Here is a 72,089-nt window from a genome sequence, read left to right on the forward strand (position 1 = left end):
CGTCGCAATCTAATACTGGCCTCTCAGGAAAGGCACGTATACAGACTGTTGAAGCATTACTCCCCCTGGACGTAAGTCGGCATTGTGCCCACTATATTCACCCCGATGCAATTTCTGTGTTTCATTCTCAATATGAAGCTCCAAGGTTTACAGTAAACACCTAGTAGTGCGTCGCAATCTAATACTGACCTCGCAGTACGGCACGTATACAGACTGTTTGAAGCATTGCTCCCCCTGGACGTAAGTCGGCATTGTGCCTACTATATTCAATCCCGATGCAATTTCTGTGTTTCATCGTCAATATGAAGCTGCAAGGGTTACAGTAAACACCCAGTGGTGCGTCGCAATCTAATACTGGCCTCTCTGTAATGGCACGTATACAGACTGTTTGAAGCATTGCTCCTCCTGGACGTAAGTCGGCATTGTGCCTACTATATTCAATCCCGATGCAATTTCTGTGTTTCATCGTCAATATGAAGCTGCAAGGGTTACAGTAAACACCCAGTGGTGCGTCGCAATCAAATACTTTCCTCTCAGTAACGGCACATATACAGACTGTTTGAAGCATTACTCCCCCTGGACGTAAGTCGGCATTGTGCCTACTATATTCAATCACGATGCAATTTCTGTGTTTCATCGTCAATATGAAGCTGCAAGGGTTGAAGTAAACACCCAGTGATGCGTCGCAATCTAATACTGGCCTCTCTGTAATGGCACGTATACAGACTGTTTGAAGCATTGCTCCTCCTGGACGTAAGTCGGCATTGTGCCTACTATATTCAATCCCGATGCAATTTCTGTGTTTCATCGTCAATATGAAGCTGCAAGGGTTACAGTAAACACCCAGTGGTGCGTCGCAATCAAATACTTTCCTCTCAGTAACGGCACATATACAGACTGTTTGAAGCATTACTCCCCCTGGACGTAAGTCGGCATTGTGCCTACTATATTCAATCACGATGCAATTTCTGTGTTTCATCGTCAATATGAAGCTGCAAGGGTTACAGTAAACACCCAGTGGTGCGTCGCAATCAAATACTTTCCTCTCAGTAACGGCACATATACAGACTGTTTGAAGCATTACTCCCCCTGGACGTAAGTCGGCATTGTGCCTACTATATTCAATCACGATGCAATTTCTGTGTTTCATCGTCAATATGAAGCTGCAAGGGTTGAAGTAAACACCCAGTGATGCGTCGCAATCTAATACTGGCCTCTCTGTAATGGCACGTATACAGACTGTTTGAAGCATTGCTCCTCCTGGACGTAAGTCGGCATTGTGCCTACTATATTCAATCCCGATGCAATTTCTGTGTTTCATCGTCAATATGAAGCTCCAACGGTTACAGTAAACACCCAGTGGTGCGTCGCAATCTAATACTGGCCTCTCTGTAACGTCACGTATACAGACTGTTTGAAGCATTGCTGCCCCTGGACGTAAGTCGGCATTGTTCCTACTATATTCAATCCCGATGCAATTTCTGTGTTTCATCGTCAATATGAAGCTTTAAGGGTGGCAGTAAACACCCAGTGATGCGTCGCAATCTATTACTGGCCTCTCAGGAAAGGCACGTATACAGACTGTTTGAATCATTACTCCCCCTGCACGTAAGTCGGCATTGTGCCTACTATATCCAATCCCGATGCAATTTCTGTGTTTCATCGTCAATATGAAGCTCCAGGAGTTACAGTAAACACCCAGTGGTGCGTCGCAATCTCATACTGGAATCTCAGGAAAGGCACGTATACAACTGTATGAAGCATTGCTCTCCCTGGACGTAAGTCGGCATTGTGCCTACTATATTCAATCCCGATGCAATTTCTGTGTTTCATCGTCAATATGAAGCTCCAAGGGTTACAGTAAACATCCAGTGGTGCGTCGCAATCTAACACTGACCTCACAGTAACGGCACGTATACAGACTGTTTGAAGCATTGCTCCCCCTGGACGTAAGTCGGCATTGTGCTTACTATATTCAATCCCGATGCAATTTCTGTGTTTCATCGTCAATATGAAGCTCCAAGGGTTACAGTAAACACCCAGTGGTGCGTCGCAATCTAATGCTGGCCTCTCAGTAACGGCACATATACAGACTGTTTGAAGCATTACTCCCCCTGGACGTAAGTCGGCATTGTGCCTACTATATTCAATCCCGATGCAATTTCTGTGTTTCATCGTCAATATGAGTTTCCAAGGGTAACAGTAAACACCCAGTGGTGCGTCGAAATCTAATACTGGCCTCTCAGGAAAGGCACGTAATCAGACTGTTTGAAGCACTGCTCCCCCTGGACGTAAGTCGGCATTGTGCCTACTATATTCAATCCCGATGCAATTTCTGTGTTTCATCGTCAATATGAAGCTCCAACGGTTACAGTAAACACCCAGTGGTGCGTCGCAATCTAATACTGGCCTCTCTGTAACGGCACGTATACAGACTGTTTGAAGCATTGCTGCCCCTGGACGTAAGTCGGCATTGTGCTTACTATATTCAATCCCGACGCAATTTCTGTGTTTCATCGTCAATATGAAGCTCCAAGGGTGGCAGTAAACACCCAGTGATGCGTCGCAATCTAATACTGGCCTCTCAGGAAAGGCACGTATACAGACTGTTTGAATCATTACTCCCCCTGGACGTAAGTCGGCATTGTGCCTACTATATTCAATCCCTATGCAATTTCTGTGTTTCATCGTCAATATGAAGCTCCAGGGGTTACAGTAAACACCCAGTGGTGCGTCGCAATCTAATACTGGAATCTCAGGAAAGGCATGTATACAACTGTATGAAGCGTTGCTCTCCCTGGACGTAAGTCGGCATTGTGCCTACTATATTCAATCCCGATGCAATTTCTGTGTTTCATCGTCAGTATGATGCTCCAAGGGTTACAGTAAACATCCAGTGGTGTGTCGCAATCTAACACTGACCTCACAGTAACGGCACGTATACAGACTGTTTGAAGCATTGCTCCGCCTGGACGGAAGTCGGCATTGTGCCTACTATATTCAATCCCGTTGCAATTTCTGTGTTTCATCGTCAATATGAAGCTCCAAGGGTTACAGTAAACACCCTGTGGTGCGTCGCAGTCTAATACTGGCCTCTCAGTAACGGCACATATACAGACTGTTCGAAGCATTACTCCCCCTGGACGTAAGTCGGCATTGTGCTATTATATTCAATCCCGATGCAATTTCTTTGTTTCTTCGTCAATATGAAGCTCCAAGGGTTACATTAAACTCCCAGTGGTGCGTCGCAGTCTAATACTGGCCTCTCCTTAATGACACGTATACAGACTGTTTGAAGCATTGCTCCCCCTGGACGTAAGTCGGCATTGTGCTTACTATATTCAATCCCGATGCAATTTCTGTGTTTCATCGTCAATATGAAGCTCCAAGGGTAGCAGTAAACACCCAGTGCTGCGTCGCAATCTAATACTGGCCTCTCAGGAAAGGCACGTATACAGACTGTTTGAAGCATTACTCTACATGAACGAAAGTCGGCATTGTGCCTACTATATTCAATCCCGATGCAATTTCTGTGTTTCATCGTCAATATGAAGCTCCATGGGTTACAGTAAACACCCAGTGGTGCGTCGCAATCTAATACTGGAATCTCTGGAGAGGCACGTATACAACTGTATGAAGCATTGCTCTCCCTGGACGTAAGTCAGCATTGTGCCTACTATATTCAATCCCGATGCAATTTCTGTGTTTCATCGTCAGTATGAAGCTCCAAGGGTTACAGTAAACATCCAGTGGTGCGTCGCAATCTAACACTGACCTCACAGTAACGGCACGTATACAGACTGTTTGAAGCATTGCTCCCCCTGAACGAAAGTCGGCATTGTGCCTACTATATTCAATCCCGATGCAATTTCTGTGTTTCATAGTCAATATGAAGTTCCAATGGTTATAGTAAACACTCAGTGGTGCGTCGCAATCTAATACTGGCCTCTCAGGAAAGGCACGTATACAACTGTATGAAGCATTGCTCCCCCTATACGAAAGTCGGCATTGTGCCTACTATATTCAATCACGATGCAATTTCTGTGTTTCATCGTCAATATGAAGCTCCGAGTGTTACAGTAAACACCCAGTGGTGCGTCGCAATCTAATACTGACCTCTCTGTAACGGCACGTATACAGACTCTTTGAAGCATTGCTGCCCCTGGACGTAAGTCGGCATTGTTCCTACTATATTCAATCCCGATGCAATTTCTGTGTTTCATCGTCAACATGAAGCTCCAAGGGTGGCAGTAACCACCCAGTGATGCGTCGCAATCTAATACTGGCCTCTCAGGAAAGGCACGTATACAGACTGTTTGAATCATTACTCCCCCTGGACGTAAGTCGGCATTGTGCCTACTATATTCAATCCCGATGCAATTTCTGTGTTTCATCGTCAATATGAAGCTCCAGGGGTTACAGTAAACACCCAGTGGTGCGTCGCAATCTAATACTGGAACTTCAGGTTAGGCACGTATACAACTGTGTGAAGCATTGCTCTCCCTGGACGTAAGTCGCCATTGTGCCTACTATATTCAATCCCGATGCAATTTCTGTGTTTCATCGTCAGTATGAAGCTCCAAGGGTTACAGTAAACATCCAGTGGTGCGTCGCAATCTAACACTGACCTCACAGTAACGGCACGTATACAGACTGTTTGAAGCATTGCTCCCCCTGAACGAAAGTCGGCATTGTGCCTACTATATTCAATCCCGATGCAATTTCTGTGGTCCATAGTCAATATGAAGCTCCAATGGTTATAGTAAACACCCAGTGGTGCGTCGCAATCTAATACTGGCCTCTCAGGAAAGGCACGTATACAGACAGTTTGAAGCATTGCTCCCCCTGAACGAAAGTCGGCATTGTGCCTACTATATTCAATCCCGATGCAATTTCTGTGTTTCATAGTCAATTTGAAGCTCCAATGGTTACAGTAAACACCCAGTGGTGCGACGCAATCTAATACTGGCCTCTCAGTAACGGCACATATACAGACTGTTTGAAGCATTACTCCCCCTGGACGTAAGTCGGCGTTGTGCCTACTATATTCAATCCCGATGCAATTTCTGTGTTTCATCGTCAATATGAAGCTCCAAGTGTTACAGTAAACACCCAGTGGTGCGTCGCAATCTAATACTGGCCTCTCTGTAACGGCACGTATGCAGACTGTTTGAAGCATTGCTGCCCCTGGACGTAAGTCGGCATTGTGCCTACTATATTCAATCCCGATGCAATTTCTGTGTTTCATCGTCAATATGAAGCTCCAAGGGTGGCAGTAAACACCCAGTGATGCGTCGCAATCTAATACTGGCCTCTCAGGAAAGGCACGTATACAGACTGTTTGAATCATTACTCCCCCTGGACGTAAGTCGGCATTGTGCCTACTATATTCAATCCCGATGCAATTTCTGTGTTTCATCGTCAATACGAAACTCCAGGGGTTACAGTAAACACCCAGTGGTGCGTCGCAATCTAATACTGGAATCTCAGGAAAGGCACGTATAAAACTGTATGAAGCATTGCTCTCCCTGGACGTAAGTCGGCATTGTGCCTACTATATTCAATCCCGATGCAATTTCTGTGTTTCATCGTCAGTATGAAGCTCCAAGGGTTACAGTAAACATCCAGTGGTGCGTCGCAATCTAACACTGACCTCACAGTAACGGTACGTATACAGACTGTTTGAAGAATTGCTCCCCCTGGACGTAAGTCGGCATTGTGCCTACTATATTCAATCCCGATTCAATTTCTGTGTTTCATCGTCAATATGAAGCTCCAAGGGTTACAGTAAACACCCAGTGGTGCTCCGCAATCTAATACTGGCCTCTCAGTAACGGCACATATACAGACTGTTTGAAGCATTACTCCCCCTGGACGTAAGTCGGCATTGTGCCTACTATATTCTATCCCGATGCAATTTCTGTGTTTCATCGTCAGTATGAAGATCCAAGGGTTACAGTAAACACCCAGTGGTGCGTCGCAATCTAATATTGGCCTCTCAGTAACGGCACATATACAGACTGTTTGTAGCATTAATCGCCCTGGACGTAAGTCGGCATTGTGCCAACTATATTCAATCCCGATGCAATTGCTGTGTTTCATCGTCAATATGAAGCTCCAAGGGTTACAGTAAACACCCAGTGGTGCGTCGCAATCTAATACTGGCCTCTCTGTAACGGCACGAATACAGACTGTTTGAAGCATTTTGCCCCTGGACGTAAGTCGGCATTGTGCCTACTATATTCAATCCCGATGCAATTTCTGTGTTTCATCGTCAATATGAAGCTCCAAGGGTGGCATTAAACACCCAGTGATGCGTCGCAATCTAATACTGGCCTCTCAGGAAAGGCACGTATACAGACTGTTTGAATCATTACTCCCCCTGGACGTAAGTCGGCATTGTGCCTACTATATTCAATCCCGATGCAATTTCTGTGTTTCATCGTCAATATGAAGCTCCAGGGGTTACAGTAAACACCCAGTGGTGCGTCGCAATCTAATACTGGAATCTCAGGAAAGGCACGTATACAACTGTATGAAGCATTGCTCTCCCTGGACGTAAGTCGGCATTGTGCCTATTATATTCAATCCCGATGCAATTTCTGTGTTTCATCGTCAGTATGAAGCTCCAAGGGTTACAGTAAGCATCCAGTGGTTCGTCGCAATCTAATACTGACCTCACAGAAACGGCACGTATACAGACTGTTTGAAGCATTGCTCCCCCTGGACGTAAGTCGGCATTGTGCCTACTATATTCAATCCCGATGCAATTTCTGTGTTTCATCGTCAATATGAAGCTCCAAGGGTTACAGTAAACACCCAGTGGTGCGTCGCAATCTAATACTGGCCTTTCAGTAACGGCACATATACAGACTGTTCGAAGCATTACTCCCCCTGGACGTAAGTCGGCATTGTGCTACTATATTCAATGCCGATGCAATTTCTTTGTTTCTTCGTCAATATGAAGCTCCAAGGGTTACAGTAAACTCCCAGTGGTGCGTCGCAGTCTAATACTGGCCTCTCAGGAATGGCACGTATACAGACTGTTTGAAGCATTGCTCCCCCTGGACGTAAGTCGGCATTGTGCTTACTATATTCAATCCCGATGCAATTTCTGTATTCCATCGTCAATATGAAGCTCCAAGGGTAACAGTAAACACCCAGTGCTGCGTCGCAATCTAATACTGGCCTCTCAGGAAAGGCACGTATACAGACTGTTTGAAGCTTTACTCCCCATGAACGAAAGTCGGCATTGTGCCTACTATATTCAATCCCGATGCAATTTCTGTGTTTCATCGTCAATATGAAGCTCCATTTGTTACAGTAAACACCCAGTGGTGCGTCGCAATCTAATGCTGGCCTCTCAGGAAAGGCACGTATACGGACTGTTTGAAGCATTGCTCCCCCTGAACGAAAGTCGGCATTGTGCCTACTATATTCAATCCCGATGCAATTTCTGTGTTTCATCGTCAATATGAAGCTCCATGGGTTACAGTAAACACCCAGTGGTGCGTCGCAATCTAATACTGGAATCTCTGGAGAGGCACGTATACAACTGTATGAAGCATTGCTCTCCCTGGACGTAAGTCAGCATTGTGCCTACTATATTCAATCCCGATGCAATTTCTGTGTTTCATCGTCAGTATGAAGCTCCAAGGGTTACAGTAAACTTCCAGTGGTGCGTCGCAATCTAACACTGACCTCACAGTAACGGCACGTATACAGACTGTTTGAAGCATTGCTATCCCTGAACGAAAGTCGGCATTGTGCCTACTATATTCAATCCCGATGCAATTTCTGTGTTTCATAGTCAATATGAAGTTCCAATGGTTATAGTAAACACTCAGTGGTGCGTCGCAATCTAATACTGGCCTCTCAGGAAAGGCACGTATACAGACTGTTTGAAGCATTGCTCTCCCTGGACGTAAGTCGGCATTGTGCCTACTATATTCAATCCCGATGCAATATCTGTGTTTCATCGTCAGTATGAAGCTCCAAGGGTTACAGTAAACATCCAGTGGTGCGTCGCAATCTAATACTGACCTCACAGTAACGGCACGTATACAGACTGTTTGAAGCATTGCTCCCCCTGGACGTAAGTCGGCATTGTGCCCACTATATTCAATCCCGATGCAATTTCTGTGTTTCATCGTCAATATGAAGCTCCAAGGGTTACAGTAAACACCCAGTGGTGCGTCGCAATCTAATGCTGGCCTCTCAGTAACGGCACATATACAGACTGTTTGAAGCATTACTCCCCCTGGACGTAAGTCGGCATTGTGCCTACTATATTCAATCCCGATGCAATTTCTGTGTTTCATCGTCAATATGAGTTTCCAAGGGTTACAGTAAACACCCAGTGGTGCGTCGAAATCTAAACCTGGCCTCTCAGGAAAGGCACGTAATCAGACTGTTTGAAGCACTGCTCCCCCTGGACGTAAGTCGGCATTGTGCCTACTATATTCAATCCCGATGCAATTTCTGTGTTTCATCGTCAATATGAAGCTCCAAGGGTTACAGTAAACCGCCAGTGCTGCGTCGCAATCTATTACTGGCCTCTCATGAGAAGCACGTATACAGACTTTTTGAAGCATTGCTCCCCCTGGACGTAAGTCGGCATTGTAAATACTATATTCAATCCCGATGCAATTTCTGTGTTTCATCGTCAATATGAAGCTCCAAGGGTTACAGTAAACTCCCAGTGGTGCGTCGCAATCTAATACTGGAATCTCAGGAAAGGCACGTATACAACTGTATGAAGCATTGCTCCCCCTATACGTAAGTCGGCATTGTGCCTACTATATTCAATCCCGATGCAATTTCTGTGTTTCATCGTCAGTATGAAGATCCAAGGGTTACAGTAAACACCCAGTGGTGCGTTGCAATCTAATACTGGCCTCTCTGTAACGGCACGTATACAGACTGTTTGAAGCATTGCTGCCCCTGGACGTAAGTCGGCATTGTGCCTACTATATTCAATCCCGATGCAATTTCTGTGTTTCATCGTCAATATGAAGCTCCAAGGGCGGCAGTAAACACCCAGTGATGCGTCGCAATCTAATACTGGCCTCTCAGGAAAGGCACGTATACAGACTGTTTGAATCATTACTCCCCCTGGACGTAATTCGGCATTGTGCCTACTATATTCAATCCCAATGCAATTTCTGTGTTTCATCGTCAATATGAAGCTCCAGGGGTTACAGTAAACACCCAGTGGTGCGGCGCAATCTAATACTGGAATCTCAGGAAAGGCACGTATACAACTGTATGAAGCATTACTCCACCTGGACGTAAGTCGGCATTGTGCCTACTATATTCAATCCCGATGCAATTTCTGTGTTTCATCGTCAGAATGAAGCTCCAAGCGTTACAGTAAACATCCAGTGGTGCGTCGCTATCTAACACTGACCTCACAGTAACGGTACGTATACAGACTGTTTGAAGCATTGCTCCCCCTGGACGTAAGTCGGCATTGTGCCTACTATATTCAATCCCAATGCAATTTCTGTGTTTCATCGTCAATATGAAGCTCCAAGGATTACAGTAAACACCCAGTGGTGCGTCGCAATCTAATACTGGCCTCTCAGTAACGGCACAAATACAGACTGTTTGAAGCATTACTCCCCCTGGGCGTAAGTCGGCATTGTGCCTACTATATTCAATCCCGATGCAATTTCTGTGTTTCATCGTCAATATGAAGCTCCAAGGGTTACAGTAAACACCCAGTGGTGCGTCGCAATCTAATACTGGCCTCTCTGTAACGGCACGTATACAGACTGTTTGAAGGATTGCTCCCCCTGGACGTAAGTTAGCATTGTGCCTACTATATTCAATCCCGATGCAATTTCTGTGTTTCATCGTCAATATGAAGCTCCAAGGGTTACAGTAAACTCCCAGTGGTGCGTCGCAGTCTAATACTGGTCTCTCCGGAAAGGCACGTATACATGTTGTTTGAAGCATTACTCCCCCTGGACGTAAGTCGGCATTGTGTCTACTATATTCAATCCCGATGCAATTTCTGTGTTTCATCGTCATTATGAAGCTCCAGGGGTTACAGTAAACACCCAGTGGTGCGTCGCAATCTAATACTGGAATCTCAGGAAAGGCACGTATACAACTGTATGAAGCATTGCTCCCCCTATACGTAAGTCGGCATTGTGCCTACTATATTCAATCCCGATGCAATTTCTGTGTTTCATCGTCAATATGAAGCTCCAAGGGTTACGGTAAACTCCCAGTGGTGCGTCGCAGTCTAATACTGGAATCTCAGGAAAGGCACGTATACAACTGTATGAAGCATTGCTCCCCCTATACGTAAGTCGGCATTGTGCCTACTATATTCAATCCCGATGCAATTTCTGTGTTTCATCGTCAATATGAAGCTCCAAGGGTTACAGTAAACACCCAGTGGTGCGTCGCAATCTAATACTGGCCTCTCTGTAACGGCACGTATACAGACTGTTTGAAGCATTGCTCCCCCTGGACGTAATTCGGCATTGTGCCTACTATATTCAATCCCGATGCAATTTCTGTGTTTCATCGTCAATATGAAGCTCCAAGGGTTACAGTAAACACCCAGTGGTGCGTCGCAATCTAATGCTGGCCTCTCAGTAACGGCACATATACAGACTGTTTGAAGCATTACTCCCCCTGGACGTAAGTCGGCATTGTGCCTACTATATTCAATCCCGATGCAATTTCTGTGTTTCATCGTCAATATGAGTTTCCAAGGGTTACAGTAAACACCCAGTGGTGCGTCGAAATCTAAACCTGGCCTCTCAGGAAAGGCACGTAATCAGACTGTTTGAAGCACTGCTCCCCCTGGACGTAAGTCGGCATTGTGCCTACTATATTCAATCCCGATGCAATTTCTGTGTTTCATCGTCAATATGAGTTTCCAAGGGTTACAGTAAACACCCAGTGGTGCGTCGAAATCTAAACCTGGCCTCTCAGGAAAGGCACGTAATCAGACTGTTTGAAGCACTGCTCCCCCTGGACGTAAGTCGGCATTGTGCCTACTATATTCAATCCCGATGCAATTTCTGTGTTTCATCGTCAATATGAAGCTCCAAGGGTTACAGTAAACAGCCAGTGGTGCGTCGCAATCTATTACTGGCCTCTCAGGAAAGGCACGTATACAGACTTTTTGAAGCATTGCTCCCCCTGGACGTAAGTCGGCATTGTAAATACTATATTCAATCCCGATGCAATTTCTGTGTTTCATCGTCAATATGAAGCTCCAAGGGTTACAGTAAACTCCCAGTGGTGCGTCGCAATCTAATACTGGCCTCTCAGGAAAGGCACGTATACAGACTGTTGAAGCATTACTCCCCCTGGACGTAAGTCGGCATTGTGCCTACTATATTCACCCCGATGCAATTTCTGTGTTTCATTCTCAATATGAAGCTCCAAGGTTTACAGTAAACACCTAGTAGTGCGTCGCAATCTAATACTGACCTCGCAGTAACGGCACGTATACAGACTGTTTGAAGCATTGCTCCCCCTGGACGTAAGTCGGCATTGTGCCTACTATATTCAATCCCGATGCAATTTCTGTCTTTCATCGTCAATATGAAGCTGCAAGGGTTACAGTAAACACCCAGTGGTGCGTCGCAATCTAATACTGGCCTCTCTGTAATGGCACGTATACAGACTGTTTGAAGCATTGCTCCTCCTGGACGTAAGTCGGCATTGTGCCTACTATATTCAATCCCGATGCAATTTCTGTGTTTCATCGTCAATATGAAGCTGCAAGGGTTACAGTAAACACCCAGTGGTGCGTCGCAATCTAATACTTTCCTCTCAGTAACGGCACATATACAGACTGTTTGAAGCATTACTCCCCCTGGGCGTAAGTCGGCATTGTGCCTACTATATTCAATCCCGATGCAATTTCTGTGTTTCATCGTCAATATGAAGCTGCAAGGGTTGAAGTAAACACCCAGTGATGCGTCGCAATCTAATACTGGCCTCTCTGTAATGGCACGTATACAGACTGTTTGAAGCATTGCTCCTCCTGGACGTAAGTCGGCATTGTGCCTACTATATTCAATCCCGATGCAATTTCTGTGTTTCATCGTCAATATGAAGCTCCAAGGGTTACAGTAAACACCCAGTGGTGCGTCGCAATCTAATACTGGAATCTCAGGAAAGGCACGTATACAACTGTATGAAGCATTGCTCCCCCTATACGTAAGTCGGCATTGTGCCTACTATATTCAATCCCGATGCAATTTCAGTGTTTCTACGTCAGTATGAAGATCCAAGGGTTACAATAAACACCCAGTGGTGCGTCGCAATCTAATACTGGCCTCTCAGTAACGGCACATATACAGACTGTTTGAAGCATTACTCCCCCTGGACGTAAGTCGGCATTGTGCCTACTGTATTCATTCCCGATCCAATTTCTGTGTTTCATCGTCAATATGAAGCTGCAAGGGTTACAGTAAACACCCAGTGGTGCGTCGCAATCTAATACTGGCCCCTCAGTAACGGCACATATACAGACTGTTTGAAGCATTGCTCCCCCTGGACGTAAGTCGGCTTTGTGCCTACTATATTCAATCCCGATGCAATTTCTGTGTTTCATCGTCAATATGAATTTCCAAGGTTTACAGTAAACACCCAGTGGTGCGTCGAAATCTAATACTGGTCTCTCAGGAAAGGCACGTATACAGACTGTTTGAAGCATTGCTCCCCCTGGACGTAAGTCGGCATTGTGCCTACCATATTCAATCCCGATGCAATTTCTGTGTTTCATCGTCAATATGAAGCTCCAAGGGTTACAGTAAACACCCAGTGGGGCGTCGCAATCTAATACTGGCCTCTCAGGAAAGGCACGTAGACAGACTGTTTGAAGCATTGCTCCCCCTGGACGTAAGTCGGCATTGTACCTACTATATTCAATCATGATGCAATTTCTGTGTTTCATCGTCAATATGAAGCTCCATGGGTTACAGTATACTCCCAGTGCTGCGTCGCAATCTAATACTGGCCTCTCAGTAACGGCACATATACAGACTGTTTGAAGCATTGCTCCCCCTGGACGTAAGTCGGCATTGTGCCTCCTATATTCAATCCCGATGCAATCTCTGTGTTTCATCGTCAATATGAAGCTCCAAGGGTTACAGTAAACACCCAGTGGTGAGTCGCAGTCTAATACTGGTCTCTCAGGAAAGGCACGTATACAGATAGTTTGAAGCATTGCTCCCCCTGGACGTAAGTCGGCATTGTGCCTACTATATTCAATCCCGATGCAATTTCTGTGTTTCATCGTCAATATGAAGCTCCAAGGGTTACAGTAAACACCCAGTGGTGCGTCGCAATCTAATACTGGCCTCTCTGTAACGGCACGTATACAGACTGTTTGAAGCATTGCTGCCCCTGGACGTAAGTCGGCATTGTTCCTACTATATTCAATCCCGATGCAATTTCTGTGTTTCATCGTCAATATGAAGCTTTAAGGGTGGCAGTAAACACCCAGTGATGCGTCGCAATCTATTACTGGCCTCTCAGGAAAGGCACGTATACAGACTGTTTGAATCATTACTCCCCCTGCACGTAAGTCGGCATTGTGCCTACTATATCCAATCCCGATGCAATTTCTGTGTTTCATCGTCAATATGAAGCTCCAGGGGTTACAGTAAACACCCAGTGGTGCGTCGCAATCTCATACTGGAATCTCAGGAAAGGCACGTATACAACTGTATGAAGCATTGCTCTCCCTGGACGTAAGTCGGCATTGTGCCTACTATATTCAATCCCGATGCAATTTCTGTGTTTCATCGTCAATATGAAGCTCCAACGGTTACAGTAAACACCCAGTGGTGCGTCGCAATCTAATACTGGCCTCTCTGTAACGGCACGTATACAGACTGTTTGAAGCATTGCTGCCCCTGGACGTAAGTCGGCATTGTGCTTACTATATTCAATCCCGACGCAATTTCTGTGTTTCATCGTCAATATGAAGCTCCAAGGGTGGCAGTAAACACCCAGTGATGCGTCGCAATCTAATACTGGCCTCTCAGGAAAGGCACGTGTACAGACTGTTTGAATCATTACTCCCCCTGGACGTAAGTCGGCATTGTGCCTACTATATTCAATCCCGATGCAATTTCTGTGTTTCATCGTCAATATGAAGCTCCAGGGGTTACAGTAAACACAAAGTGGTGCGTCGCAATCTAATACTGGAATCTCAGGAAAGGCATGTATGCAACTGTATGAAGCGTTGCTCTCCCTGGACGTAAGTCGGCATTGTGCCTACTATATACAATCCCGATGCAATTTCTGTGTTTCATCGTCAGTATGAAGCTCCAAGGGTTACAGTAAACATCCAGTGGTGTTTCGCAATCTAACACTGACCTCACAGTAACGGCACGTATACAGACTGTTTGAAGCATTGCTCCCCCTGGACGGAAGTCGGCATTGTGCCTACTATATTCAATCCCGTTGCAATTTCTGTGTTTCATCGTCAATATGAAGCTCCAAGGGTTACAGTAAACACCCTGTGGTGCGTCGCAGTCTAATACTGGCCTCTCAGTAACGGCACGTATACAGACTGTTCGAAGCATTATTCCCCCTGGACGTAAGTCGGCATTGTGCTATTATATTCAATCCCGATGCAATTTCTTTGTTTCTTCGTCAATATGAAGCTCCAAGGGTTACAGTAAACTCCCAGTGGTGCGTCGCAGTCTAATACTGGCCTCTCCTTAATGACACGTATACAGACTGTTTGAAGCATTGCTCCCCCTGGACGTAAGTCGGCATTGTGCTTACTATATTCAATCCCGATGCAATTTCTGTGTTTCATCGTCAATATGAAGCTCCAAGGGTAGCAGTAAACACCCAGTGCTGCGTCGCAATCTAATACTGGCCTCTCAGGAAAGGCACGTATACAGACTGTTTGAAGCATTACTCTACATGAACGAAAGTCGGCATTGTGCCTACTATATTCAATCCCGATGCAATTTCTGTGTTTCATCGTCAATATGAAGCTCCATGGGTTACAGTAAACACCCAGTGGTGCGTCGCAATCTAATACTGGAATCTCTGGAGAGGCACGTATACAACTGTATGAAGCATTGCTCTCCCTGGACGTAAGTCAGCATTGTGCCTACTATATTCAATCCCGATGCAATTTCTGTGTTTCATCGTCAGTATGAAGCTCCAAGGGTTACAGTAAACATCCAGTGGTGCGTCGCAATCTAACACTGACCTCACAGTAACGGCACGTATACAGACTGTTTGAAGCATTGCTCCCCCTGAACGAAAGTCGGCATTGTGCCTACTATATTCAATCCCGATGCAATTTCTGTGTTTCATAGTCAATATGAAGTTCCAATGGTTATAGTAAACACTCAGTGGTGCGTCGCAATCTAATACTGGCCTCTCAGGAAAGGAACGTATACAGACTGTTTGAAGCATTGCTCCCCCTGAACGAAAGTCGGCATTGTGCCTACTATATTCAATCCCGATGCAATTTCTGTGTTTCATAGTCAATTTGAAGCTCCAATGGTTACAGTAAACACCCAGTGGTGCGTCGCAGTCTAATACTGGTCTCTCAGGAAAGGCACGTATACAGATTGTTTGAAGCATTACTCCCCCTGGACGTAAGTCGGCATTGTGTCTACTATATTCAATCCCGATGCAATTTTTGTGTTTCATCGTCATTATGAAGCTCCAGGGGTTACAGTAAACACCCAGTGGTGCGTCGCAATCTAATACTGGAATCTCAGGAAAGGCACGTATACAACTGTATGAAGCATTGCTCCCCCTATACGAAAGTCGGCATTGTGCCTACTATATTCAATCACGATGCAATTTCTGTGTTTCATCGTCAATATGAAGCTCCGAGTGTTACAGTAAACACCCAGTGGTGCGTCGCAATCTAATACTGACCTCTCTGTAACGGCACGTATACAGACTCTTTGAAGCATTGCTGCCCCTGGACGTAAGTCGGCATTGTGCCTACTATATTCAATCCCGATGCAATTTCTGTGTTTCATCGTCAACATGAAGCTCCAAGGGTGGCAGTAACCACCCAGTGATGCGTCGCAATCTAATACTGGCCTCTCAGGAAAGGCAAGTATACAGACTGTTTGAATCATTACTCCCCCTGGACGTAAGTCGGCATTGTGCCTACTATATTCAATCCCGATGCAATTTCTGTGTTTCATCGTCAATATGAAGCTCCAGGGGTTACAGTAAACACCCAGTGGTGCGTCGCAATCTAATACTGGAATTTCAGGAAAGGCACGTATACAACTGTGTGAAGCATTGCTCTCCCTGGACGTAAGTCGGCATTGTGCCTACTATATTCAATCCCGATGCAATTTCTGTGTTTCATCGTCAGTATGAAGCTCCAAGGGTTACAGTAAACATCCAGTGGTGCGTCGCAATCTAACACTGACCTCACAGTAACGGCACGTATACAGACTGTTTGAAGCATTGCTCCCCCTGAACGAAAGTCGGCATTGTGCCTACTATATTCAATCCCGATGCAATTTCTGTGTTTCATAGTCAATATGAAGCTCCAATGGTTATAGTAAACACCCAGTGGTGCGTCGCAATCTAATACTGGCCTCTCAGGAAAGGCACGTATACAGACAGTTTGAAGCATTGCTCCCCCTGAACGAAAGTCGGCATTGTGCCTACTATATTCAATCCCGATGCAATTTCTGTGTTTCATAGTCAATTTGAAGCTCCAATGGTTACAGTAAACACCCAGTGGTGCGACGCAATCTAATACTGGCCTCTCAGTAACGGCACATATACAGACTGTTTGAAGCATTACTCCCCCTGGACGTAAGTCGGCGTTGTGCCTACTATATTCAATCCCGATGCAATTTCTGTGTTTCATCGTCAATATGAAGCTCCAAGTGTTACAGTAAACACCCAGTGGTGCGTCGCAATCTAATACTGGCCTCTCTGTAACGGCACGTATACAGACTGTTTGAAGCATTGCTGCCCCTGGACGTAAGTCGGCATTGTGCCTACTATATTCAATCCCGATGCAATTTCTGTGTTTCATCGTCAATATGAAGCTCCAAGGGTGGCAGTAAACACCCAGTGATGCGTCGCAATCTAATACTGGCCTCTCAGGAAAGGCACGTATACAGACTGTTTGAATCATTACTCCCCCTGGACGTAAGTCGGCATTGTGCCTACTATATTCAATCCCGATGCAATTTCTGTGTTTCATCGTCAGTATGAAGCTCCAAGGGTTACAGTAAACATCCAGTGGTGCGTCGCAATCTAACACTGACCTCACAGTAACGGTACGTATACAGACTGTTTGAAGCATTGCTCCCCCTGGACGTAAGTCGGCATTGTGCCTACTATATTCAATCCCGATTCAATTTCTGTGTTTCATCGTCAATATGAAGCTCCAAGGGTTACAGTAAACACCCAGTGGTGCTCCGCAATCTAATACTGGCCTCTCAGTAATGGCACATATACAGACTGTTTGAAGCATTACTCCCCCTGGACGTAAGTCGGCATTGTGCCTACTATATTCAATCCCGATGCAATTGCTGTGTTTCATCGTCAATATGAAGCTCCAAGGGTTACAGTAAACACCCAGTGGTGCGTCGCAATCTAATACTGGCCTCTCTGTAACGGCACGAATACAGACTGTTTGAAGCATTGCTGCCCCTGGACGTAAGTCGGCATTGTGCCTACTATATTCAATCCCGATGCAACTTCTGTGTTTCATCGTCAATATGAAGCTCCAAGGGTGGCATTAAACACCCAGTGATGCGTCGCAATCTAATACTGGCCTCTCAGGAAAGGCACGTATTCAGACTGTTTGAATCATTACTCCCCCTGGACGTAAGTCGGCATTGTGCCTACTATATTCAATCCCGATGCAATTTCTGTGTTTCATCGTCAATATGAAGCTCCAGGGGTTACAGTAAACACCCAGTGGTGCGTCGCAATATAATATTGGAATCTCAGGAAAGGCACGTATACAACTGTATGAAGCATTGCTCTCCCTGGACGTAAGTCGGCATTGTGCCTATTATATTCAATCCCGATGCAATTTCTGTGTTTCATCGTCAGTATGAAGCTCCAAGGGTTACAGTAAGCATCCAGTGGTGCGTCGCAATCTAATACTGACCTCACAGAAACGGCACGTATACAGACTGTTTGAAGCATTGCTCCCCCTGGACGTAAGTCGGCATTGTGCCTACTATATTCAATCCCGATGCAATTTCTGTGTTTCATCGTCAATATGAAGCTCCAAGGGTTACAGTAAACACCCAGTGGTGCGTCGCAATCTAATACTGGCCTTTCAGTAACGGCACATATACAGACTGTTCGAAGCATTACTCCCCCTGGACGTAAGTCGGCATTGTGCTACTATATTCAATGCCGATGCAATTTCTTTGTTTCTTCGTCAATATGAAGCTCCAAGGGTTACAGTAAACTCCCAGTGGTGCGTCGCAGTCTAATACTGGCCTCTCAGGAATGGCACGTATACAGACTGTTTGAAGCATTGCTCCCCCTGGACGTAAGTCGGCATTGTGCTTACTATATTCAATCCCGATGCAATTTCTGTGTTCCGTCGTCAATATGAAGCTCCAAGGGTAACAGTAAACACCCAGTGCTGCGTCGCAATCTAATACTGGCCTCTCAGGAAAGGCACGTATACAGACTGTTTGAAGCTTTACTCCCCATGAACGAAAGTCGGCATTGTGCCTACTATATTCAATCCCGATGCAATTTCTGTGTTTCATCGTCAATATGAAGCTCCATTTGTTACAGTAAACACCCAGTGGTGCGTCGCAATCTAATACTGGAATCTCTGGAGAGGCACGTATACAACTGTATGAAGCATTGCTCCCCCTGGACGTAAGTCGGCATTGTGCCTACTATATTCAATCCCGATGCAATTTCTGTATTTCATCGTCAATATGAAGCTCCATGGGTTACAGTAAACACCCAGTGGTGCGTCGCAATCTAATACTGGCCTCTCTGGATAGGCACGTATACAACTGTATGAAGCATTGCTCACCTGGACGTAAGTCGGCATTGTGCCTACTATATTCAATCCCGATGCAATTTCTGTGTTTCATCGTCAATATGAAGCTCCAAGGGTGGCAGTAAACACCCAGTGGTGCGTCGCAATCTAATGCTGGCCTCTCAGGAAAGGCACGTATACAGACTGTTTGAAGCATTGCTCCCCCTGAACGAAAGTCGGCATTGTGCCTACTATATTCAATCCCGATGCAATTTCTGTGTTTCATCGTCAATATGAAGCTCCATGGGTTACAGTAAACACCCAGTGGTGCGTCGCAATCTAATACTGGAATCTCTGGAGAGGCACGTATACAACTGTATGAAGCATTGCTCTCCCTGGACGTAAGTCAGCATTGTGCCTACTATATTCAATCCCGATGCAATTTCTGTGTTTCATCGTCAGTATGAAGCTCCAAGGGTTACAGTAAACTTCCAGTGGTGCGTCGCAATCTAACACTGACCTCACAGTAACGGCACGTATACAGACTGTTTGAAGCATTGCTATCCCTGAACGAAAGTCGGCATTGTGCCTACTATATTCAATCCCGATGCAATTTCTGTGTTTCATAGTCAATATGAAGTTCCAATGGTTATAGTAAACACTCAGTGGTGCGTCGCAATCTAATACTGGCCTCTCAGGAAAGGCACGTATACAGACTGTTTGAAGCATTGCTCTCCCTGGACGTAAGTCGGCATTGTGCCTACTATATTCAATCCCGATGCAATATCTGTGTTTCATCGTCAGTATGAAGCTCCAAGGGTTACAGTAAGCATCCAGTGGTGCGTCGCAATCTAATACTGACCTCACAGAAACGGCACGTATACAGACTGTTTGAAGCATTGCTCCCCCTAGACGTAAGTCGGCATTGTGCCTACTATATTCAATCCCGATGCAATTTCTGTGTTTCATCGTCAATATGAAGCTCCAAGGGTTACAGTAAACACCCAGTGGTGCGTCGCAATCTAATACTGGCCTTTCAGTAACGGCACATATACAGACTGTTCGAAGCATTACTCCCCCTGGACGTAAGTCGGCATTGTGCTACTATATTCAATGCCGATGCAATTTCTTTGTTTCTTCGTCAATATGAAGCTCCAAGGGTTACAGTAAACTCCCAGTGGTGCGTCGCAGTCTAATACTGGCCTCTCAGGAATGGCACGTATACAGACTGTTTGAAGCATTGCTCCCCCTGGACGTAAGTCGGCATTGTGCTTACTATATTCAATCCCGATGCAATTTCTGTGTTCCATCGTCAACATGAAGCTCCAAGGGTAACAGTAAACACCCAGTGCTGCGTCGCAATCTAATACTGGCCTCTCAGGAAAGGCACGTATACAGACTGTTTGAAGCTTTACTCCCCATGAACGAAAGTCGGCATTGTGCCTACTATATTCAATCCCGATGCAATTTCTGTGTTTCATCGTCAATATGAAGCTCCAAGGGTGGCAGTAAACACCCAGTGATGCGTCGCAATCTAATACTGGCCTCTCAGGAAAGGCACGTATACAGACTGTTTGAATCATTACTCCCCCTGGACGTAAGTCGGCATTGTGCCTACTATATTCAATCCCGATGCAATTTCTGTGTTTCATCGTCAGTGTGAAGCTCCAAGGGTTACAGTAAACATCCAGTGGTGCGTCGCAATCTAACACTGACCTCACAGTAACGGTACGTATACAGACTGTTTGAAGCATTGCTCCCCCTGGACGTAAGTCGGCATTGTGCCTACTATATTCAATCCCGATTCAATTTCTGTGTTTCATCGTCAATATGAAGCTCCAAGGGTTACAGTAAACACCCAGTGGTGCTCCGCAATCTAATACTGGCCTCTCAGTAATGGCACATATACAGACTGTTTGAAGCATTACTCCCCCTGGACGTAAGTCGGCATTGTGCCTACTATATACTATCCCGATGCAATTTCTGTGTTTCATCGTCAGTATGAAGATCCAAGGGTTACAGTAAACACCCAGTGGTGCGTCGCAATCTAATTTTGGCCTCTCAGTAACGGCACATATACAGACTGTTTGTAGCATTAATCGCCCTGGACGTAAGTCGGCATTGTGCCTACTATATTCAATCCCGATGCAATTGCTGTGTTTCATCGTCAATATGAAGCTCCAAGGGTTACAGTAAACACCCAGTGGTGCGTCGCAATCTAATACTGGCCTCTCTGTAACGGCACGAATACAGACTGTTTGAAGCATTGCTGCCCCTGGACGTAAGTCGGCATTGTGCCTACTATATTCAATCCCGATGCAATTTCTGTGTTTCATCGTCAATATGAAGCTCCAAGGGTGGCATTAAACACCCAGTGATGCGTCGCAATCTAATACTGGCCTCTCAGGAAAGGCACGTATACAGACTGTTTGAAGCATTGCTCTCCCTGGACGTAAGTCGGCATTGTGCCTATTATATTCAATCCCGATGCAATTTCTGTGTTTCATCGTCAGTATGAAGCTCCAAGGGTTACAGTAAGCATCCAGTGGTGCGTCGCAATCTAATACTGACCTCACAGAAACGGCACGTATACAGACTGTTTGAAGCATTGCTCCCCCTGGACGTAAGTCGGCATTGTGCCTACTATATTCAATCCCGATGCAATTTCTGTGTTTCATCCTCAATATGAAGCTCCAAGGGTTACAGTAAACACCCAGTGGTGCGTCGCAATCTAATACTGGCCTTTCAGTAACGGCACATATACAGACTGTTCGAAGCATTACTCCCCCTGGACGTAAGTCGGCATTGTGCTACTATATTCAATGCCGATGCAATTTCTTTGTTTCTTCGTCAATATGAAGCTCCAAGGGTTACAGTTAACTCCCAGTGGTGCGTCGCAGTCTAATTCTGGCCTCTCAGGAATGGCACGTATACAGACTGTTTGAAGCATTGCTCCCCCTGGACGTAAGTCGGCATTGTGCCTACTATATTCAATCCCGATGCAATTTCTGTGTTTCATCGTCAATATGAAGCTCCATTTGTTACAGTAAACACCCAGTGGTGCGTCGCAATCTAATACTGGAATCTCTGGAGAGGCACGTATACAACTGTATGAAGCATTGCTCCCCCTGGACGTAAGTCGGCATTGTGCCTACTATATTCAATCCCGATGCAATTTCTGTATTTCATCGTCAATATGAAGCTCCATTGGTTACAGTAAACACCCAGTGGTGCGTCGCAATCTAATACTGGCCTCTCTGGATAGGCACGTATACAACTGTATGAAGCATTGCTCACCTGGACGTAAGTCGGCATTGTGCCTACTATATTCAATCCCGATGCAATTTCTGTGTTTCATCGTCAATATGAAGCTCCAAGGGTGGCAGTAAACACCCAGTGGTGCGTCGCAATCTAATGCTGGCCTCTCAGGAAAGGCACGTATACAGACTGTTTGAAGCATTGCTCCCCCTGGACGTAAGTCGGCATTGTGCCTACTATATTCAATCCCGATTCAATTTCTGTGTTTCATCGTCAGTATGAAGCTCCAAGGGTTACAGTAAACTTCCAGTGGTGCGTCGCAATCTAACACTGACCTCACAGTAACGGCACGTATACAGACTGTTTGAAGCATTGCTATCCCTGAACGAAATTCGGCATTGTGCCTACTATATTCAATCCCGATGCAATTTCTGTGTTTCATAGTCAATATGAAGTTCCAATGGTTATAGTAAACACTCAGTGGTGCGTCGCAATCTAATACTGGCCTCTCAGGAAAGGCACGTATACAGACTGTTTGAAGCATTGCTCTCCCTGGACGTAAGTCGGCATTGTGCCTACTATATTCAATCCCGATGCAATATCTGTGTTTCATCGTCAGTATGAAGCTCCAAGGGTTACAGTAAGCATCCAGTGGTGCGTCGCAATCTAATACTGACCTCACAGAAACGGCACGTATACAGACTGTTTGAAGCATTGCTCCCCCTGGACGTAAGTCGGCATTGTGCCTACTATATTCAATCCCGATGCAATTTCTGTGTTTCATCGTCAATATGAAGCTCCAAGGGTTACAGTAAACACCCAGTGGTGCGTCGCAATCTAATACTGGCCTTTCAGTAACGGCACATATACAGACTGTTCGAAGCATTACTCCCCCTGGACGTAAGTCGGCATTGTGCTACTATATTCAATGCCGATGCAATTTCTTTGTTTCTTCGTCAATATGAAGCTCCAAGGGTTACAGTAAACTCCCAGTGGTGCGTCGCAGTCTAATACTGGCCTCTCAGGAATGGCACGTATACAGACTGTTTGAAGCATTGCTCCCCCTGGACGTAAGTCGGCATTGTGCTTACTATATTCAATCCCGATGCAATTTCTGTGTTCCATCGTCAATATGAAGCTCCAAGGGTAACAGTAAACACCCAGTGCTGCGTCGCAATCTAATACTGGCCTCTCAGGAAAGGCACGTATACAGACTGTTTGAAGCTTTACTCCCCATGAACGAAAGTCGGCATTGTGCCTACTATATTCAGTCCCGATGCAATTTCTGTGTTTCATCGTCAATATGAAGCTCCATTTGTTACAGTAAACACCCAGTGGTGCGTCGCAATCTAATACTGGAATCTCTGGAGAGGCACGTATACAACTGTATGAAGCATTGCTCCCCCTGGACGTAAGTCGGCATTGTGCCTACTATATTCAATCCCGATGCAATTTCTGTATTTCATCGTCAATATGAAGCTCCATGGGTTACAGTAAACACCCAGTGGTGCGTCGCAATCTAATACTGGCCTCTCTGGATAGGCACGTATACAACTGTATGAAGCATTGCTCACCTGGACGTAAGTCGGCATTGTGCCTACTATATTCAATCCCGATGCAATTTCTGTGTTTCATCGTCAATATGAAGCTCCAAGGGTGGCAGTAAACACCCAGTGGTGCGTCGCAATCTAATGCTGGCCTCTCAGGAAAGGCACGTATACAGACTGTTTGAAGCATTGCTCCCCCTGAACGAAAGTCGGCATTGTGCCTACTATATTCAATCCCGATGCAATTTCTGTGTTTCATCGTCAATATGAAGCTCCATGGGTTACAGTAAACACCCAGTGGTGCGTCGCAATCTAATACTGGAATCTCTGGAGAAGCACGTATACAACTGTATGAAGCATTGCTCTCCCTGGACGTAAGTCAGCATTGTGCCTACTATATTCAATCCCGATGCAATTTCTGTGTTTCATCGTCAGTATGAAGCTCCAAGGGTTACAGTAAACTTCCAGTGGTGCGTCGCAATCTAACACTGACCTCACAGTAACGGCACGTATACAGACTGTTTGAAGCATTGCTATCCCTGAACGAAAGTCGGCATTGTGCCTACTATATTCAATCCCGATGCAATTGCTGTGTTTCATAGTCAATATGAAGTTCCAATGGTTATAGTAAACACTCAGTGGTGCGTCGCAATCTAGTACTGGCCTCTCAGGAAAGGCACGTATACAGACTGTTTGAAGCATTGCTCTCCCTGGACGTAAGTCGGCATTGTGCCTACTATATTCAATCCCGATGCAATTTCTGTGTTTCATCGTCAATATGAAGCTCCAAGGGTTACAGTAAACACCCAGTGGTGCGTCGCAATCTAATGCTGGCCTCTCAGTAACGGCACATATACAGACTGTTTGAAGCATTACTCCCCCTGGACGTAAGTCGGCATTGTGCCTACTATATTCAATCCCGATGCAATTTCTGTGTTTCATCGTCAATATGAGTTTCCAAGGGTTACAGTAAACACCCAGTGGTGCGTCGAAATCTAAACCTGGCCTCTCAGGAAAGGCACGTAATCAGACTGTTTGAAGCGCTGCTCCCCCTGGACGTAAGTCGGCATTGTGCCTACTATATTCAATCCCGATGCAATTTCTGTGTTTCATCGTCAATATGAAGCTGCAAGGGTTACAGTAAACACCCAGTGGTGCGTCGCAATCTAATACTGGAATCTCAGGAAAGGCACGTATACAACTGTATGAAGCATTGCTCCCCCTATACGTAAGTCGGCATTGTGCCTACTATATTCAATCCCGATGCAATTTCAGTGTTTCTACGTCAGTATGAAGATCCAAGGGTTACAATAAACACCCAGTGGTGCGTCGCAATCTAATACTGGCCTCTCAGTAACGGCACATATACAGACTGTTTGAAGCATTGCTCCCCCTGGACGTAAGTCGGCATTGTGCCTACTATATTCAATCCCGACGCAATTTCTGTGTTTCATCGTCAATATGAAGCTCCAAGGGTTACAGTAAACACCCAGTGGTGCGGTGCAATCTAATGCTGGCCTCTCAGTAACGGCACATATACAGACTGTTTGAAGCATTACTCCCCCTGGACGTAAGTCGGCATTGTGCCTACTATATTCAATCCCGATGCAATTTCTGTGTTTCATCGTCAATATGAGTTTCCAAGGGTTACAGTAAACACCCAGTGGTGCGTCGAAATCTAAACCTGGCCTCTCAGGAAAGGCACGTAATCAGACTGTTTGAAGCACTGCTCCCCCTGGACGTAAGTCGGCATTGTGCCTACTATATTCAATCCCGATGCAATTTCTGTGTTTCATCGTCAATATGAAGCACCAAGGGTTACAGTAAACAGCCAGTGCTGCGTCGCAATCTATTACTGGCCTCTCAGGAAAGGCACGTATACAGACTTTTTGAAGCATTGCTCCCCCTGGACGTAAGTCGGCATTGTAAATACTATATTCAATCCCGATGCAATTTCTGTGTTTCATCGTCAATATGAAGCTCCAAGGGTTACAGTAAACTCCCAGTGGTGCGTCGCAATCTAATACTGGCCTCTCAGGAAAGGCACGTATACAGACTGTTGAAGCATTACTCCCCCTGGACGTAAGTCGGCATTGTGCCTACTATATTCACCCCGATGCAATTTCTGTGTTTCATTCTCAATATGAAGCTCCAAGGTTTACAGTAAACACCTAGTAGTGCGTCGCAATCTAATACTGACCTCGCAGTAACGGCACGTATACAGACTGTTTGAAGCATTGCTCCCCCTGGACGTAAGTCGGCATTGTGCCTACTATATTCAATCCCGATGCAATTTCTGTGTTTCATCGTCAATATGAAGCTGCAAGGGTTACAGTAAACACCCAGTGGTGCGTCGCAATCTAATACTGGAATCTCAGGAAAGGCACGTATACAACTGTATGAAGCATTGCTCCCCCTATACGTAAGTCGGCATTGTGCCTACTATATTCAATCCCGATGCAATTTCAGTGTTTCTACGTCAGTATGAAGATCCAAGGGTTACAATAAACACCCAGTGGTGCGTCGCAATCTAATACTGGCCTCTCAGTAACGGCACATATACAGACTGTTTGAAGCATTGCTCCCCCTGGACGTAAGTCGGCATTGTGCCTCCTATATTCAATCCCGATGCAATCTCTGTGTTTCATCGTCAATATGAAGCTCCAAGGGTTACAGTAAACACCCAGTGGTGAGTCGCAGTCTAATACTGGTATCTCAGGAAAGGCACGTATACAGATTGTTTGAAGCATTGCTCCCCCTGGACGTAAGTCGGCATTGTGCCTACTACACTCCTGGAAATTGAAATAAGAACACAGTGAATTCATTGTCCCAGGAAGGGGAAACTTTATTGACACATTCCTGGGGTCAGATACATCACATGATCACACTGACAGAACCACAGGCATATAGACAGGCAACAGAGCATGCACAATGTCGGCACTAGTACAGTGTATATCCACCTTTCGCAGCAATGCAGGCTGCTATTCTCCCATGGAGACGATCGTAGAGATGCTGGATGTAGTCCTGTGGAACGGCTTGCCATGCCATTTCCACCTGGCGCCTCAGTTGGACCAGCGTTCGTGCTGGACGTGCAGACCGCGTGAGACGACGCTTCATCCAGTCCCAAACATGCTCAATGGGGGACAGATCCGGAGATCTTGCTGGCCAGGGTAGTTGACTTACACCTTCTAGAGCACGTTGGGTGGCACGGGATACATGCGGACGTGCATTGTCCTGTTGGAACAGCAAGTTCCCTTGCCGGTCTAGGAATGGTAGAACGATGGGTTCGATGACGGTTTGGATGTACCGTGCACTATTCAGTGTCCCCTCGACGATCACCAGTGGTGTACGGCCAGTGTAGGAGATCGCTCCCCACACCATGATGCCGGGTGTTGGCCCTGTGTGCCTCGGTCGTATGCAGTCCTGATTGTGGCGCTCACCTGCACGGCGCCAAACACGCATACGATCATCATTGGCACAGAGGCAGAAGCGACTCTCATCGCTGAAGACGACACGTCTCCATTCGTCCCTCCATTCACGCCTGTCGCGACACCACTGGAGGCGGGCTGCACGATGTTGGGGCGTGAGCGGAAGACGGCCTAACGGTGTGCGGGACCGTAGCCCAGCTTCATGGAGACGGTTGCGAATGGTCCTCGCCGATACCCCAGGAGCAACAGTGTCCCTAATTTGCTGGGAAGTGGTGGTGCGGTCCCCTACGGCACTGCGTAGGATCCTACGGTCTTGGCGTGCATCCGTGCGTCGCTGCGGTCCGGTCCCAGGTCGACGGGCACGTGCACCTTCCGCCGACCACTGGCGACAACATCGATGTACTGTGGAGACCTCACGCCCCACGTGTTGAGCAATTCGGCGGTACGTCCACCCGGCCTCCCGCATGCCCACTATACGCCCTCTCTCAACGTCCGTCAACTGCACATACGGTTCACGTCCACGCTGTCGCGGCATGCTACCAGTGTTAAAGACCGCGATGGAGCTCCGTATGCCACGGCAAACTGGCTGACACTGACGGCGGCGGTGCACAAATGCTACGCAGCTAGCGCCATTCGACGGCCAACACCGCGGTTCCTGGTGTGTCCGCTGTGCCGTGCGTGTGATCATTGCTTATACAGCCCTCTCGCAGTGTCCGGAGCAAGTATGGTGGGTCTGACACACCGGTGTCAATGTGTTCTTTTTTCCATTTCCAGGAGTGTATATTCAATCCCGATGCAATTTCTGTGTTTCATCGTCAATATGAAGCTCCAAGGGTTACAGTAAACACCCAGTGGTGCGTCGCAATCTAATACTGGCCTCTCTGTAACGGCACGTATACAGACTGTTTGAAGCATTGCTGCCCCTGGACGTAAGTCGGCATTGTTCCTACTATATTCAATCCCGATGCAATTTCTGTGTTTCATCGTCAATATGAAGCTTTAAGGGTGGCAGTAAACACCCAGTGATGCGTCGCAATCTATTACTGGCCTCTCAGGAAAGGCACGTATACAGACTGTTTGAATCATTACTCCCCCTGCACGTAAGTCGGCATTGTGCCTACTATATCCAATCCCGATGCAATTTCTGTGTTTCATCGTCAATATGAAGCTCCAGGGGTTACAGTAAACACCCAGTGGTGCGTCGCAATCTCATACTGGAATCTCAGGAAAGGCACGTATACAACTGTATGAAGCATTGCTCTCCCTGGACGTAAGTCGGCATTGTGCCTACTATATTCAATCCCGATGCAATTTCTGTGTTTCATCGTCAATATGAAGCTCCAAGGGTTACAGTAAACATCCAGTGGTGCGTCGCAATCTAACACTGACCTCACAGTAACGGCACGTATACAGACTGTTTGAAGCATTGCTCCCCCTGGACGTAAGTCGGCATTGTGCCTACTATAATCAATCCCGATGCAATTTCTGTGTTTCATCGTCAATATGAAGCTCTAAGGGTTACAGTAAACACCCAGTGGTGCGTCGCAATCTAATGCTGGCCTCTCAGTAACGGCACATATACAGACTGTTTGAAGCATTACTCCCCCTGGACGTAAGTCGGCATTGTGCCTACTATATTCAATCCCGATGCAATTTCTGTGTTTCATCGTCAATATGAGTTTCCAAGGGTAACAGTAAACACCCAGTGGTGCGTCGAAATCTAATACTGGCCTCTCAGGAAAGGCACGTAATCAGACTGTTAGAAGCACTGCTCCCCCTGGACGTAAGTCGGCATTGTGCCTACTATATTCAATCCCGATGCAATTTCTGTGTTTCATCGTCAATATGAAGCTCCAAGGGTTACAGTAAACACCCAGTGGTGCGTCGCAATCTAATACTGGCCTCTCAGGAAAGGCACGTATGCAGACTGTTTGAAGCATTGCTCCCCCTGGACGTAAGTCGGCTTTGTGCCTACAATATTCAATCCCGATGCAATTTCTGTGTATCATCGTCAATATGAAGCTCCAAGGGTTACAGTAAACAGCCAGTGCTGCGTCGCAATCTAATACTGGCCTCTCAGGAAAGGCACGAATACAGACTCTTTGAAGCATTGCTCCCCCTGGACGTAAGTCGGCATTGTACCTACTATATTCAATCCCGATGCAATTTCTGTGTTTCATCGTCAATATGAAGCTTCAAGGGTTACAGTAAACTCCCAGTGGTGCGTCGCAATCTAATACTGGCCTCTCAGGAAAGGCACGTATACAGACTGTTTGAAGCATTACTCCCCCTGGACGTAAGTCGGCATTGTGGCTACTATATTCACCCCGATGCAATTTCTGTGTTTCATTCTCAATATGAAGCTCCAAGGTTTACAGTAAACACCTAGTAGTGCGTCGCAATCTAATACTGACCTCGCAGTAACGGCACGTATACAGACTGTTTGAAGCATTGCTCCCCCTGGACGTAAGTCGGCATTGTGCCTACTATATTCAATCCCGATGCAATTTCTGTGTTTCATCGTCAATATGAAGCTCCAAGGGTTACAGTAAACACCAAGTGGTGCGTCGCAATCTAATACTGGCCTCTCTGTAATGGCACGTATACAGACTGTTTGAAGCATTGCTCCTCCTGGACGTAAGTCGGCATTGTGCCTACTATATTCAATCCCGATGCAATTTCTGTGTCTCATCGTCAATATGAAGCTCCAAGGGTTACAGTAAACACCCAGTGGTGCGTCGCAATCTAATACTGGAATCTCAGGAAAGGCACGTATACAACTGTATGAAGCATTGCTCCCCCTATACGTAAGTCGGCATTGTGCCTACTATATTCAATCCTGATGCAATTTCTGTGTTTCTACGTCAGTATGAAGATCCAAGGGTTACAGTAAACACCCAGTGGTGCGTCGCAATCTAATACTGGCCTCTCAGTAACGGCACATATACAGACTGTTTGAAGCATTACTCCCCCTGGACGTAAGTCGGCATTGTGTCTACTGTATTCAATCCCGATCCAATTTCTGTGTTTCATCGTCAATATGAAGCTCCGAGGGTTACAGTAAACACCCAGTGGTGCGTCGCAATCTAATACTGGCCCCTCAGTAACGGCACATATACAGTCTGTTTGAAGCATTGCTCCCCCTGGACGTAAGTTGGCTTTGTGCCTACTATATTCAATCCCGATGCAATTTCTGTGTTTCATCGTCAATATGAATTTCCAAGGTTTACAGTAAACACCAAGTGGTGCGTCGAAATCTAATACTGGCCTCTCAGGAAAGGCACGTATACAGACTGTTTGAAGCATTGCTCCCCCTGGACGTAAGTCGGCATTGTGCCTACTATATTCAATCCCGATGCAATTTCTGTGTTTCATCGTCAATATGAAGCTCCAAGGGTTACAGTAAACACCCAGTGGGGCGTCGCAATCTAATACTGGCCTCTCAGGAAAGGCACGTATACAGACTGTTTGAAGCATTGCTCCCCCGTGACGTAAGTCGGCATTGTACCTACTATATTCAATCATGATGCAATTTCTGTGTTTCATCGTCAATATGAAGCTCCAAGGGTTACAGAAAAGTCCCAGTGCTGCGTCGCAATCTAAAACTGGCCTCTCAGTAACGGCACATATACAGACTGTTTGAAGCATTACTCCCCCTGGACGTAAGTCAGCATTGTGCCTACTATATTCAATCTCGATGCAATTTCTGTGTTTCATCGTCAATATGAAGCTCCAAAGGTTACAGTAAACTCCCAGTGGTTCGTCGCAGTCTAATACTCGCCTCTCAGGAAAGGCACGTATACAGACTGTTTGAAGCATTGCTCCCCCGGGACATAAGTCGTCATTTTGCCTACTATATTCAATCCCAATGCAATTTCTGTGTTTCATCGTCAATATGAAGCTCCAAGGGTTACAGTAAACACCCAGTGGTGCGTCGCAATCTAATACTGGTCTCTCAGTAACGGCACATATACAGACTGTTTGAAGCTTTCCTCCCCCTGGACGTAAGTCGGCCTTCTGCCTACTATATTCAATCCCGATGCAATTTCTGTGTTTCATCGTCAATATGAAGCTCCAAGGGTTACAGTAAATACCCAGTGGTGCGTCGCAATCTAATACTGGCCTCTCAGGAAAGGCACGTATACAGACTGTTTGAAGCATTACTCCCCCTGGACGTAAGTCGGCATTGTGCCTATTATATTCACCCCGATGCAATTTCTGTGTTTCATTCTCAATATGAAGCTCCAAGGGCTACAGTAAACACCCAGTGGAGCGTCGCAATCTAAAACTGACCTCACAGTAACGGCACGTATACAGACTGTTTGAAGCATTGCTCCCCCTGGACGTAAGTCGGCATTGTGCCTACTATATTCAATCCCGATGCAATTTCTGTGTTTCATCGTCAATATGAACCTCCAAGGGTTACAGTAAACACCCAGTGGTGCGTCGCAATCTAATACTGGCCTCTCAGTAACGGCACAAATACAGACTGTGTGAAGCATTACTCCCCCAGGACGTAAGTAGGCATTGTGCCTACTATATTCAATCCCGATGCAATTTCTGTGTTTCATCGTCAATATGAAGCTCCAAGGGTTGCAGTAAACACCCATTGGTGCGTCGCAATCTAATACTGGCCTCTCTGTAACGGCACGTATACAGACTGTTTGAAGCGTTGCTCCCCCTGGGCGTAAGTCGGCATTGTGCCAACTATATTCAATCCCGATGCAATTTCTGTGTTTCATCGTCAATATGAAGCTCCAAGGGTTACAGTAAACATCCAGTGTTGCGTCGCAGTCTAATACTGGCCTCTCAGGAAAGGCACGTATACAGATTGTTTGAAGCATTACTCCCCCTGGACGATAGTCGGCATTGTGCCTACTATATTCAATCCCGATGCAATTTCTGTGTTTCATCGTCAATATGATGCTCCAGGGGTTACAGTAAAAGCCCAGTGGTGCGTCGCAATCTAATACTGGAATCTCAGGAAAGGCACGTATACAACTGTATGAAGCATTGCTCCCCCTATACGCAAGTCGGCATTGTGCCTACTATATTCAATCCCGATGCAATTTCTATGTTTCATCGTCAGTATGAAGATACAAGGGTTACAGTAAACACCCAGTGGTGCGTCGCAATCTAATACTGCAATCTCAGGAAAGGCACGTATACAACTGTATGAAGCATTGCTCACCCTGGACGTAAGTCGGCATTGTGCCTACTATATTCAATCCCAATGCAATTTCTGTGTTTCATCGTCAGTATGAAGCTCCAAGGGTTACAGTAAACACCCAGTGGTGCGTCGCAATATAATACTGGACTGTCAGTAACGGCACATATACAGACTGTCTGAAGCATTACTCCCCCTGGATGTAAGTCGGCATTGTGCCTACTATATTCAATCATGATGCAATATCTGTGTTTCATCGTCAATATGAAGCTCCAAGGGTTACAGTAAACTCCCAGTGGTGCGTCGCAATCTAATACTGGCCTCTCAGTAACGGCACATATACAGACTGTTTGAATCATTACTCCCCCTGGACGTAAGTCAGCATTGTGCCTACTATATTCAATCTCGATGCAATTTCTGTGTTTCATCGTCAATATGAAGCTCCAAGGGTTACAGTACACTCCCAGTGGTTCGTTGCAGTCTAATACTGGCCTCTCAGGAAAGGCACGTATACAGACTGTTTGAAGCATTGTTCCCCCTGGACGTAAGTCGGCATTGTGCCTACTATATTCAATCCCGATGCAATTTCTGTGTTTCATCGTCAATATGAAGCTCCAAGGGTTACAGTAAACAGCCAGTGGTGCGTCGCAATCTACTACTGGCCTCTCAGTAACGGCACATATACAGACTGTTTGAAGCATTCCTCCCCCTGGACGTAAGTCGGCCTTCTGCCTACTATATTCAATCCCGATGCAATTTCTGTGTTTCATCGTCAATATGAAGCTCCAAGGGTTACAGTAAACACCCAGTGGTGCGTCGCAAACTAATACTGGCCTCTCAGGAAAGGCACGTATACAGAATGTTTGAAGCATTACTCCCCCTGGACGTAAGTCGGCATTGTGCCCATTATATTCACCCCGATGCAATTTCTGTGTTTCATTCTCAATATGAAGCTCTAAGGGTTACAGTAAACACCCAGTGGTGCGTCGCAATCTAATACTGGCCTCTCTGTAACGCCACGTATACAGACTGTTTGAAGCATTGCTCCCACTGGACGTAAGTCGGCATTGTGCCTACTATATTCAATCCCGATGCAATTTCTGTGTTTCATCGTCAATATGAAGCTCCAAGGGTTACAGTAAACACCCAGTGGTGCGTCGCAGTCTAACACTGGCCTCTCAGGAAAGGCACGTATACAGTTTGTTTGAAGCATTACTCCCCCTGGACGTAAGTCGGCATTGTGCCTACTATATTCAATCCCAATGAAATATCTGTGTTTCATCGTCAATATGAAGCTCCAGGGGTCACAGTAAAAGCCCAGTGGTGCGTCGCAATCTAATACTGGAATCTCAGGAAAGGCACGTATACAACTGTATGAAGCATTACTCCCCCTGGACGTAAATCGGCATTGTGCCTACTATTTTCAATCCCGATGCAATTTCTGTGTTTCATCGTCAATATGAAGCTCCAAGGGTTACAGTAAACACCCAGTGGTGCGTCGCAATCTAACACTGGCCTCTCAGGAAAGACACGTATACAGACTGTTTGAAGCATTGCTCCCCCTGAACGAAAGTCGGCATTGTGCCTACTATATTCAATCCCGATGCAATTTCTGTGTTTCATCGTCAATATGAAGCTCCAAGGGTTACGGTAAACAGCCAGTGCTGCGACGCAATATAATACTGGCCTCTCAGGAAAGGCACGTATACAGACTGTTTAAAGCATTGCTCCCCCTGGACGTAAGTCGGAATTGTACCTACTATATTCAATCCCGATGCGATTTCTGTGTTTCATCGTCAATATGAAGCTCCAAGGGTTACAGTAAACTCCCAGTGGTGTGTCGCAATCTAATACTGGCCTCTCAGTAACGGGACATACACAGACTGTTTGAAGCATTAGTCCCCCTGGACGTAAGTCAGCATTGTGCCTACTATATTCAATCTCGATGCAATTTCTGTGTTTCATCGTCAATATGAAGCTCCATGGGTTACAGTAAACTCCCAGTGGTTCGTCGCAGTCTAATACTGGCCTCTCAGAAAAGGCACGTATACAGACTGTTTGAAGCATTGCTCCCCCTGGACGTAAGTCGGCATTGTGCCTACTATATTCAACCCCGATGCAATTTCTGTGTTTCATCGTCTATATGAAGCTCCATGGGTTACAGTAAACTCCCAGTGGTTCGTCGCAGTCTAATACTGGCCTCTCAGAAAAGGCACGTATACAGACTGTTTGAAGCATTGCTCCCCCTGGACGTAAGTCGGCATTGTGCCTACTATATTCAATCCCGATGCAATTTCTGTGTTTCATCGTCAATATGAAGCTCCAAGGGTTACAGTAAACTCCCAGTGGTGTGTCGCAATCTAATACTGGCCTCTCAGTAACGGGACATACACAGACTGTTTGAAGCATTAGTCCCCCTGGACGTAAGTCAGCATTGTGCCTACTATATTCAATCTCGATGCAATTTCTGTGTTTCATCGTCAATATGAAGCTCCATGGGTTACAGTAAACTCCCAGTGGTTCGTCGCAGTCTAATACTGGCCTCTCAGAAAAGGCACGTATACAGACTGTTTGAAGCATTGCTCCCCCTGGACGTAAGTCGGCATTGTGCCTACTATATTCAATCCCGATGCAATTTCTGTGTTTCATCGTCTATATGAAGCTCCAAGGGTTACAGTAAACTCCCAGTGGTGTGTCGCAATCTAATACTGGCCTCTCAGTAACGGGACATACACAGACTGTTTGAAGCATTAGTCCCCCTGGACGTAAGTCAGCATTGTGCCTACTATATTCAATCCCAATGCAATTTCTGTGTTTCATCGTCAATATGAAGCTCCATGGGTTACAGTAAACTCCCAGTGGTTCGTCGCAATCTAATACTGGCCTCTCTGTAACGGCTCGTATACAGACTGTATGAAGCATTGCTCCCCCTGGACGTAAGTCGGCATTGTGCCTACTATATTCAATCCCGATGAAATTTCTGTGTTCCATCGTCAATATGAAGCTCCAAGGGTTACAGTAAACACCCAGTGGTGCGTCGCAGACTAATACTGGCCTCTCAGGAAAGGCACGCATACAGATTGTTTAGAGCATTACTACCCCTGGACGTAAGTCGGCATTGTGCCTACTATATTCAATCCCGATGCAATTTCTGTGTTTTATCGTCAGTATGAAGATACAAGGGTTACAGTAAACACCAAGTGGTGCGTCGCAATCTAATACTGGCCTCACAGTAACGGCACATATACAGACTGTTTGAAGCATTACTCCCCCTGGACGTAAGTCGGCATTGTGCCTACTATATTCAATCCCGATGCAATTTCTGTGTTTCATCGTCAATGTGAAGCTCCAAGGGTTACAGTAAACACCCAGTGGTGCGTCGCAATCTAATACTGGCCTCTCAGGAAAGGCACGCATACAGACTGTTTGAAGCATTGCTCCCCCTGAACGAAAGTCGGCATTGTGCCTACTATATTCAACCCGATGCAATTTCTGTGTTTCATCGTCAATATGAAGCTCCAAGGGTTACAGTAAACAGCCAGTGCTGCGTCGCAATATAATACTGGCCTCTCAGGAAAGGAACTTATACAGACTGTTTGAAGCATTGCTCCCCCTGGACGTAAGTCGGCATTGTACCTACTATATTCAATCCCGATGCAATTTCTGTGTTTCATCGTCAATGTGAAGCTCCAAGGGTTACAGTAAACACCCAGTGGTGCGTCGCAATCTAATACTGGCCTCTCAGGAAAGGCACGTATGCAGACTGTTTGAAACATTGCTCCCCCTGAACGAAAGTCGGCATTGTGCCTACTATATTCAATCCCGATGCAATTTCTGTGATTCATCGTCAATATGAAGCTCCAAGGGTTACAGTAAACACCCAGTGCTGCGTCGCAATCTAATACTGGCCTCTCAGGAAAGGCACGTATACAGACTTTTTGAAGCATTGCTCCCAATGGACGTTAGTCGGCATTGTACCTACTATATTCAATCCCGATGCAATTTCTGTGTTTCATCGTCAATATGAAGCTCCAAGGGTTACAGTAAACTCCCAGTGGTGCGGCGCAACCTAATACTGGCCTCTCAGGAAAGGCACGTATACAGACTGTTTGAAGCATTGCTTCCCCTGGACGTAAGTGGGCATTGTGCCCACTATATTCAATCCCGATGCAATTTCTGTGTTTCATTGTCAATATGAAACTCCAAGGGTTACAGTAAACACCCAGTGGTGCGTCGCAATCTAATACAGGCCTCTCAGTAACGGCACATATAACGACTGTTTGAAGCATTCCTCCCCCTGGACGTAAGTCGGCCTTGTGCCTACTATATTCAATCCCGATGCAATTTCTGTGTTTCATCGTCAATATGAGGCTCCAAGTGTTACAGTAAACACCCAGTGGTACGTCGCAATCTAATACTGGCCTCTCAGGAAAGGCACGTATACAGACTGTTTGAAGCATTACTCCCCCTGGACGTAAGTCATCATTGTGCCTACTATATTCGCCCCGATGCAATTTCTGTGTTTCATTCTCAATATGAAGCTCCAAGGGTAACAGTAAACGCCCAGTGGTGCGTCGCAATCTAATACTGACCTCTCAGTAACGGCACGTATACAGACTGTTTGAAGCAATGCTCCCCCTGGACGTAAGTCGGCATTGTGCCTACTATATTCAATCCCGATGCAATTTCTGTGTTTCATCGTCAATATGAAACTCCAAGGGTTACAGTAAACACCCAGTGGTGCGTCGCAATCTAATACAGGCCTCTCAGTAACGGCACATACACCGACTGTTTGAAGCATTCCTCCCCCTGGACGTAAGTCGGCCTTGTGCCTACTATATTCAATCCCGATATAATTTCTGTGTTTCATCGTCAATATGAAGCTCCAGGGGTTACAGTAAACACCCAGTGGTGCGTCGCAATCTAATACTGGAATCTCAGGAAAGGCACGTATACAACTGTATGAAGCATTGCTCTCCCTGGACGTAAGTCGGCATTGTGCCTACTATATTCAATCCCAATGCAATTTCTGTGTTTCATCGTCAGTATGAAGCTCCAAGGGTTACAGTAAACACCCAGTGGTGCGTCGCAATATAATACTGGCCTGTCAGTAACGGCACATATACAGACTGTTTGAAGCATTATTCCCCCTGGATGTAAGTCGGCATTGTGCCTACTATATTCAATCCCGATGCAATTTCTGTGTTTCATCGTCAATATGAAGCTCCAAGGGTTACAGTAAACACCCAGTGGTGCGTCGCAATCTAATACTGGCCTCTCAGGAAAGGCACGTATACAGACTGTATGAAGCATTGCTCCCCCTGGACGTATGTCGGCATTGTGCCTATTATATCCACCCCGATGCAATTACTGTGTTTCATTCTCAATATGAAGCTCCAAGGGTTACAGTAAACATCCAGTGGTGCGTCGCAATCTAATACTGACCTCACAGTAACGGCACGTATACGGACTGTTTGAAGCGTTGCTCCCCCTGGTCGTAAGTCGGTATTGTGCCTACTATATTCAATCCCGATGCAATTTCTGTGTTTCATCGTCAATATGAACCTCCAAGGGTTACAGTAAACACCCAGTGGTGCGTCGCAATCTAATTCTGGCCTCTCAGTAACGGCACATATACAGACTGTATGAAGCATTACTCCCCCTGGACGTAAGGCGGCATTGTGCCTACTATATTCAATCCCGATGCAATTTCTGTGTTTCATCGTCAATATGAAGCTCCTAGGGTTACAGTAAACACCCAGTGGTGCGTCGCAATCTAATACTGGCCTCTCTGTAACGGCTCGTATACAGACTGTTTGAAGCATTGCTCCCCCTGGACGTAAGTCGGCATTGTGCCTACTATATTCAATCCCGATAAATTTCTGTGTTCCATCGTCAATATGAAGCTCCAAGGGTTACAGTAAACACCCAGTGGTGCGTCGCAGACTAATACTGGCCTCTCAGGAAAGGCACGCATACAGATTGTTTAAAGCATTACTACCCCTGGACGTAAGTCGGCATTGTGCCTACTATATTCAATCCCGATGCAATTTCTGTGTTTTATCGTCAGTATGAAGATACAAGGGTTACAGTAAACACCAAGTGGTGCGTCGCAATCTAATACTAGCCTCTCAGTAACGGCACATATACAGACTGTTTGAAGCATTACTGCCCCTGGACGTAAGTCGGCATTGTGCCTACTATATTCAATCCCGATGCAATTTCTGTGTTTCATCGTCAATGTGAAGCTTCAAGGGTTACAGTAAACACCCAGTGGTGCGTCGCAATCTAATACTGGCCTCTCAGGAAAGGCACGTATACAGACTGTTTGAAGCATTGCTCCCCCTGAACGAAAGTCGGCATTGTGCCTACTATATTCAACCCGATGCAATTTCTGTGTTTCATCGTCAATATGAAGCTCCAAGGGTTACAGTAAACAGCCAGTGCTGCGTCGCAATATAATACTGGCCTCTCAGGAAAGGAACTTATACAGACTGTTTGAAGCATTGCTCCCCCTGGACGTAAGTCGGCATTGTACCTACTATATTCAATCCCCATGCAATTTCTGTGTTTCATCGTCAATATGAACCTCCAAGGGTTACAGTAAACACCCAGTGGTGCGTCGCAATCTAATACTGCCACTCTCAGGAAAGGCACATATACAGACTGTTTGAAGCATTACTCCCCCTGGACGTAAGTCAGCATTGTGCCTACTATATTCAATCCCGATGCAATTTCTGTGTTTCATCGTGAATATGAAGCTCCAAGGGTTACAGTAAACACCCAGTGGTGCGTCGCAGTCTAATACTGGCCTCTCAGGAAAGGCACGTATACAGATTGTTTGAAGCATTACTCCCCCTGGACGTAAGTCGGCATTGTGCCTACTATATACAATCCCGATGCAATTTCTGTGTTTCATCGTCAATATGAAGCTCCAGGGGTTACAGTAAACACCCAGTGGTGCGTCGCAATCTAATACAGGAATCTCAGGAAAGGCACGTATACAACTGTATGAAGCGTTGCTCCCCCTATACGTCAGTCGGCATTGTGCCTACTTTATTCTATCCCGATGCAATTTCTGTGTATCATCGTCAGTATGAAGATCCAAGGGTTACAGTAAACACCCAGTGGTGCGTCGCAATCTAATACTTGCCTCTCAGTAACGGCACATATACAGACTGTTTGAAGCATTACTCCCCCTGGGCGTACGTCGGCATTGTGCCTACTATATTCAATCCCGATGCAAATTCTGTGTTTCATCGTCAATATGAAGCTCCAAGGGTTACAGTAAACACCCAGTGGTGCGTCGCAGTCTAATACTGGCCTCTCAGGAAAGGCACGTAAACAGATTGTTTGAAGCATTACTCCCACTGGACGTAAGTCGGCATTGTGCCTACTATATTCAATCCCAATGCAATCTCTGTGTTTCATTGTCAATATGAAGCTCTGGGGGTTACAGTAAAAGCCCAGTGGTGCGTCGCAATCTAATACTGGAATCTCAGGAAAGGCACGTATACAACTGTATGAAGCATTGCTCCCCCTATACGTAAGTCGCCATTGTGCCTACTATATTCAATCCCGATGCAATTTCTGTGTTTCATCGTCAGTATGAAGATACAAGGGTTACAATAAAGACCCAGTGGTGCGTCGCAATCTAATACTGGCCTCTCAGTAACGGCACATATACAGATTGTTTGAAGCATTACTCCCCCTGGACGTAAGTCGCCATTGTGCCTACTATATTCAATCCCGATGCAATTTCTGTGTTTCATCGTCAATATGAAGCTCCAAGGGTTACAGTAAACACCCAGTGGTGCGTCGCAATCTAATACTGGCCACTCAGGAAAGGCACGTATACAGACTGTTTGAAGCATTGCTCCCCCTGAACGAAAGTCGGCATTGTGCCTACCATATTCAATCCCGATGCAATTTCTGTGTTTCATCGTCAATATTACGCTCTAAGGGTTACAGTAAACACCCAGTGGTGCGTCGCAATCTAATACTGGCCTCTCAGGAAAGGCACGTATACAGACTTTTTGAAGCATTGCTCCCCATGGACGTTAGTCGGCATTGTACCTACTATATTCAATCCCGATGCAATTTCTGTGTTTCATCGTCAATATGAAGCTCCAAGGGTTACAGTAAACTCCCAGTGGTGCGGCGCAACCTAATACTGGCCTCTCAGGAAAGGCACGTATACAGACTGTTTGAAGCATTGCTTCCCCTGGACGTAAGTGGGCATTGTGCCTACTATATTCAATCCCGATGCAATTTCTGTGTTTCATTGTCAATATGAAACTCCAAGGGTTACAGTAAACACCCAGTGGTGCGTCGCAATCTAATACAGGCCTCTCAGTAACGGCACATATAACGACTGTTTGAAGCATTCCTCCCCCTGGACGTAAGTCGGCCTTGTGCCTACTATATTCAATCCCGATGCAATTTCTGTGTTTCATCGTCAATATGAGGCTCCAAGTGTTACAGTAAACACCCAGTGGTGCGTCGCAATCTAATACTGGCCTCTCAGGAAAGGCACGTATACAGACTGTTTGAAGCATTACTCCCCCTGGACGTAAGTCATCATTGTGCCTACTATATTCGCCCCGATGCAATTTCTCTGTTTCATTCTCAATATGAAGCTCCAAGGGTAACAGTAAACGCCCAGTGGTGCGTCGCAATCTAATACTGACCTCACAGTAACGGCACGTATACAGACTGTTTGAAGCAATGCTCCCCCTGGACGTAAGTCGGCATTGTGCCTACTATATTCAATCCCGATGCAATTTCTGTGTTTCATCGTCAATATGAAACTCCAAGGGTTACAGTAAACACCCAGTGGTGCGTCGCAATCTAATACAGGCCTCTCAGTAACGGCACATACACCGACTGTTTGAAGCATTCCTCCCCCTGGACGTAAGTCGGCCTTGTGCCTACTATATTCAATCCCGATATAATTTCTGTGTTTCATCGTCAATATGAAGCTCCAGGGGTTACAGTAAACACCCAGTGGTGCGTCGCAATCTAATACTGGAATCTCAGGAAAGGCACGTATACAACTGTATGAAGCATTGCTCTCCCTGGACGTAAGTCGGCATTGTGCCTACTATATTCAATCCCAATGCAATTTCTGTGTTTCATCGTCAGTATGAAGCTCCAAGGGTTACAGTAAACACCCAGTGGTGCGTCGCAATATAATACTGGCCTGTCAGTAACGGCACATATACAGACTGTTTGAAGCATTATTCCCCCTGGATGTAAGTCGGCATTGTGCCTACTATATTCAATCCCGATGCAATTTCTGTGTTTCATCGTCAATATGAAGCTCCAAGGGTTACAGTAAACACCCAGTGGTGCGTCGCAATCTAATACTGGCCTCTCAGGAAAGGCACGTATACAGACTGTATGAAGCATTGCTCCCCCTGGACGTATGTCGGCATTGTGCCTATTATATCCACCCCGATGCAATTACTGTGTTTCATTCTCAATATGAAGCTCCAAGGGTTACAGTAAACATCCAGTGGTGCGTCGCAATCTAATACTGACCTCACAGTAACGGCACGTATACGGACTGTTTGAAGCATTGCTCCCCCTGGACGTAAGTCGGCATTGTGCCTACTATATTCAATCCCGATGCAATTTCTGTGTTTCATCGTCAATATGAACCTCCAAGGGTTACAGTAAACACCCAGTGGTGCGTCGCAATCTAATTCTGGCCTCTCAGTAACGGCACATATACAGACTGTATGAAGCATTACTCCCCCTGGACGTAAGGCGGCATTGTGCCTACTATATTCAATCCCGATGCAATTTCTGTGTTTCATCGTCAATATGAAGCTCCTAGGGTTACAGTAAACACCCAGTGGTGCGTCGCAATCTAATACTGGCCTCTCTGTAACGGCTCGTATACAGACTGTTTGAAGCATTGCTCCCCCTGGACGTAAGTCTGCATTGTGCCTACTATATTCAATCCCGATAAATTTCTGTGTTCCATCGTCAATATGAAGCTCCAAGGGTTACAGTAAACACCCAGTGGTGCGTCGCAGACTAATACTGGCCTCTCAGGAAAGGCACGCATACAGATTGTTTAAAGCATTACTACCCCTGGACGTAAGTCGGCATTGTGCCTACTATATTCAATCCCGATGCAATTTCTGTGTTTTATCGTCAGTATGAAGATACAAGGGTTACAGTAAACACCAAGTGGTGCGTCGCAATCTAATACTGGCCTCACAGTAACGGCACATATACAGACTGTTTGAAGCATTACTCCCCCTGGACGTAAGTCGGCATTGTGCCTACTATATTCAATCCCGATGCAATTTCTGTGTTTCATCGTCAATGTGAAGCTCCAAGGGTTACAGTAAACACCCAGTGGTGCGTCGCAATCTAATACTGGCCTCTCAGGAAAGGCACGTATACAGACTGTTTGAAGCATTGCTCCCCCTGAACGAAAGTCGGCATTGTGCCTACTATATTCAACCCGATGCAATTTCTGTGTTTCATCGTCAATATGAAGCTCCAAGGGTTACAGTAAACAGCCAGTGCTGCGTCGCAATATAATACTGGCCTCTCAGGAAAGGAACTTATACAGACTGTTTGAAGCATTGCTCCCCAAGGACGTAAGTCGGCATTGTACCTACTATATTCAATCCCGATGCAATTTCTGTGTTTCATCGTCAATGTGAAGCTCCAAGGGTTACAGTAAACACCCAGTGGTGCGTCGCAATCTAATACTGGCCTCTCAGGAAAGGCACGAATGCAGACTGTTTGAAGCATTGCTCCCCCTGAACGAAAGTCGGCATTGTGCCTACTATATTCAATCCCGATGCAATTTCTGTGATCCATCGTCAATATGAAGCTCCAAGGGTTACAGTAAACACCCAGTGCTGCGTCGCAATCTAATACTGGCCTCTCAGGAAAGACACGTATACAGACTTTTTGAAGCATTGCTCCCCATGGACGTTAGTCGGCATTGTACCTACTATATTCAATCCCGATGCAATTTCTGTGTTTCATCGTCAATATGAAGCTCCAAGGGTTACAGTAAACTCCCAGTGGTGCGGCGCAACCTAATACTGGCCTCTCAGGAAAGGCACGTATACAGACTGTTTGAAGCATTGCTTCCCCTGGACGTAAGTGGGCATTGTGCCTACTATATTCAATCCCGATGCAATTTCTGTGTTTCATTGTCAATATGAAACTCCAAGGGTTACAGTAAACACCCAGTGGTGCGTCGCAATCTAATACAGGCCTCTCAGTAACGGCACATATAACGACTGTTTGAAGCATTCCTCCCCCTGGACGTAAGTCGGCCTTGTGCCTACTATATTCAATCCCGATGCAATTTCTGTGTTTCATCGTCAATATGAGGCTCCAAGTGTTACAGTAAACACCCAGTGGTGCGTCGCAATCTAATACTGGCCTCTCAGGAAAGGCACGTATACAGACTGTTTGAAGCATTACTCCCCCTGGACGTAAGTCATCATTGTGCGTACTATATTCGCCCCGATGCAATTTCTGTGTTTCATTCTCAATATGAAGCTCCAAGGGTAACAGTAAACGCCCAGTGGTGCGTCGCAATCTAATACTGACCTCACAGTAACGGCACGTATACAGACTGTTTGAAGCAATGCTCCCCCTGGACGTAAGTCGGCATTGTGCCTACTATATTCAATCCCGATGCAATTTCTGTGTTTCATCGTCAATATGAAACTCCAAGGGTTACAGTAAACACCCAGTGGTGCGTCGCAATCTAATACAGGCCTCTCAGTAACGGCACATACACCGACTGTTTGAAGCATTCCTCCCCCTGGACGTAAGTCGGCCTTGTGCCTACTATATTCAATCCCGATATAATTTCTGTGTTTCATCGTCAATATGAAGCTCCAGGGGTTACAGTAAACACCCAGTGGTGCGTCGCAATCTAATACTGGAATCTCAGGAAAGGCACGTATACAACTGTATGAATGATTGCTCTCCCTGGACGTAAGTCGGCATTGTGCCTACTATATTCAATCCCAATGCAATTTCTGTGTTTCATCGTCAGTATGAAGCTCCAAGGGTTACAGTAAACACCCAGTGGTGCGTCGCAATATAATACTGGCCTGTCAGTAACGGCACATATACAGACTGTTTGAAGCATTATTCCCCCTGGATGTAAGTCGGCATTGTGCCTACTATATTCAATCCCGATGCAATTTCTGTGTTTCATCGTCAATATGAAGCTCCAAGGGTTACAGTAAACACCCAGTGGTGCGTCGCAATCTAATACTGGCCTCTCAGGAAAGGCACGTATACAGACTGTATGAAGCATTGCTCCCCCTGGACGTATGTCGGCATTGTGCCTATTATATCCACCCCGATGCAATTACTGTGTTTCATTCTCAATATGAAGCTCCAAGGGTTACAGTAAACATCCAGTGGTGCGTCGCAATCTAATACTGACCTCACAGTAACGGCACGTATACGGACTGTTTGAAGCATTGCTCCCCCTGGACGTAAGTCGGCATTGTGCCTACTATATTCAATCCCGATGCAATTTCTGTGTTTCATCGTCAATATGAACCTCCAAGGGTTACAGTAAAAACCCAGTGGTGCGTCGCAATCTAATTCTGGCCTCTCAGTAACGGCACATATACAGACTGTATGAAGCATTACTCCCCCTGGACGTAAGGCGGCATTGTGCCTACTATATTCAATCCCGATGCAATTTCTGTGTTTCATCGTCAATATGAAGCTCCTAGGGTTACAGTAAACACCCAGTGGTGCGTCGCAATCTAATACTGGCCTCTCTGTAACGGCTCGTATACAGACTGTTTGAAGCATTGCTCCCCCTGGACGTAAGTCGGCATTGTGCCTACTATATTCAATCCCGATAAATTTCTGTGTTCCATCGTCAATATGAAGCTCCAAGGGTTACAGTAAACACCCAGTGGTGCGTCGCAGACTAATACTGGCCTCTCAGGAAAGGCACGCATACAGATTGTTTAAAGCATTACTACCCCTGGACGTAAGTCGGCATTGTGCCTACTATATTCAATCCCGATGCAATTTCTGTGTTTTATCGTCAGTATGAAGATACAAGGGTTACAGTAAACACCAAGTGGTGCGTCGCAATCTAATACTGGCCTCTCAGTAACGGCACATATACAGACTGTTTGAAGCATTACTGCCCCTGGACGTAAGTCGGCATTGTGCCTACTATATTCAATCCCGATGCAATTTCTGTGTTTCATCGTCAATGTGAAGCTTCAAGGGTTACAGTAAACACCCAGTGGTGCGTCGCAATCTATTACTGGCCTCTCAGGAAAGGCACGTATACAGACTGTTTGAAGCTTTGCTCCCCCTGAACGAAAGTCGGCATTGTGCCTACTATATTCAACCCGATGCAATTTCTGTGTTTCATCGTCAATATGAAGCTCCAAGGGTTACAGTAAACAGCCAGTGCTGCGTCGCAATATAATACTGGCCTCTCAGGAAAGGAACTTATACAGACTGTTTGAAGCATTGCTCCCCCTGGACGTAAGTCGGCATTGTACCTACTATATTCAATCCCCATGCAATTTCTGTGTTTCATCGTCAATATGAAGCTCCAAGGGTTACAGTAAACTCCCAGTGGTGCGTCGCAATCTAATACTGCCACTCTCAGGAAAGGCACATATACAGACTGTTTGAAGCATTACTCCCCCTGGACGTAAGTCAGCATTGTGCCTACTATATTCAATCCCGATGCAATTTCTGTGTTTCATCGTGAATATGAAGCTCCAAGGCTTACAGTAAACACCCAGTGGTGCGTCGCAGTCTAATACTGGCCTCTCAGGAAAGACACGTATACAGATTGTTTGAAGCATTACTCCCCCTGGACGTAAGTCGGCATTGTGCCTACTATATACAATCCCGATGCAATTTCTGTGTTTCATCGTCAATATGAAGCTCCAGGGGTTACAGTAAACACCCAGTGGTGCGTCGCAATCTAATACTGGAATCTCAGGAAAGGCACGTATACAACTGTATGAAGCGTTGCTCCCCCTATACGTCAGTCGGCATTGTGCCTACTATATTCTATCCCGATGCAATTTCTGTGTATCATCGTCAGTATGAAGATCCAAGGGTTACAGTAAACACCCAGTGGTGCGTCGCAATCTAATACTTGCCTCTCAGTAACGGCACATATACAGACTGTTTGAAGCATTACTCCCCCTGGGCGTACGTCGGCATTGTGCCTACTATATTCAATCCCGATGCAAATTCTGTGTTTCATCGTCAATATGAAGCTCCAAGGGTTACAGTAAACACCCAGTGGTGCGTCGCAGTCTAATACTGGCCTCTCAGGAAAGGCACGTAAACAGATTGTTTGAAGCATTACTCCCACTGGACGTAAGTCGGCATTGTGCCTACTATATTCAATCCCAATGCAATCTCTGTGTTTCATTGTCAATATGAAGCTCTGGGGGTTACAGTAAAAGCCCAGTGGTGCGTCGCAATCTAATACTGGAATCTCAGGAAAGGCACGTATACAACTGTATGAAGCATTGCTCCCCCTATACGTAAGTCGCCATTGTGCCTACTATATTCAATCCCGATGCAATTTCTGTGTTTCATCGTCAGTATGAAGATACAAGGGTTACAATAAAGACCCAGTGGTGCGTCGCAATCTAATACTGGCCTCTCAGTAACGGCACATATACAGATTGTTTGAAGCATTACTCCCCCTGGACGTAAGTCGCCATTGTGCCTACTATATTCAATCCCGATGCAATTTCTGTGTTTCATCGTCAATATGAAGCTCCAAGGGTTACAGTAAAGACCCAGTGGTGCGTCGCAATCTAATACTGGCCACTCAGGAAAGGCACGTATACAGACTGTTTGAAGCATTGCTACCCCTGAACGAAAGTCGGCATTGTGCCTACTATATTCCATCTCGATGCAATTTCTGTGTTTCATCGTCAATATGAAGCTCCAAGGGTTACAGTAAAGTCCCAGTGGTTCGTCTCAGTCTAATACTGGTCTCTCAGGAAAGGCACGTATACAGACTGTTTGAAGCATTGCTCCCCCTGGACGTAAGTCGGCATTGTGCCTACCATATTCAGTCCCGATGCAATTTCTGTGTTTCATCGTCAATATTACGCTCTAAGGGTTACAGTAAACACCCAGTGGTGCGTCGCAATCTAATACTGGCCTCTCAGGAAAGGCACGTATACAGACTTTTTGAAGCATTGCTCCCCATGGACGTTAGTCGGCATTGTACCTACTATATTCAATCCCGATGCAATTTCTGTGTTTCATCGTCAATATGAAGCTCCAAGAGTTACAGTAAACTCCCAGTGGTGCGGCGCAACCTAATACTGGCCTCTCAGGAAAGGCACGTATACAGACTGTTTGAAGCATTGCTTCCCCTGGACGTAAGTGGGCATTGTGCCTACTATATTCAATCCCGATGCAATTTCTGTGTTTCATTGTCAATATGAAACTCCAAGGGTTACAGTAAACACCCAGTGGTGCGTCGCAATCTAATACAGGCCTCTCAGTAACGGCACATATAACGACTGTTTGAAGCATTCCTCCCCCTGGACGTAAGTCGGCATTGTGCCTACTATATTCAATCCCGATGCAATTTCTGTGTTTCATCGTCAATATGAGGCTCCAAGTGTTACAGTAAACACCCAGTGGTGCGTCGCAATCTAATACTGGCCTCTCAGGAAAGGCACGTATACAGACTGTTTGAAGCATTACTCCCCCTGGACGTAAGTCATCATTGTGCGTACTATATTCGCCCCGATGCAATTTCTGTGTTTCATTCTCAATATGAAGCTCCAAGGGTAACAGTAAACGCCCAGTGGTGCGTCGCAATCTAATACTGACCTCACAGTAACGGCACGTATACAGACTGTTTGAAGCAATGCTCCCCCTGGACGTAAGTCGGCATTGTGCCTACTATATTCAATCCCGATGCAATTTCTGTGTTTCATCGTCAATATGAAACTCCAAGGGTTACAGTAAACACCCAGTGGTGCGTCGCAATCTAATACAGGCCTCTCAGTAACGGCACATACACCGACTGTTTGAAGCATTCCTCCCCCTGGACGTAAGTCGGCCTTGTGCCTACTATATTCAATCCCGATATAATTTCTGTGTTTCATCGTCAATATGAAGCTCCAGGGGTTACAGTAAACACCCAGTGGTGCGTCGCAATCTAATACTGGAATCTCAGGAAAGGCACGTATACAACTGTATGAATGATTGCTCTCCCTGGACGTAAGTCGGCATTGTGCCTACTATATTCAATCCCAATGCAATTTCTGTGTTTCATCGTCAGTATGAAGCTCCAAGGGTTACAGTAAACACCCAGTGGTGCGTCGCAATATAATACTGGCCTGTCAGTAACGGCACATATACAGACTGTTTGAAGCATTATTCCCCCTGGATGTAAGTCGGCATTGTGCCTACTATATTCAATCCCGATGCAATTTCTGTGTTTCATCGTCAATATGAAGCTCCAAGGGTTACAGTAAACACCCAGTGGTGCGTCGCAATCTAATACTGGCCTCTCAGGAAAGGCACGTATACAGACTGTATGAAGCATTGCTCCCCCTGGACGTATGTCGGCATTGTGCCTATTATATCCACCCCGATGCAATTACTGTGTTTCATTCTCAATATGAAGCTCCAAGGGTTACAGTAAACATCCAGTGGTGCGTCGCAATCTAATACTGACCTCACAGTAACGGCACGTATACGGACTGTTTGAAGCATTGCTCCCCCTGGACGTAAGTCGGCATTGTGCCTACTATATTCAATCCCGATGCAATTTCTGTGTTTCATCGTCAATATGAACCTCCAAGGGTTACAGTAAAAACCCAGTGGTGCGTCGCAATCTAATTCTGGCCTCTCAGTAACGGCACATATACAGACTGTATGAAGCATTACTCCCCCTGGACGTAAGGCGGCATTGTGCCTACTATATTCAATCCCGATGCAATTTCTGTGTTTCATCGTCAATATGAAGCTCCTAGGGTTACAGTAAACACCCAGTGGTGCGTCGCAATCTAATACTGGCCTCTCTGTAACGGCTCGTATACAGACTGTTTGAAGCATTGCTCCCCCTGGACGTAAGTCGGCATTGTGCCTACTATATTCAATCCCGATAAATTTCTGTGTTCCATCGTCAATATGAAGCTCCAAGGGTTACAGTAAACACCCAGTGGTGCGTCGCAGACTAATACTGGCCTCTCAGGAAAGGCACGCATACAGATTGTTTAAAGCATTACTACCCCTGGACGTAAGTCGGCATTGTGCCTACTATATTCAATCCCGATGCAATTTCTGTGTTTTATCGTCAGTATGAAGATACAAGGGTTACAGTAAACACCAAGTGGTGCGTCGCAATCTAATACTGGCCTCTCAGTAACGGCACATATACAGACTGTTTGAAGCATTACTGCCCCTGGACGTAAGTCGGCATTGTGCCTACTATATTCAATCCCGATGCAATTTCTGTGTTTCATCGTCAATGTGAAGCTTCAAGGGTTACAGTAAACACCCAGTGGTGCGTCGCAATCTATTACTGGCCTCTCAGGAAAGGCACGTATACAGACTGTTTGAAGCTTTGCTCCCCCTGAACGAAAGTCGGCATTGTGCCTACTATATTCAACCCGATGCAATTTCTGTGTTTCATCGTCAATATGAAGCTCCAAGGGTTACAGTAAACAGCCAGTGCTGCGTCGCAATATAATACTGGCCTCTCAGGAAAGGAACTTATACAGACTGTTTGAAGCATTGCTCCCCCTGGACGTAAGTCGGCATTGTACCTACTATATTCAATCCCCATGCAATTTCTGTGTTTCATCGTCAATATGAAGCTCCAAGGGTTACAGTAAACTCCCAGTGGTGCGTCGCAATCTAATACTGCCACTCTCAGGAAAGGCACATATACAGACTGTTTGAAGCATTACTCCCCCTGGACGTAAGTCAGCATTGTGCCTACTATATTCAATCCCGATGCAATTTCTGTGTTTCATCGTGAATATGAAGCTCCAAGGCTTACAGTAAACACCCAGTGGTGCGTCGCAGTCTAATACTGGCCTCTCAGGAAAGACACGTATACAGATTGTTTGAAGCATTACTCCCCCTGGACGTAAGTCGGCATTGTGCCTACTATATACAATCCCGATGCAATTTCTGTGTTTCATCGTCAATATGAAGCTCCAGGGGTTACAGTAAACACCCAGTGGTGCGTCGCAATCTAATACTGGAATCTCAGGAAAGGCACGTATACAACTGTATGAAGCGTTGCTCCCCCTATACGTCAGTCGGCATTGTGCCTACTATATTCTATCCCGATGCAATTTCTGTGTATCATCGTCAGTATGAAGATCCAAGGGTTACAGTAAACACCCAGTGGTGCGTCGCAATCTAATACTTGCCTCTCAGTAACGGCACATATACAGACTGTTTGAAGCATTACTCCCCCTGGGCGTACGTCGGCATTGTGCCTACTATATTCAATCCCGATGCAAATTCTGTGTTTCATCGTCAATATGAAGCTCCAAGGGTTACAGTTAACACCCAGTGGTGCGTCGCAGTCTAATACTGGCCTCTCAGGAAAGGCACGTAAACAGATTGTTTGAAGCATTACTCCCACTGGACGTAAGTCGGCATTGTGCCTACTATATTCAATCCCAATGCAATCTCTGTGTTTCATTGTCAATATGAAGCTCTGGGGGTTACAGTAAAAGCCCAGTGGTGCGTCGCAATCTAATACTGGAATCTCAGGAAAGGCACGTATACAACTGTATGAAGCATTGCTCCCCCTATACGTAAGTCGCCATTGTGCCTACTATATTCAATCCCGATGCAATTTCTGTGTTTCATCGTCAGTATGAAGATACAAGGGTTACAATAAAGACCCAGTGGTGCGTCGCAATCTAATACTGGCCTCTCAGTAACGGCACATATACAGATTGTTTGAAGCATTACTCCCCCTGGACGTAAGTCGCCATTGTGCCTACTATATTCAATCCCGATGCAATTTCTGTGTTTCATCGTCAATATGAAGCTCAAAGGGTTACAGTAAAGACCCAGTGGTGCGTCGCAATCTAATACTGGCCACTCAGGAAAGGCACGTATACAGACTGTTTGAAGCATTGCTCCCCCTGAACGAAAGTCGGCATTGTGCCTACTATATTCCATCTCGATGCAATTTCTGTGTTTCATCGTCAATATGAAGCTCCAAGGGTTACAGTAAAGTCCCAGTGGTTCGTCTCAGTCTAATACTGGTCTCTCAGGAAAGGCACGTATACAGACTGTTTGAAGCATTGCTCCCCCTGGACGTAAGTCGGCATTGTGCCTACCATATTCAGTCCCGATGCAATTTCTGTGTTTCATCGTCAATATTACGCTCTAAGGGTTACAGTAAACACCCAGTGGTGCGTCGCAATCTAATACTGGCCTCTCAGGAAAGGCACGTATACAGACTTTTTGAAGCATTGCTCCCCATGGACGTTAGTCGGCATTGTACCTACTATATTCAATCCCGATGCAATTTCTGTGTTTCATCGTCAATATGAAGCTCCAAGAGTTACAGTAAACTCCCAGTGGTGCGGCGCAACCTAATACTGGCCTCTCAGGAAAGGCACGTATACAGACTGTTTGAAGCATTGCTTCCCCTGGACGTAAGTGGGCATTGTGCCTACTATATTCAATCCCGATGCAATTTCTGTGTTTCATTGTCAATATGAAACTCCAAGGGTTACAGTAAACACCCAGTGGTGCGTCGCAATCTAATACAGGCCTCTCAGTAACGGCACATATAACGACTGTTTGAAGCATTCCTCCCCCTGGACGTAAGTCGGCATTGTGCCTACTATATTCAATCCCGATGCAATTTCTGTGTTTCATCGTCAATATGAGGCTCCAAGTGTTACAGTAAACACCCAGTGGTGCGTCGCAATCTAATACTGGCCTCTCAGGAAAGGCACGTATACAGACTGTTTGAAGCATTACACCCCCTGGACGTAAGTCATCATTGTGCCTACTATATTCGCCCCGATGCAATTTCTGTGTTTCATTCTCAATATGAAGCTCCAAGGGTAACAGTAAACGCCCAGTGGTGCGTCGCAATCTAATACTGACCTCACAGTAACGGCACGTATACAGACTGTTTGAAGCAATGCTCCCCCTGGACGTAAGTCGGCATTGTGCCTACTATATTCAATCCCGATGCAATTTCTGTGTTTCATCGTCAATATGAAACTCCAAGGGTTACAGTAAACACCCAGTGGTGCGTCGCAATCTAATACAGGCCTCTCAGTAACGGCACATACACCGACTGTTTGAAGCATTCCTCCCCCTGGACGTAAGTCGGCCTTGTGCCTACTATATTCAATCCCGATATAATTTCTGTGTTTCATCGTCAGTATGAAGCTCCAGGGGTTACAGTAAACACCCAGTGGTGCGTCGCAATCTAATACTGGAATCTCAGGAAAGGCACGTATACAACTGTATGAAGCATTGCTCTCCCTGGACGTAAGTCGGCATTGTGCCTACTATATTCAATCCCAATGCAATTACTGTGTTTCATCGTCAGTATGAAGCTCCAAGGGTTACAGTAAACACCCAGTGGTGCGTCGCAATATAATACTGGCCTGTCAGTAACGGCACATATACAGACTGTTTGAAGCATTATTCCCCCTGGATGTAAGTCGGCATTGTGCCTACTATATTCAATCCCGATGCAATTTCTGTGTTTCATCGTCAATATGAAGCTCCAAGGGTTACAGTAAACACCCAGTGGTGCGTCGCAATCTAATACTGGCCTCTCAGGAAAGGCACGTATACAGACTGTATGAAGCATTGCTCCCCCTGGACGTATGTCGGCATTGTGCCTATTATATCCACCCCGATGTAATTACTGTGTTTCATTCTCAATATGAAGCTCCAAGGGTTACAGTAAACATCCAGTGGTGCGTCGCAATCTAATACTGACCTCACAGTAACGGCACGTATACGGACTGTTTGAAGCATTGCTCCCCCTGGACGTAAGTCGGCATTGTGCCTACTATATTCAATCCCGATGCAATTTCTGTGTTTCATCGTCAATATGAACCTCCAAGGGTTACAGTAAACACCCAGTGGTGCGTCGCAATCTAATTCTGGCCTCTCAGTAACGGCACATATACAGACTGTATGAAGCATTACTCCCCCTGGACGTAAGGCGGCATTGTGCCTACTATATTCAATCCCGATGCAATTTCTGTGTTTCATCGTCAATATGAAGCTCCTAGGGTTACAGTAAACACCCAGTGGTGCGTCGCAATCTAATACTGGCCTCTCTGTAACGGCTCGTATACAGACTGTTTGAAGCATTGCTCCCCCTGGACGTAAGTCGGCATTGTGCCTACTATATTCAATCCCGATAAATTTCTGTGTTCCATCGTCAATATGAAGCTCCAAGGGTTACAGTAAACACCCAGTGGTGCGTCGCAGACTAATACTGGCCTCTCAGGAAAGGCACGCATACAGATTGTTTAAAGCATTACTACCCCTGGACGTAAGTCGGCATTGTGCCTACTATATTCAATCCCGATGCAATTTCTGTGTTTTATCGTCAGTATGAAGATACAAGGGTTACAGTAAACACCAAGTGGTGCGTCGCAATCTAATACTGGCCTCTCAGTAACGGCACATTTACAGACTGTTTGAAGCATTACTGCCCCTGGACGTAAGTCGGCATTGTGCCTACTATATTCAATCCCGATGCAATTTCTGTGTTTCATCGTCAATGTGAAGCTTCAAGGGTTACAGTAAACACCCAGTGGTGCGTCGCAATCTAATACTGGCCTCTCAGGAAAGGCACGTATACAGACTGTTTGAAGCATTGCTCCCCCTGAACGAAAGTCGGCATTGTGCCTACTATATTCAACCCGATGCAATTTCTGTGTTTCATCGTCAATATGAAGCTCCAAGGGTTACAGTAAACAGCCAGTGCTGCGTCGCAATATAATACTGGCCTCTCAGGAAAGGAACTTATACAGACTGTTTGAAGCATTGCTCCCCCTGGACGTAAGTCGGCATTGTACCTACTATATTCAATCCCCATGCAATTTCTGTGTTTCATCGTCAATATGAAGCTCCAAGGGTTACAGTAAACTCCCAGTGGTGCGTCGCAATCTAATACTGCCACTCTCAGGAAAGGCACATATACAGACTGTTTGAAGCATTACTCCCCCTGGACGTAAGTCAGCATTGTGCCTACTATATTCAATCCCAATGCAATTTCTGTGTTTCATCGTGAATATGAAGCTCCAAGGGTTACAGTAAACACCCAGTGGTGCGTCGCAGTCTAATACTGGCCTCTCAGGAAAGGCACGTATACAGATTGTTTGAAGCATTACTCCCCCTAGACGTAAGTCGGCATTGTGCCTACTATATACAATCCCGATGCAATTTCTGTGTTTCATCGTCAATATGAAGCTCCAGGGGTTACAGTAAACACCCAGTGGTGCGTCGCAATCTAATACTGGAATCTCAGGAAAGGCACGTATACAACTGTATGAAGCGTTGCTCCCCCTATACGTCAGTCGGCATTGTGCCTACTATATTCTATCCCGATGCAATTTCTGTGTATCATCGTCAGTATGAAGATCCAAGGGTTACAGTAAACACCCAGTGGTGCGTCGCAATCTAATACTTGCCTCTCAGTAACGGCACATATACAGACTGTTTGAAGCATTACTCCCCCTGGGCGTACGTCGGCATTGTGCCTACTATATTCAATCCCGATGCAAATTCTGTGTTTCATCGTCAATATGAAGCTCCAAGGGTTACAGTAAACACCCAGTGGTGCGTCGCAGTCTAATACTAGCCTCTCAGGAAAGGCACGTAAACAGATTGTTTGAAGCATTACTCCCACTGGACGTAAGTCGGCATTGTGCCTACTATATTCAATCCCAATGCAATCCCTGTGTTTCATTGTCAATATGAAGCTCTGGGGGTTACAGTAAAAGCCCAGTGGTGCGTCGCAATCTAATACTGGAATCTCAGGAGAGGCACGTATACAACTGTATGAAGCATTGCTCCCCCTATACGTAAGTCGCCATTGTGCCTACTATATTCAATCCCAATGCAATTTCTGTGTTTCATCGTCAGTATGAAGATACAAGGGTTACAATAAAGACCCAGTGGTGCGTCGCAATCTAATACTGGCCTCTCAGTAACGGCACATATACAGATTGTTTGAAGCAGTACTCCCCCTGGACGTAAGTCGCCATTGTGCCTACTATATTCAATCCCGATGCAATTTCTGTGTTTCATCGTCAATATGAAGCTCCAAGGGTTACAGTAAACACCCAGTGGTGCGTCGCAATCTAATACTGGCCACTCAGGAAAGGCACGTATACAGACTGTTTGAAGCATTGCTCCCCCTGAACGAAAGTCGGCATTGTGCCTACTATATTCAATCTCGATGCAATTTCTGTGTTTCATCGTCAATATGAAGCTCCAAGGGTTACAGTAAAGTCCCAGTGGTTCGTCTCAGTCTAATACTGGTCTCTCAGGAAAGGCACGTATACAGACTGTTTGACGCATTACTCCCCCTTGCCGTAAGTCGGCATTGTGCCTACTATATTCACCCCGATGCAATTTCTCTGTTGCATTCTCAATATCAAGCTACAAGGGTTACAGTAAACACCCAGTGGTGCGTCGCAATCTAATACTGGCCTCTCAGTAACAGCACATATACAAACTGTTTGAAGCATTACTCCCCCTGGACGTAAGTCGGCATTGTGCCTACTATATTCAATCCCGATGCAATTTCTGTGTTTCATCGTCAAAATGAAGCTCCAAGGTTAAAAGTAAACACCTAGTGGTGCGTCGCAATCTAATACTAGGCTCTCTGTAACGGCACGTACACAGACTGTTTGAAGCATTGCTCCCTCTGGACGTAAGTCGGCATTGTGCCTACTATATTCAATCCCAATGCAATTTCTGTGTTTCATCGTCAGTATGAAGATACAAGGGTTACAGTAAACACCCAGTGGTGCGTCGCAATCTAATACTGGCCTCTCAGGAAAGGCACGTATGCAGATTGTTTGAAGCATTATTCCCCCTGGACGTAAGTCGGCATTGTACTACTATATTCAATCCCAATGCAATTTCTGTGTTTCATCGTCAATACGAAGCTCCAGGGGTTACAGTAAAAGCCCAGTGGTGCGTCGCAATCTAATACTGGAATCTCAGGAAAGGCACGTATACAACTGTATGAAGCATTGCTCCCCCTGTACGTAAATCGCCATTGTGCCTACTATATTCAATCCCGACGCAAATTCTGTGTTTCATCGTAGATATGAAGCTCCAAGGGTTACAGTAAACACCCAGTGGTGCGTCGCAATCTAATACTCGCCTCTCAGTAACGAAACATATACAGACTGTTTGAAGCGTTCCTCCCCTTGGACGTAAGTCGGCATTGTGCCTACTATATTCAATCCCGATGCAATTTCTGTGTTTCATCGTCAATATGGAGTTCCAAGGGTTACAGTAAACACCCAGTGGTGCGTCGCAATCTAATACTGGCCTCTCTGTAACGGCACGTATACAACTGAATGAAGCATTTGGTCCCCCTGGACGTAAGTCGGCATTGTGCCTACTATATTCAATCCCGATGCAATTTCTGTGTTTTATCGTCAGTATGAAGCTCCAAGGGTTACAGTAAACACCCAGTGGTGCGTCGCAATCTAATACTGGCCTCTCAGTAACGGCACATATACAGACTGTTTGAAGCATTACTCCCTCTGGACGTAAGTCGGCATTGTGCCTACTACATTCAATCCCGATGCAATTTCTGTGTTTCATCGTCAATATGAAGCTCCAAGGGTTACAGTAAACTCCCAGTGGTGCGTCGCAGTCTAATACTGGCCTCTCATGAAAGGCACGTATACAACTGTATGAAGCATTGCTCCCCCTGGACGTAAGTCGGCATTGTGCCTACTATATTCAATCCCGATGCAATTTCTGTGTTTCATCGTCAAAATGAAGCTCCAAGGTTAAAAGTAAACACCTAGTGGTGCGTCGCAATCTAATACTGGCCTCTCTGTAACGGCACGTACACAGACTGTTTGAAGCATTGCTCACTCTGGACGTAAGTCGGCATTGTGCCTACTATATTCAATCCCAATGCAATTTCTGTGTTTCATCGTCAGTATGAAGATACAAGGGTTACAGTAAACACCCAGTGGTGCGTCGCAGTCTAATACTGGCCTCTCAGGAAAGGCACGTATGCAGATTGTTTGAAGCATTACTCCCCCTGGACGTAAGTCGGCATTGTACTACTATATTCAATCCCAATGCAATTTCTGTGTTTCATCGTCAATACGAAGCTCCAGGGGTTACAGTAAAAGCCCAGTGGTGCGTCGCAATCTAATACTGGAATCTCAGGAAAGGCACGTATACAACTGTATGAAGCATTGCTCCCCCTGTACGTAAATCGCCATTGTGCCTACTATATTCAATCCCGACCCAATTTCTGTGTTTCATCGTAGATATGAAGCTCCAAGGGTTACAGTAAACACCCAGTGGTGCGTCGCAATCTAATACTCGCCTCTCAGTAACGAAACATAGACAGACTGTTTGAAGCGTTCCTCCCCCTGGACGTAAGTCGGCATTGTGCCTACTATATTCAATCCCGATGCAATTTCTGTGTTTCATCGTCAATATGGAGTTCCAAGGGTTACAGTAAACACCAAGTGGTGCGTCGCAATCTAATACTGGCCTCTCTGTAACGGCACGTATACAACTGTATGAAGCATTTGGTCCCCCTGGACGTAAGTCGGCATTGTGCCTACTATATTCAATCCCGATGCAATTTCTGTGTTTTATCGTCAGTATGAAGCTCCAAGGGTTACAGTAAACACCCAGTGGTGCGTCGCAATCTAATATTGGCCTCTCAGTAACGGCACATATACAGACTGTTTGAAGCATTACTCCCTCTGGACGTAAGTCGGCATTGTGCCTACTACATTCAATCCCGATGCAATTTCTGTGTTTCATCGTCAATATGAAGCTCCAAGGGTTACAGTAAACTCCCAGTGGTGCGTCGCAGTCTAATACTGGCCTCTCATGAAAGGCACGTATACAACTGTATGATGCATTGCTCCCCCTGGACGTAAGTCGGCATTGTGCCTACTTTTTTGAATCCCGATGCAATTTCTGTGTTTCATCGTCAATATGAAGCTCCAAGGGTGGCAGTAAACACCGAGTGGTGCGTCGCAATCTAATACTGGCCTCTCAGGAAAGGCACGTATACAAACTGTTTGAAGCATTGCTCCCCGTGAACAAAAGTCGGCATTGTGCCTACTACATTCAATCCCGATGCAATTTCTGTGTTTCATCGTCATTATGATTCTCCAAGGGTTACAGTAAACTCCAAGTGGTGCGCCGCAGTCTAATACTGGCCTCTCATGAGGGGCACGTATACAGACTGTTTGAAGCATTGCTCCCCCTGGACGTAAGCCGGCTTTGTGCCTACTATATTCAATCCCGATGCAATTTCTGTGTTTCATCGTCAATATGATGCTCCATGGGTTACAGTAAACACCCAGTGGTGCGTCGCAATGTAATACTGGAACCTCTGGAAAGGCACGTATACAACTGTATGAAGCATTGCTCCCCCTGGACGTAAGTCGGCATTGTGCCTACTATATTCAATCCCGATGCAATTTCTGTGTTTCATCGTCAATATGAAGCTCCAAGGGTTACAGTAAACACCCAGTGGTGCGTCGCAATCTAATACTGGCCTCTCAGGAAAGGCACGTATTCAGACTGTTTGAGGCATTGCTCCCCCTGAACGAAAGTCGGCATTGTGCCTACTATATTCAATCCCGATGCAATTTCTGTGTTTCATCGTCAATATGATGCTCCAAGGGTTACAGTAAACACCCAGTGGAGCGTCGCAATCTAATACTGGCCTCTCAGGAAAGGCACGTATACAGACTGTTTGAAGCATTGCTCCCCCTAACGAAAGTCTGCATTGTGCGTACAATATTCAATCCCGATGCAATATCTGTGTTTCATCGTCAATATGAAGGTCCAAGGGTTACAGTAAACAGCCAGTGCTGCGTCGCAGTCTAATACTGGCCTCTTAGTAACGGCACATATACAGACTGTTTGTGGCATTACTCCCCCTGGACGTAAGTCGGCATTGTGCCTACTATATTCAATCTCGATGCAATTTCCGTGTTTCATTCTCAATATGATGCTCCAAGGGTTACAGTAAACACCCAGTGGTGCGTCGCAATCTAATACTGGCCTCTCAGTAACGGCACGTATACAACTGTATGTAGCATTGCTCCCCCTGGACGTAAGTCTGCATTGTGCCTACTATATTCAATCCCGATGCAATTTCTGTGTTTTATCGTCAGTATGCAGCTCCAAGGGTTACAGTAAACACCCAGTGGTGCATCGCAATCTAATACTGGCCTCTCAGTAACGGCACATATACAGACTGTTTGAAGCATTACTCCCCCTGGACGTAAGTCGGCATTGTGCCTACTACATTCAATCCCGATGCAATTTTTGTGTTTCATCGTCAATATGAAGCTCCAAGGGTTACAGTAAACTCCCAGTGGTGCGTCGCAGTCTAATACTGGCCTCTCATGAAGGGCACGTATACAGACTGTTTGAAGCATTGCTCCCCCTGGACGTAAGTCGGCTTTGTGCCTACTATAGTCAATCCCGATGCAATTTTTGTGTTTCATCGTCAATATGAAGCTCCAAGGGTTACAGTAAACACCCAGTGGTGCGTCGCAATCTAATACTGGCCTCTCAGTAACGGCACATATACAGACTGTTTGAAGCATTCCTGCCCCTGGACCTAAGTCGGCCTTCTGCTTTCCATATTCAATCTCGATGCAATTTCTGTGTTTCATAGTCAATATGAAGCTCCAAGGAATACAGTAAACACCCAGTGGTGCGTCGCAATCTAATACTGGAATCTCTGGAAAGGCACGTATTCAACTGAATGAAGCATTGCTCCCCCTGGACGTAAGTCGGCATTGTGCCTACTATATTCCATCCCGATGCAATTTCTGTATTTCATCGTCAATATGAAGCTCCAAGGGTTACAGTAAACACCAAGTGGTGCGTCGCAATCTAATACTGGCCTCTCTGGAAAGGCACGTATACAGACAGTTTGAAGCATTGCTCACCCTGAACGATAGTCGGCATTGTGCCTACTATATACAATCCCGATGCAATTTCTGTGTTACATCGTCAATATGAAGCTCCAAGGGTTACAGTAAACACCCAGTGGTACGTCGCAATCTAATACTGGCCTCTCAGGAAAGGGACGTATACAGACTGTTTGAAGCATTGTTCCCCTGAAAGAAAGTCGGCATTGTGCCTACTTTATTCAATCCCGATGCAATTTCTGTGTTTCATAGTCAATATGAAGCTAGAAGGGTGGCAGTAAACACCGAGTGGTGCGTCGCAATGTAATACATGCCTCTCAGGATAGGCACGTATACAGACTGTTTGAAGCATTGCTCCCCCTGAACGAAAGTCGGCATTGTGCCTACTATATTCAATCCCGATGCAATTTCTGTGTTTCATCGTCAATATGAATTTCCAAGGGTTACAGTAAACACCCAGTGGTGCGTCGCAATCTAACACTGGCCTCTCAGGAAAGGCACGTATACAGAATGTTTGAAGCATAGCTCCCATTGAACGAAATTCGGCATTGTGCTTCCTATATTCAATCCCGATGCAATTTCTGTGTTTCATCGTCAATACGAAGCTCCAAGGGTGGCAGTAAACACCGAGTGGTGCGTCGCAATCTAATACTGGCCTCTCAGGAAAGGCACGTATACAGACTGTTTGAAGCATTGCTCCCCCTGGACGTAAGTCGGCATTGTGCCTACTATATTCAATCCCGATGCAATTTCTGTGTTTCATCGTCAATATGAAGCTCCAAGGGTTACAGTAAACACCCAGTGGAGCGTCGCAATCTAATACTGGCCTCTCAGGAAAGGCACGTATACAGACTGTTTGAAGCATTGCTCCCCCTGAACGAAAGTCTGCATTGTGCCTACTATATTCCATCCCGATGCAATTTCTGTGTTTCATCGTCAATATGGAGTTCCAAGGGTTACAGTAAACACCAAGTGGTGCGTCGCAATCTAATACTGGCCTCTCTGTAACGGCACGTATACAACTGTATGAAGCATTTGGTCCCCCTGGACGTAAGTCGGCATTGTGCCTACTATATTCAATCCCGATGCAATTTCTGTGTTTTATCGTCAGTATGAAGCTCCAAGGGTTACAGTAAACACCCAGTGGTGCGTCGCAATCTAATATTGGCCTCCCAGTAACGGCACATATACAGACTGTTTGAAGCATTACTCCCTCTGGACGTAAGTCGGCATTGTGCCTACTACATTCAATCCCGATGCAATTTCTGTGTTTCATCGTCAATATGAAGCTCCAAGGGTTACAGTAAACTCCCAGTGGTGCGTCGCAGTCTTATACTGGCCTCTCATGAAAGGCACGTATACAACTGTATGATGCATTGCTCCCCCTGGACGTAAGTCGGCATTGTGCCTACTTTTTTGAATCCCGATGCAATTTCTGTGTTTCATCGTCAATATGAAGCTCCAAGGGTGGCAGTAAACACCGAGTGGTGCGTCGCAATCTAATACTGGCCTCTCAGGAAAGGCACGTATACAGACTGTTTGAAGCATTGCTCCCCGTGAACGAAAGTCGGCATTGTGCCTACTACTTTCAATCCCGATGCAATTTCTGTGTTTCATCGTCATTATGATTCTCCAAGGGTTACAGTAAACTCCAAGTGGTGCGCCGCAGTCTAATACTGGCCTCTCATGAGGGGCACGTATACAGACTGTTTGAAGCATTGCTCCCCCTGGACGTAAGCCGGCTTTGTGCCTACTATATTCAATCCCGATGCAATTTCTGTGTTTCATCGTCAATATGATGCTCCATGGGTTACAGTAAACACCCAGTGGTGCGTCGCAATGTAATACTGGAACCTCTGGAAAGGCACGTATACAACTGTATGAAGCATTGCTCCCCCTGGACGTAAGTCGGCATTGTGCCTACTATATTCAATCCCGATGCAATTTCTGTGTTTCATCGTCAATATGAAGCTCCAAGGGTTACAGTAAACACCCAGTGGTGCGTCGCAATCTAATACTGGAAACTCAGGAAAGGCACGTATACAACTGTATGAAGCATTGCTCCCCCTGGACGTAAGTCGGCATTGTGCCTACTATATTCAATCCCGATGCAATTTCTGTGTTACATCGTCAATAGGGAGCTCCAAGGGTTACAGTAAACACCCAGTGGTGCGTCGCAATCTAATACTGGCCTCTCTGTAACGGCACGTATACAACTGTATGAAGCATTGCTCCCCCTGGACGTAAGTCGGCTTTGTGCCTACTATATTCAATCCCGATGCAATTTCTGTGTTTTATCGTCAGTATGAAGCTCCAAGGGTTACAGTAAACACCCAGTGGTGCGTCGCAATCTAATACTGGAACCTCTGGAAAGGCACGTATACAGACTGTTTGAGGCATTGCTCCCTCTGAACGAAATTCGGCATTGTTCCTACTATATTCTATCCCGATGCAATTTCTGTGTTTCATCGTCAATATGAAGCTCCAAGGGTTACAGTAAACACCCAGTGGTGCGTCGCAATCTAATACTGGCCTCTCAGGAAAGGCACGTATTCAGACTGTTTGAAGCATTGCTCCCCCTGAACGAAAGTCGGCATTGTGCCTACTATATTCAATCCCGATGCAATTTCTGTGTTTCATCGTCAATATGATGCTCCAAGGGTTACAGTAAACACCCAGTGGAGCGTCGCAATCTAATACTGGCGTCTCAGGAAAGGCACGTATACAGACTGTTTGAATCATTGCTCCCCCTGGACGTAAGTCGGCATTGTGCCTACTATATTCAATCCCGATGCAATTTCTGTGTTTCATCGTCAATATGAAGCTCCAAGGGTTACAGTAAACACCCAGTGGTGCGTCGCAATCTAATACTGGCCTCTCAGGAAAGGCACGTATACAGACTGTTTGAAGCATTGCTCCCCCTAACGAAAGTCTGCATTGTGCGTACAATATTCAATCCCGATGCAATATCTGTGTTTCATCGTCAATATGAAGGTCCAAGGGTTACAGTAAACAGCCAGTGCTGCGTCGCAGTCTAATACTGGCCTCTCAGTAACGGCACATATACAGACTGTTTGTGGCATTACTCCCCCTGGACGTAAGTCGGCATTGTGCCTACTATATTCAATCTCGATGCAATTTCCGTGTTTCATTCTCAATATGATGCTCCAAGGGTTACAGTAAACACCCAGTGGTGCGTCGCAATCTAATACTGGCCTCTCAGTAACGGCACGTATACAACTGTATGTAGCATTGCTCCCCCTGGACGTAAGTCTGGATTGTGCCTACTATATTCAATCCCGATGCAATTTCTGTGTTTTATCGTCAGTATGCAGCTCCAAGGGTTACAGTAAACACCCAGTGGTGCATCGCAATCTAATACTGGCCTCTCAGTAACGGCACATATACAGACTGTTTGAAGCATTACTCCCCCTGGACGTAAGTCGGCATTGTGCCTACTACATTCAATCCCGATGCAATTTTTGTGTTTCATCGTCAATATGAAGCTCCAAGGGTTACAGTAAACTCCCAGTGGTGCGTCGCAGTCTAATACTGGCCTCTCATGAAGGGCACGTATACAGACTGTTTGAAGCATTGCTCCCCCTGGACGTAAGTCGGCTTTGTGCCTACTATAGTCAATCCCGATGCAATTTTTGTGTTTCATCGTCAATATGAAGCTCCAAGGGTTACAGTAAACACCCAGTGGTGCGTCGCAATCTAATACTGGCCTCTCAGTAACGGCACATATACAGACTGTTTGAAGCATTCCTGCCCCTGGACGTAAGTCGGCCTTCTGCTTTCTATATTCAATCTCGATGCAATTTCTGTGTTTCATAGTCAATATGAAGCTCCAAGGAATACAGTAAACACCCAGTGGTGCGTCGCAATCTAATACTCGCCTCTCAGTAACGGCACATATACAGACTGTTTGAAGCGTTCCTCCCCCTGGACGTAAGTCGGCATATTGCCTACTGTATTCAATCCCGATACAATATCTGTGTTTCATCGTCAATATGGAGCTCCAAGGGTTACAGTAAACACCCAGTGGTGCGTCGCAATCTAATACTGGCCTCTCTGTAACGGCACGTATACAACTGTAGGAAGCATTGCTCCCCCTGGACGTAAGTCGCATTGTGCCTACTATATTCAATCCCGATGCAATTTCTGTGTTTTATCGTCAGTATGAAGCTCCAAGGGTTACAGTAAAAACCCAGTGGTGCGTCGCAATCTAATACTGGCCTCTCAGTAACGGCACATATACAGACTGTTTGAAGCATTACTCCCCCTGGACGTAAGTCGGCATTGTGCCTACTACATTCAATCCCGATGCAATTTCTGTGTTTCATCGTCAATATGAAGCTCCAAGGGTTACAGTAAACTCCCAGTGGTGCGTCGCAGTCTAATACTGGCCGCTCATGAAGGGCACGTATACAGACTGTTTGAGGCATTCCTCCCCCTGGACGTAATTCGGCTTTGTGCCTACTATATTCAATCCCGATGCAATTTCTGTGTTTCATCGTCAATATGAAGCTCCAAGGGTTACAGTAAACACCCAGTGGTGCGTCGCAATCTAATACTGGCCTCTCAGTAACGGCACATATACAGACTGTTTGAAGCATTCCTGCCCCTGGACGTAAGTCGGCCTTCTGCTTTCTATATTCAATCTCGATGCAATTTCTGTGTTTCATAGTCAATATGAAGCTCCAAGGGTTACAGTAAACACCCAGTAGTGCGTCGCAATCTAATATTGGAATCTCTGGAAAGGCACTTATACAACTGTATGAAGCATTGCTCCCCCTGGAAGTAAGTCGGCATTGTGCCTACTATATTCCATCCCGATGTAATTTCTGTATTTTATCGTCAATATGAAGCTCCAAGGGTTACAGTAAACACCAAGTGGTGCGTCGCAATCTAATACTGGCCTCTCTGGAAAGGCACGTATACAGACTGTTTGAAGCATTGCTACCCCTGAACGAAAGTCGGCATTGTGCCTACTATATACAATCCCGATGCAATTTCTGTGTTACATCGTCAATATGAAGCGCCAAGGGTTACAGTAAACACCCAGTGGTACGTCGCATTCTAATACTGGCCTCTCAGGAAAGGCACGTATACAGACTGTTTGAAGCATTGTTCCCCTGAACGAAAGTCGGAATTGTGCCTACTATATTCAATCCCGATGCAATTTCTCTGTTTCATAGTCAATATGAAGCTGCAAGGGTTACAGTAAACACCCAGTGGTGCGTCGCAAACTAATACTGGCCTCTCAGGAAAGGCACGTATACAGTCTGTTTGAAGCATTACTCCCCCTGAACGAAAGTCGGCATTGTGCCAACTATATTCAATCCCGATGCAATTTCTTCGTTTCATCGTCAATATGAAGCTCCAAGGGTGGCAGTAAATACCGAGTGGTGCGTCGCAATCTAATACTGGCCTCTCAGGAAAGGCACGTATACAGACTGTTTGAAGCATTGCTCCCCCTGGACGTAAGTCGGCATTGTGCCTACTATATTCAATCCCGATGCAATTTCTGTGTTTCATCGTCAATATGAATTTCCAAGGGTTACAGTAAACACCCAGTGGTGCGTCGCAATCTAACACTGTCCTCTCAGGAAAGGCACGTATACAGAATGTTTGAAGCATAGCTCCCATTGAACGAAAGTCGGCATTGTGCTTCCCATATTCAATCCCGATGCAATTTCTGTGTTTCATCGTCAATACGAAGCTCCAAGTGTTACAGTAAATTCCCAGTGGTGCGTCGCAGTCTAATACTGGCCTCTCAGGAAAGGCACGTATACAGACTGTTTGAAGCATTGCTCCCCCTGTACGTAAGTCGATCTTCTGCCTACTATATTCAATCCCGATGCAATTTCTGTGTTTCATCGTCAATATGAAGCTCCAAGGGTTACAGTAAACACCCAGTGGTGCGTCGCAATCTAATACTGGCCGCTCTGTAACGGCACGTATACAGACTGTTTGAAGCATTACCCCCCTGGACGTAAGTTGGCATTGTGCCTACTATATTCAATCCCGATGCAATTTCTGTGTTTCATCGTCAATATGAAGCTCCAGAGGTTACAGTAAACACCCAGTGGCGCGTCACAATCTAATACTGGAATCTCAGGAAAGACACGTATACAACTGTATGAAGCATTGCTCCCCCTGGACGTAAGTCGGCATTGTGCCTACTATATTCAATCCCGATGCAAATTCTGTGTTTCATCGTCAGTATGAAGCTCCAAGGGTTACAGTAAACACCCAGTGGTGCGTCGCAATCTAATACTGGCCTCTCAGTAACGGCACATACACAGACTGTTTGAAGCATTACTCCCCCTGGACGTAAGTCGGCATTGTGCCTACTATATTCAATCCCGATGCAATTTCTGTGTTTCATCGTCAATATGAATCTCCAAGGCTTACAGTAAACACCCAGTGGTGCGTCGCAATCTAATACTGGCCTCTCAGGAAAGGCACGTATACAGACTGTTTAAAGCATTACTCCCCCTATACGTGAGTCGGCATTGTGCCTACTATATTCAATCCCGATGCAATTTCTGTGTTTCATCGTCAATATGAAGCTCCAAGGGTTACAGTAAACACCCAGTGGTGCGTCGCAATCTAATACTGGCCTCTCTGGAAAGGCACGTATACAGACAGTTTGAAGCATTGCTCCCCCTGAACGAAAGTCGGCATTGTGCCTACTATATTCAATCCCGATGCAATTTCTGTGTTTCATCGTCAATATGATGCTCCAAGGGTTACCGTAAACACCCAGTGGTGTGTCGCAATCTAATAATGGCCTCTCAGGATAGGCACGTATACAGACTGTTTGAAGCATTACTCCCCTGGACGTAAGTCGGCATTGTGCCTACTATATTCAATCCCTATGCAATTTCTGTGTTTCATCGTCAATATGAAGCTCCAAGGGTTACAGTAAACACCCAGTGGTGCGTCGCAATCTAATACTGGAATCTCAGGAAAGGCACGTATACAACTGTATGAAGCATTGCTCCCCCTGGACGTAAGTCGGCATTGTGCCTAATATATTCAATCCCGATGCAATTTCTGTGTTTCATCGTCAATATGAAGCTCCAAGGGTTACAGTAAACGCCCAGTGGTGCGTCGCAATCTAATACTGGCCTCTCAGGTAAGGCACGTATACAGGCTGTTTGAAGCAATGCTCCCCCTGAACGTAAGTCTGCAATGTGCCTACTATATTCAATCCAGATGCAATTTCTTTGTTCCATCGTCAATATGAAGCTCCAAGGGTTACAGTAAGCACCCAGTGGTGCGTCGCAATCTAATACTGGCCTCTCAGTAACGGCACGTATACAAACTGTTTGAAGCATTGCTCCCCCTGGACGTAAGCCGGCTTTGTGCCTACTATATTCAATCCCGATGCAATTTCTGTGTTTCATCGTCAATATGAAGCTCCATGGGTTACAGTAAACACCCAGTGGTGCTTCGCAATGTAATACTGGAACCACTGGAAAGGCACGTATACAACTGTATGAAGCATTGCTCCCCCTGGACGTAAGTCGGCATTGTGCCTACTATATTCAATCCCGATGCAATTTCTGTGTTTCATCGTCAATATGAAGCTCCAAGGGTTACAGTAAACACCCAGTGGTGCGTCGCAATCTAATACTGGAAACTCAGGAAAGGCACGTATACAACTGTATGAAGCATTGCTCCCCCTGGACGTAAGTCGGCATTGTGCCTACTATATTCAATCCCGATGCAATTTCTGTGTTACATCGTCAATATGGAGCTCCAAGGGTTACAGTAAACACCCAGTGGTGCGTCGCAATCTAATACTGGCCTCTCTGTAACGGCACGTATACAACTGTATGAAGCATTGCTCCCCCTGGACGTAAGTCAACTTTGTGCCTACTATATTCAATCCCGATGCAATTTCTGTGTTTTATCGTCAGTATGAAGCTCCAAGGGTTACAGTAAACACCCAGTGGTGCGTCGCAATCTAATACTGGAACGTCTGGAAAGGCACGTATACAGACTGTTTGAGGCATTGCTCCCCCTGAACGAAATTCGGCATTGTTCCTACTATATTCAATCCCGATGCAATTTCTGTGTTTCATCGTCAATATGAAGCTACAAGGGTTACAGTAAACACCCAGTGGTGCGTCGCAATCTAATACTTGCCTCTCAGGAAAGGCACGTATAGAGACTGTTTGAAGCATTGTTCCCCCCTGAACGAAAGTCGGCATTGTGCCTACTATATTCAATCCCGATGCAATTTCTGTGTTTCATAGTCAATATGAAGCTCCAAGGGTTACAGTAAACACAGTGGTGCGTTGCAATCTAATACTGGCCTCTCAGGAAAGGCACGTATACAGTCGGTTTGAAGCATTAATCCCCCTGAACGAAAGTCGGCATTGTGCCTACTATATTCAATCCCGATGCAATTTCTGTGTTTCATCGTCAATATGAAGCTCCAAGGGTTACAGTAAACACCCAGTGGTGCGTCGCAATCTAATACTGGAAACTCAGGAAAGGCACGTATACAACTGTATGAAGCATTGCTCCCCCTGGACGTAAGTCGGCATTGTGCCTACTATATTCAATCCCGATGCAATTTCTGTGTTTCATCGTCAATATGAAGCTCCAAGGGTGGCAGTAAACACCGAGTGGTGCGTCGCAATCTAATACTGGCCTCTCAAGAAAGGCACGTATACAGACTGTTTGAAGCATTGCTCCCCCTGAGCGAAAGTCGGCATTGTGCCTACTATATTCAATCCCGATGCAATTTCTGTGTTTCATCGTCAATATGAAGCTCCAAGGGTTACAGTAAACACCCAGTGGTGCGTCGCAATCTAATCCTGGCCTCTCAGGAAAGGCACGTATACAGACTGTTTGAATCATTGCTCCCCCTGGTTGTAAGTCGGCATTGTGCCTACTATATTCAATCCCGATGCAATTTCTGTGTTTCATCGTCAATATGAAGCTCCAAGGGCTACAGTAAACACCCAGTGGTGCGTCGCAATCTAATACTGGCCTCTCAGGAAAGGCACGTATACAGACTGTTTGAAGCATTGCACCCCCTAACGAAAGTCTGCATTGTGCGTACAATATTCAATCCCGATGCAATTTCTGTGTTTCATCGTCAATATGAAGGTCCAAGGGTTACAGTAAACAGCCAGTGCTGCGTCGCAGTCTAATACTGGCCTCTCAGTAACGGCACATATACAGACTGTTTGTGGCATTACTCCCCCTGGACGTAAGTCGGCATTGTGCCTACTATATTCAATCTCGATGCAATTTCCGTGTTTCATTCTCAATATGAAGCTCCAAGGGTTACAGTAAACACCCAGTGGTGCGTCGCAATCTAATACTGGCCTCTCAGTAACGGCACATATACAGACTGTTTGAAGCATTACTCCCCCTGGACGTAAGTCGGCATTGTGCCTACTACTTTCAATCCCGATGCAATTTTTGTGTTTCATCGTCAATATGAAGCTCCAAAGGTTACAGTAAACTCCCAGTGGTGCGTCGCAGTCTAATACTGGCCTCTCATGAAGGGCACGTATACAGACTGTCTGAAGCATTGCTCCCCCTGGACGTAAGTCGGCTTTGTGCCTACTATATTCAATCCCGATGCAATTTCTGTGTTTCATCGTCAATATGAAGCTCCAAGGGTTACAGTAAACACCCAGTGGTGCGTCGCAATCTAATACTGGCCTCTCAGTAACGGCACATATACAGACTGTTTGAAGCATTCCTGCCCCTGGACGTAAGTCGGCCTTCTGCTTTCTATATTCAATCTCGATGCAATTTCTATGTTTCATAGTCAATATGAAGCTCCAAGGATTACAGTAAACACCCAGTGGTGCGTCGCAATCTAATACTGGAATCTCTGGAAAGGCTCGTATACAACTGTATGAAGCATTGCTCCCCCTGGACGTAAGTCGGCATTGTGCCTACTATATTCAATCCCGATGCAATTTCTGTGTTTCATCGTCAATATGAAGCTCCAAGGGTTACAGTAAACACCCAGTGGAGCGTCGCAATCTAATACTGGCCTCTCAGGAAAGGCACGTATACAGACTGTTTGAAGCATTGCTCCCCCTGAACGAAAGTCTGCATTGTGCCTACAATATTCAATCCCGATGCAATATCTGTGTTTCATCGTCAATATGAAGGTCCAAGGGTTACAGTAAACACCCAGTGGTGCGTCGCAGTCTAATACTGGCCTCTCAGTAACGGCACATATACAGACTGTTTGAAGCTTTACTCCCCCTGGACGTAAGTCGGCATTGTGCCTACTATATTCAATCTCGATGCAATTTCCGTGTTTCGTTCTCAATATGAAGTTCCACGGGTTACAGTAAACACCCAGTGGTTCGTCGCAATCTAATACTGGCCTCTCAGGAGAGGCACGTTTACAGACTGTTTGAAGCATTGCTCCCCCTTGACGTAAGTCGGCATTGTGCCTACTGTATTCAATCCCGATGCAATTTCTGTGTTTCATCGTCAATATGAAGCTCCAAGGGTTACAGTAAACACCCAGTGGTGCGTCGCAATCTAATACTCGCCTCTCAGTAACGGCACATATACAGACTGTTTGAAGCGTTCCTCCCCCTGGACGTAAGTCGGCATATTGCCTACTGTATTCAATCCCGATGCAATTTCTGTGTTTCATCGTCAATATGGAGCTCCAAGGGTTACAGTAAACACCCAGTGGTGCGTCGCAATCTAATACTGGCCTCTCTGTAACGGCACGTATACAACTGTATGAAGCATTGCTCCCCCTGGACGTAAGTCGCATTGTGCCTACTATATTCAATCCCGATGCAATTTCTGTGTTTTATCGTCAGTATGAAGCTCCAAGGGTTGCAGTAAAAACCCAGTGGTGCGCCGCAATCTAATACTGGCCTCTCAGTAACGGCACATATACAGACTGTTTGAAGCATTACTCCCCCTGGACGTAAGTCGGCATTGTGCCTACTACATTCAATCCCGATGCAATTTCTGTGTTTCTACGTCAATATGAAGCTCCAAGGGTTACAGTAAACTCCCAGTGATGCGTCGTAGTCTAATACTGGCCGCTCATGAAGGGCACGTATACAGACTGTTTGAAGCATTGCTCCCCCTGGACGTAATTCGGCTTTGTGCCTACTATATTCAATCCCGATGCAATTTCTGTGTTTCATCGTCAATATGAAGCTCCAAGGGTTACAGTAAACACCCAGTGGTGCGTCGCAATCTAATACTGGCATCTCAGTAACGGCACATATACAGACTGTTTGAAGCATTCCTGCCCCTGGACGTAAGTCGGCCTTCTGCTTTCTATATTCAATCTCGATGCAATTTCTGTGTTTCATAGTCAATATGAAGCTCCAAGGATTACAGTAAACACACAGTGGTGCGTCGCAATCTAATACTGGAATCTCTGGAAAGGCTCGTGTACAACTGTATGAAGCATTGCTCCCCCTGAACGTAAGTCGGCATTGTGCCTACTATATACCATCCCGATGCAATTTCTATATTTCATCGTCAATATGAAGCTCCAAGGGTTACAGTAAACACCAC

Source organism: Schistocerca cancellata, chromosome 9 (genome assembly GCF_023864275.1).
Source record: "Schistocerca cancellata isolate TAMUIC-IGC-003103 chromosome 9, iqSchCanc2.1, whole genome shotgun sequence".
Taxonomy (NCBI): domain Eukaryota; kingdom Metazoa; phylum Arthropoda; class Insecta; order Orthoptera; family Acrididae; genus Schistocerca; species Schistocerca cancellata.